Below are 72,089 nucleotides of genomic sequence, written 5' to 3'. Positions count from 1 at the left end.
TAGGAGAGATGAGAGCCACTCCAGACTCCCCAGCTCACAAAGACATGACAGTAGACTGCAAATGGAAAGAAGAGCGGGAGGGACATGGGCTCACACACACAGGGTGGCAGGTAGCCCAGAGCATTGGGCCAGTAACCATAGTTAGAATTCCAGAGCTGACTAGATATAGATATCTATATATTTTTTTTATGTCGATCTGCCCTTGAGCAAGGCACTTAACCCCAATTTCTCCTAGGTTGCCGTTGATAATGGGTGACCCTGGACGTGACCCCACTGAGTGTGTCTGAGGAGGAGTTGGGATATGCAAAAAAAACATTTATATTTCATTACACTGTCATGTGTGAAACAGGACAAATATAAGCACCCCTTATTTGACACATGTACACACTCAAACAACTAACTTAACAGACAGTCAACCGCAGCCCACTCTAAAAGCAACTAGAATTTAAGCCAGTAGTTTAGTAAGGAGCAGCCTACTGATGGCTTGGAGCAGCCTACTGATGGCTTGGAGCAGCCTGCTGATGGCTTGGAGCAGCCTGCTGATGGCTTGGAGCAGCCTGCTGATGGCTTGGAGCAGCCTGCTGATGGCTTGGAGCAGCCTGCTGATGGCTTGGAGCAGCCTACGGATGGCTTGGAGCAGCCTACGGATGGCTTGGAGCAGCCTACGGATGGCTTGGAGCAGCCTACGGATGGCTTGGAGCAGCCTACGGATGGCTTGGAGCAGCCTACGGATGGCTTGGAGCAGCCTACGGATGGCTTGGAGCAGCCTACGGATGGCTTGGAGCAGCCTACGGATGGCTTGGAGCAGCCTACTGATGGCTTGGAGCAGCCTACTGATGGCTTGGAGCAGCCTACTGATGGCTTGGAGCAGCCTACTGATGGCTTGGAGCAGCCTACTGATGGCCTCCTGTATACAACCAGTACTCTGCCTCCCTCAATGTCCCTCTCTGGGCCTAGTCTTCACTTCTTTGGTGCCCAAAGCAGGGTCCTCATCTCACACAGCCCTGATGAGAGCGAGAGGACAGCTGTCCCAGTCTATAGACTACAGCCCAATGAATGATTATCAGACCAGGGGGGAAGAAGGCTCCAGTCTACATCTGTTCACCTGAAACATGACCATGATGAATCACTACCCAATCAGCCTCCGCCTTCAAATCACTACCCAATCAGCCTCCGCCTTCAAATCACTACCCAATCAGCCTCCGCCTTCAAATCACTACCCAATCAGCCTCCGCCTTCAAATCACTACCCAATCAGCCTCCGCCTTCAAATCACTACCCAATCAGCCTCCGCCTTCAAATCACTACCCAATCAGCCTCCGCCTTCAAAGTGAAAATAACATATCTAAAGCTGAACATTAAAGTACGGTTTAGGTTGGCACAATAGTGAGAAATGTGTATCTTGAGTGTGTGTGTGTCCTGTCCACTCACATGTCCTCCACAGTGATGTCTTTGAGGATCTGGCAGTAGTCTACGTTCCACACGGCCTGGTCGTCCCACACCTTGGACGCCAGCAGGATGGCTCCCAGTACGATACGCTTCCAGTTGCACGGACAGATGTCTATCTCAGCGTAGGTCAGCAGACGCTCCAGATACACCTGGTGAAGGTTAGAGGTCTTAAACTGATCGTGTGCTGATAAACCGGAGGTGGTTATTTCCATTCAGAAATGTGCTCAACATAGAAAACCAGTAGGGAAAAGGGCATGTTATTGATATATAGACACACAAGTGAGAAATAGTACTTTGTTATGGTTGGAGTACAGGAAATAAGGAATGCTTGATATATGAAACTAGGCTCTGTTCACTTGGGCTCTTGAGTGGCGCAGCGGTTTAAGGCACTGCATCTCAGTGCTAGAGGCATCACTACAAACCCTGGTTCGATTCCAGGCTGTATCACAATCGGCTGTGATTGGGAGTCCCATAGGGCGGCGCACAATTGGCCCAGCGTCGTCCGGGTTAGGGTTTGGCCGGGGTAGGACGTCATTAACTGACTTGCCCAGTTAAATAAAAACTTTTTTTTTTTTTTAAATGTACTTGCTGTGCTTCGTCAATGGTTTCTGTTACTCTGCTGCCCCCAGGTGGTGCATTAGTGCAGATGTATTCTAACGTATCATGTAGGTTAATACCTAGTGAATAATACAGTACATTATAATTTAGCAGACGCTTTCATCCAAAGTGACTTAGAAACGCGTGCGTACATTTTACGTATGGGTGGTCCCAGGAATCAAACCCATTACCCTGGCATTACAAGCATCATGTTCTACCAACTGAGCTACAATACATGTACAGTTGAAGTCGGAAGTTCACATGCACTTAGGTTGGAGTCGTTAAAACGATTTTTTTCAACCACTCCACAAATTTCTTGTTAAACTATAGTTTTGGCAAATCTACTTTGTGCATGACACAAGCAATTTTTCCAACAATTTTTTACAGACAGATTCTTCCACATATAATTCACTGTATCACAATTCCAGTGGGGTCAGAAGTTTACATTCTCTAAGTTGACTGTGCCTTTAAACAGCTTGGAAAATTATGTCATGGCTTTAGAAGCTTCTGATAGGCTAATTGACATCCTTTGAGTCAATTGGAGGTGTACCTGTGGATGTATTTCAAGGCCCACCTTCAAACTCCATGCCTCTTTGCTTGACATCATGGGAAAATCAAAAGAAATCAGCCAAGGCCACAGAAAAAAAAAAAAGTGTAGACCTCCACATGTCTGGTTAATCCTTGGGAGCAATTTCCAAATGCCTGAACGTACCACGTTCATCTGTACAAACATTAGTATGCAAGTATAAACACCATGGGACCACGCAGCCGTCATACCGCTCAGGAAGGAGACGCATTCTGTCTCCTAGAGATGAACGTACTTTGGTGCGAAAAGTGCAAATCAAGTGCAAATCAATCCCAGAACAACAGCAAAAGACCTTGTGAAGATGCTGGAGGAAATAGGTACAAAAGTATCTATATCCACAGTAAAACAAGTCCTATATCGACATAATCTGAAAGGCCGCTCAGCAAGGAAGAAGCCACTGCTCCAAAACCGACATAAAAAAGCCAGACTATGGTTTGCAACTGCACATGGGGACAAAGATCGTACTTTTTGGAGAAATCTCCTCTGGTCTGATAAAACAAAAATATAACTGTTTGGCCATAGTGACCATCGTTATGTTTGGAGGAAAAAGGGGGCCGAAGAACACCATCCCAACCGTGAAGCACGGCATCATGTTGTGGGGGTGCTTTGCTGCAGGAGTGACTGGTGCACGTCACAAAATAGATGGCATCATGAGGCAGGGAAATTATGTGGATATATTGAAGCAATATCTCAAGACATCAGTCAGGAAGTTAAAGCTTGGTCGCAAATGGGTCTTCCAAATGGACAATGACCCCAAACATACTTCCAAAGTTGTGGCAAAATGGCTTAAGGACAACAAAGTCAAGGTATTGGAGTGGCCATCACAAAGCCCTGACCTAAATCCTATAGAAAATGTATGGGCAAAACTGAAAAAGCGTGTGTGAGCAAGGAGGCCTACAAAACCTGACTCAGTTACACCAACTGTCAGGAGGAATGGGCCAAAATTCACCCAATTTATTGTGGGAAGCTTGTGGAAAGCTACCTGAAACATTTGACCCAAGTTAAACAATGTAAAGACAATGCTACCAAATACTAATTGAGTGTATGTAAACTTCTGACCCACTGGGAATGTGATGAAAGAAATAAAAGGTAAAATAAATCCTTCTCTCTACTATTATTCTGACATTTCACATTCTTAAAATAAAGTGGTGATCCTAACTGACCTAAGACATGGAATTTTTACTAGGATTAAATGTCAGGAATTGTGAAAAACTGAGTTGAAATGCATTTGGCTAAGGTGTATGTAAACTTCCGACTTCAACTGTATGTGTTTTGATGGTTGCTGACTGCACTCCTCACCAAGGTGACGATGGCACACTCTGCAGTGAGCTGTGCAGCGCTGAACAGAGTTCTGACAAAGCGGTAGATGAGTTTGTGCTCAGGGTCCATGACAGAGTAGTTGTCAGGGACCTGCTCTCTCTGCAGGGAGAAGACAGTGTTAGACAACACATACCAGCCCAGAGACAACACAAAACACACATTCATGTCTTGAATAGCACATAAAAGACTACCCTCAACAAGATAACATTTAAGTAATTTCTCAATTTCCTAATGGTTTTATGTCGACTTTCCTACCAGAGCTGAACTAACTTCTTCATTCCCCCTGCAGTGGTGTGTGCTATGCTGAAGTTGGAGCTAAGAGCAGTGGTGTGTGCTATGCTGAAGTTGGAGCTAAGAGCAGTGGTATGTGCTATGCTGGGCTATGGGGCATATCAAGTTGCAGCGTAAGGTCTAGAAGGGAGTGAAGAGGCTGGCTGATGCCAGATATTGATGTAGACAAGGGCTGAGAAACCAATACTGTCACATCTTCTGCAGACCTCTGTTTTGATGTAAACCTGTATTAGCAGGTCTTTGGAATACGTAACAGCTATTCACTTCCTGTAAACACATAACAGCTATTCACTTCCTGTAAACCCTGAGTGGATTATGGTCAAATTGAACCGACCACTCACCGATAAGGGGTGCATCTTCTCATCAAAAATGTCCAGTGACCTGTCTGAGTCCCTGAGAGACAGAGGAACAGAGAGAACGCCTCCACTATGAGCCAAATACTGTCCAATACAGCCATTCTGCCAGGCCTCGAAGGCACGTTCTGATCCCCCATTAAAAAGTAATACCTGTGCATACTCAAACTGAACAAGTCAAAACACTGCCACTCACCTGTTTTTAATGTGGTAGTATATTGCTAATGTAACACTGGAAAACAAGACAGACAGAAATCATTAGGCCTGAGTTCAACTAGAAAAGGTTTCCTGTGTGTGCATATATGAAGGTAGTGGGTACCCACCATTTAATTGTGCTTTTCAAGTTAGGCTGGCTGACCGTGCTGTCATCTATAAAGATGGTGGAACAGGAGCTGTACTTCTTAGAAAGAGGGCCAGGAGAGGTCTGCAAAATGAAATATGTGACATGGAAGTCAGACGCTGCTAATGTGGGCCCTGTTGAACCCAATCCTTCTGAGGTAATTGATGCTAATGTTAGCCTGTGGTGGCCTTAGCCAAATAATGACATCACCAATAAGTCACTCCCGGGTCAGGAACTATTTCCAAGGTAAAAGGTTTGGTTTGAAATGTGGCTAAACTGGGCAGTTGCTCTATAATACAGAGAGAATGAGATGAGGTGGAGTTGAGGGTGGACACTCGCTAAACATTCATACCAGGTCTCCTCTTTATCTGTGTCTGTCTTCTAGCTGACAGGACACCACAGCGGTTACAGCCTGTTCTATTGTGGTCAACTCAAGCACAGGCTACATGAACAAACACAGAGTAGCAGGCAAGGGGGAACACAGCCTGCCTTTTATTTGACCAGGTCAAAAGGTCTTGGCACTTAGCTAGTTTCCACAGTGGGGCTATATTATTAGAGGTTGGTGTAAAAGCAGGCAGCCATAACCCCAGCCAACCCTCTGCTTAACTACTTACACTGGTGGGAATTGACCTATATGGAAAGGGATAAATTGAAATGTTTCTTACAGAAGAATTATGGAAAGCATATGGGCTCCCGAGTGGCGCAGCTGTCTAAGGGTGCAAGAGGCGTCACTACAGTCCTTGGTTCGAATCCAGGCTGTATGACATCCAACCGTGATTGGGAGTCCCATAGGGCGGCGCACAATTGGCCCAGCGTCGTCCGGGTTTGGCCGGTGTAGGCCGTCATTGTAAATAAGAATTTGTTCTTAACAAACTTGCCTTGTTAAATAAAGGTTAAATAAAAAAATAATAACCATGGCAGCAATTAAAATGGAACAGTTTGGGGATTATGGGAAATTATTAGAGGAAAGGCGAGGACAACAGTTCACCTGACAAGACTGGATCCAAAACATTACACCGTTGATTTGGTGTGCATTTTACATTTACTGTACTTTCCGGCACATTTGTTGATAACGAAATCTAAAAATACTCTGGATACAATCAGCAACATAAGAGAAATGATTGCACATTTTCTTCACAATTCAACAAACATGGTCTCTTTCTGTTCAGGACAACCCAGGGTATAACGCCATGGCATCTTGTAACTATACATCAAACATAGTGATCGTGAACCTTCACACTGTATATCACATGGGTTTTATGATATGGAAATGTGAGGTGCACATTTGGACTCAAAGCGGTATTGATTATAATCTTCAACGTCTTATCTTTCAAAATACATCGAGTCCTCGTAATTTACAGCATTTCCATCACTCAAACAGCCAAAAATGTGCAAAAGTTGCCCAATTAGAGGGAAGGATTGGGGTCAACTTCCTGTCGTGTGATGTTCTATTTCAGAACGGCTGTCAGAGAGCAGTGAAGCGGAGACTGAGCTCTGACGTCATGTATAGCATGTTACTGTACAGCCACTGAGGGACACTAAATTGGAACAATCTGTCCTTTTCAACCAGTATAAGGGCTACATCCTATAAGAGCTGACCAATGAGGTGTGATGGTCAGAGAGTGGCATTTGCATATGCATGAGCTTGGTGTTGTCCTCTAGAGCAGAGGTCCTTAAACCTTTTTCAGCTCCAAACCCAAATGACAAATTGACCATCCTCCCGTGACCCAAATTGTCCTCCAGTGACCCAAGTTACGAGGAACGTATGAGATTACAGATGTATCCTCACAACCCAACTCTCACATGCATGCCCACACAGTATTCACACACAATTCATTAATGTTGGTTAACACAAAATTAAAACTTAGTATTGAAATACTTACATGACTAACATGGTTTATGTGATTGCTTTTCCTCTTGTCTCGCACTGGAAGGAAAAAGAAAATAGGCCATTACAGACCCAGACAAAACAGTCATGTTGAAAATAATGAGGAACGGTACTGAGTCACATTGTGCTTATGAGAAAGCCATATCAGAGTCACTTACAGTAGCCTAAGTACCATCTCTCTACATAGCTTGCTAGAGCAGAGACAGGGTGAGTTACCACCGTACCAAGTAGCTAAAGTGTGTATGACGAGAGTTTGAGACGTGTGCCGTATTGGCTGACATGGCATCATGATCATTTCTCCTGTGTGATGTGTTGTGACCAGGGTACAATACTTACATTCGCTGTCTGTCTGGGACTTGCAGAGGAAGATGGTGCTGGCTCGGGCATGGTCTGATGGGTTGGACTCCTGGGCCAGTTCTGGAACACAAAGACACCGCTGACCATTAGAAACAAAAGTAGGCAACAAGGGTAATGACACAGACTAAGAAACAGAAGAACCTAACTTGGAAGGTTAGTGATCCAGAAAACCGTCTGTTTAGGGGGTAAACTACCTTAGTTCACCTGAGGTGAGTATGTTGACTTGAAGCAGGTGAGTGGAAAATGAGACCTGACACACAGAACAGTGACCTGTAGCTTACTGAACCTAAGCAATAATGCCTGAGAACCAGGGAATTATCGTGACAACTCCCGACAAGGGCTGTTCTGAGGCCCGAGGCGAAGTTATCACATGATAAGTCCAGGGTTTGAAGGCAATAGGTTGCCAACATATTTATGAAAATATGAATTAAAAACATTAACGAGTAAATTTGTTTTTACATTCTAAAGTTTGCTACCCAGGCTGGTCTTCTTAGTTATTTTCTCTTGTTGACCCAGTTGTTCGTTCTAATCTTTATATTCATTCGACGTTGCTATGCTAAACATTCGACGTTGCTATGCTAAACAAGTCATTGACATGTAGCTAGCTGGCAGAGACTCAATGATGTTGAGACAAGAACTTCAATAATGAATGATTTAATAAATATCCAATAGGCCTACATAGGCAACAACTATTATGGTTGGTGAGTCTGAGCTAACAAAGCTAGTTGGTGATGTTAACAGTGACGTTTCCGTTGATAGCACAGGAGTGGGAAAACTAGCTACTGTCCTGGTGCTGCTTGGTGACAGCCAGTGCTTGCCTCTTTGCTGGCACGGGAGAGATCGCATTTGTAAAATGGTACATTGTTGCCCAGGTCAGAGGCAGACAGCTAGGTTTATAACCCCCAACTGTTGCAAACCAAATAGTAGCATGGAAAAATGTATTGACTCTCCCCACGAAGGAGATGAAGTTTATGAATTTCCTGCCTGGGCTACAGACAGTAGAATTATGACATTAACAAGAAATGGTACTTTGTGGGAGTTGTCCCACAACTCCCGCATATCAACCAATCAGCACAACATGTTCTATGTCACTCAACCATTTGAACTATCCCTGTGCTGCAGTACCTGGAAGGACTGCATGCTATTACAGTAGCTAGTGATGGGGAAAATGGATACAGTGACAGTGCATTCGGAAACTATTCAGAGCCCTTGACTTTTTCCACACTGTTACATATCGGCAGCTAAGGATGGTGATAATATTGTATCGTGATATCTCTGGCAATTCCCAGCCCTACTTTTACCCAGTTAGATGGATGAATGAGTGAGTAAGTGAATGAAACACGTGTGTACAGCAGCCAGGCTATGTAACAAAACACACTTGGACAGCAGGAGCGTTGCATTCTAATGATGCAGATGAATCTGATGACCTCCTTTGTAACCACCCCACATTACAGGCTCAACGGTCAGGTTTAGCTATTAGACATCCCCATCCTACCCTGATGTATTAACAGCTACCTCTGTCTGGGATTGGGTGCTCCTGGCCTGGAGCAGACGTGGCAGGCAGGGCCAGGGGGATGCGAGGCCAGACGGGTTGGCTTGGCAGCGTGTGCCCCCTGCCCACTCAGGCTGTGGGGATGGTGGTATGGGACTGGCAGGGCGGGGGCAACAAGGAGACCTTTGTCTGGGGTCTCTGTGGAAAACACAGTCCTCACTCTACACCCCTCCCACACTGGCCAGCACGCTGAGAAACAGGAAGTGGGAGCAGTCATGCCAACCCATCTGCAGACAGGCTACCGAACCAAACAGTGTGTTCCATACAGAGCATAGAGCAGCGACTAGCAGGTAGACTAGCCAACGTGTAGTCTTTTACAACACACACCATGGTGCAACACAAAGTTCTTCAGCCTATCAGATCCACTAAGATGAGTCTGTCATTTACATTTACATTTAAGTCATTTAGCAGACGCTCTTATCCAGAGCGACTTACACATTGGACACTGTCAGACACCATCATGTGATTACTCCAGCCTAGATAAGATGGAGCCTCAGCTCCCCTTCCCAGCCACACTCTCCTCCCTCCACCAACCTACATCAATCACTCCCTGGCCTTTCCCTGGACTGGAGTCTTCCTGCCGGGGAAATACCTTGCGGCACTAAGGGTGGGCGAGGCCTGGTTGGCATGTTAAGGCGTCAGCATGCTGCAGTTCAGCTGGCGCTTAGCCCAACTCGCTTAGCCCAACTCGCTTAGCCCAACTGAACGAATGTGCTTGCATACTCCCTTGAAAGACAAGAAGAAAAAAAATATTTAAAAAATAAAGAGGCAATAGTAATGTTTGTCCATTTTGAGACGCCGTAGCCAGTATACACTTCCTCAAAAGTCAGAATTAATCTGAAATAACTCAATAAATCTATCATTAATTGACATTTTTGCAGAGGAGCTCTTAGTCGTGCAATTTTACAAACAAACACATCACAAAATGTACCCGACCAATCAAATTTGATTTGAAGAGGGCATGACAACACCTCTTCTCCAATCAGGAGGCTGAAAAAATGTCTCATGGTCCACAGATCCTTAAAAGGTTCTATAACTGCACCATTGAGAGCATCTTGACTGGCTTGGTATGGCAACTAATGATTGCCTAGTCACTTTTACACCTACCTATATGTACATATTACCTCCTACCCCTGCACATTGACTCGGTACTGGTACTCCTTGTATATAGTCTTGTTATTTTACTGTGTTACCATTTCCTTTTTTGATAATTTTGTCTTACTTTTTAACTCTGCATTGCTGGGGAAGGGCTCGTAAGTAAGCATATCACGGTAAAGTCTACACCTGTTGTATTCGGCGCGTGACATACAATTTGATTTGGCTGAGCTAGTTGGGCTGGTACTGTGGAATGCCCTTATCACTGAGATCAATGATGGTGGCAACACCAGTCTGAGCTCCGCTGCTCTCAGTCAATAGGGGTCTGAATGGATGAGTGCATAATGCCTGGTGTTGCAGCAGCAGGAAGTGTGTGTGGTTTTACCCCAGGGGTACAACACCATGCAGGGCCTAAAATCAACAGTAGTAAAAAGATGTAAACAACCAGCAACATCAAACCCTGCTGAGAGGGAGGGGCAGGACACCAGGGGGCTATAGATCAAATACCCCTCCTTCCCAATTGACAGCCTCATCTCACTTTACTTTATTTGCATGTAATACAGTTGGCTACAGGCCTCAGAGGGAGGTGTATGAGAAATAGTGTGTTAAAAAGACGAAATGGATGTTGTATATTTTAGTACTGCATCTCTACTGCTGCAACTACCACAGCCAATGATAATGTAGATTTGGAGGAAACCAACCAAACACAGGACAGACACCTACCGGTTCTGTCTTTCTAGTAGCCAGTCACATCCTGTAAATATTTCCAATCCTAGCTATGCTGTAGGGTGTGTGACACCTACCGTCAGGGACCTCTCTGTCGCTGATGTGCTGCAGGTACGGGCCGGTGTCGTCACTCACGTCCGTAATTATTTGGTAGTCTTCGTGGCGGTCCACCGGTTGCCTTGGTAGCTTTGGGCTCCCCTCGGGCGACACGCAGCATGAAACCGTATTCCCCATTCCAAACCAGGGATAACCTCAACACTATTTAAGTAGTGCAAAGTTCCTTCAAATCAAGGATGCCAGATATGTAGCTTTACTGCTACATACAAATACATTACATTAAGCCTATGATTCAGCTACAAGTCCTAGGATAAAAAAAATAAGTCTATAATTAAAACAAAGATGAGAGAAACACGTAAATGGTCAACCAAATTGCTGACCAGTAATGTCAATAAATTGCACCCCTGGCCATCTGAGTGTGTGCTCCGTCCGCACCATGAATCAGATTGCTGGCTGCACAGCAAAATAAAAATCGATGTTTGTTCGAGTGGTCTATGCTCTATTATTTACAAGGTTGCTAACTAACGAAACGAATTATTTGTAACACTGAGGTCATCAAGCAGCTGTTTAAATCCTAGCATTACAAGCGGTTGCCCATTCATCCATTCGGCATTCCTTTGCTAGCAAAATCAGCTAGCTAGCAGCAATGGAACATTGTCTGTAAGGTCGATTAACTAGTCCCTTTAATAACTTTGCCAATATGCATCAACGCCTCCGGAGCTGCCGTTTAAACAATCATTAAAAAAAAAAAAAACTACTCCACTCATATGCTACTAGCTAGTTCTTCCAAGCATGGATCCCCAATAGTTTCCGAACAGGGATTCCCAATTTTCCGAGATGGGACTGGCGTGAGAGATCTTTCTTGGATTCCCAATCCCAGGATCAGACGACAACTTTATCCGAGGCTTGAGGCCTACACTAACGTAGCTACCCGCTTGATAAAGAAAACAAACCCGGAGAGTTTCAAGTCATTTAGTGATTGTAATCTGGTCAAGCCTTGTCGAAGTTAATTTTCGATCTCACAACTTGTGGACTAAAGACCCTACGTTATCCCCTCCTCTCCACCGGCCAGTTCTGCGGTCCGCTACCCGCCACCACCGCCATCAGCTCTGAACACACCGCTGACTGGGTTGCGTTCAGTACGTTTTTACGTTGTGGAACGTTCAATTGAACGGACCTGTGGTTATAGCAAAACAATTCATAAATAAATACAATTGCTTTTAAGTCTTAATTTATGATTAGGTATAAGGTTAGCCGTGAAGTTAAGGTTAGAGTTCAGTTTAAAATCACATTATAAGAAGATAAATTGTCGAAATAGGAGGGGTTTCTGACTTTCTGGGAGTGGTAACTAGTGACGATCGTACTGAACGACCAGTTGACGGGGAGGGTTGGGTTGGGGAACGCTGTCAGCATGGCCACTGCCCTTTTAATTCTCAAATTCGTCACTCATTGCTTCAAGCCACACCTCGCCACACCCACCAAACGTGAGCAAACGATCCTCAAAGTCTGTTCAAGAACGTACACGAACGTTTTGGGGAAACGATTCGTTAAGTACAAACCGTTCCGTAACGTAGCAAACGTTCAAGCGAACTGAACGCACATCTGGCACGCAGAGTTGACCCACCCACTTACAGAACCCTAAATTACTCAAAACAAAGGGGAATGTTTCGATGGCAATTGGTTGAAACACGTGTCAGTCTAAATTATTTCTGAACAATAACTACATTCAGTACATACATCTTCATCCCTATTGGTCTTTAAAAATCAAGAGTGTCCTTCTTTCATTGCTCTATGTACATGTCAATCATCCACCCATAGAAAGACAACCTCTTGGTTAATCGTACATTTTATTGGCCAAAAACCACGGACAGGACTGTACCTAAATTATACTTACAAAACCCAAAAAACAGAACAGCCAGAGGAATTCCACAAATAAAAAAGGAAGAGAAAGAAAAATAATAATAATACAAATCCACATTATATCAATTAAAATACAGACACGTAGGGAATAGATGTTTTAGACATTTTGTTCTGTATACGTTTCAATGACTCTAAATAGTTTTCTCAGATTAAAAAAATTAAGAAAAGGGCCCTTTTCTTCATAAATTTTGATTTGTGTATGAAACATTTTATTAATAACATAAGGAGATTTATGACATACTCACGTTCAATTGTGGAATCAGTGTAGTAAAATAATATGTCAAAGTTAGATATTTCAATGTTCGTATGCAGTTTGTTGCCAAGATATAGTTTTGCATCAGCCCGGAACACTTCATTATGTAAACAATGACAGAATAAGCGTTTAACAGATTCAGTTTCTAGTTCACAAAAATTGCATTCAAGTATATATTTAGAAATAAATCTATTACACGGATATAATCTATGGATAATCTGAAAGGAGATCTCCTTTACTTTATTGGTCACCATAAATGTGTGTGGAGTGAGCCATGCACGGCGGCAGTTTACATCAAACGATGAAGCCCAACAAAATATCGCAGAGGGAATAGACTTCCTGTAGAAAATATTCCTTAATAAACGTTTGTTGAATTTCTTATCTAGTAAACCTATGCCATTCACCTGGATATCGCTTACAATAGGAGATATTCCAAAGTACGCATTACTCTGAAGTAAAGATTTTATCCCACTAGATATAGCTTTTATAACAGTGTCTTATATTCCTTGCTTGAAACCTCAAAGTTGTATCTTTCCATAAATTCTCTCCGCGTAAATAGATTCCCACTAATACTAACTAATTGGCTGACAAGGCCAATGTTTTTCGAGTACCAGTTACGGTAAAATAACATCTTGTTCCATGTAATATCAACCCATTAGTCCATATAAAACATTTATGAGGTGAAAATTTGTGTTTATATAGCAAAGCCCAGGACATTAAAGCCTGCTTGTGAAAAGCCAACAATTTCACAGGAAGTTTACCCTCAATATAGGGACATTGTAGTAAAAAATGTAAGCCCTCCGAGCTTCTGAAAAACAAAATGAGGTATAATATTCCAGAAACTATGAAGATTTTTTAAGTACCTTTTAACCCAGTTGACCTTTGATATCTGATTGAAGAGAGTGAAGTCTAAGACATTTAGACCGCCATCACAAACCCTGTTGGTGATAACCTCTCTTTTTATCTTATGTGGCTTGTTTTTCCATGTGAAGTTGTACAATAGCCTATCTAAGGTACAGCAAGTGGATTTGGAAATGTCAATAGATGAAAAAAGATAGGATGCACGAGATAGCCCCTCAGCTTTGGATAAAAGCACCCTTCCTTGAAGACTTAAATCCCTCCCTAAGGATGAGGATACTTTTTTTTTTTGACAGATTCAGTTACAGGGTTCAAATTAAGATCATTCACAACCTTAAGATTTTTGGTGATCTTTACACCGAGGTAGGTTACAGTATCTTTTTCAGAGATGTTACAATCTGATGGATTGACAGCTCCTTTCAGAACAAACATCTCACATTTGGACTGTGATTGTTTTCAATTCAAATTGATTTTTTTTTTTAAATTAAGCTTCTTAGCTTTTGCTAGGACTGTCTGGGAGTGGTCTGAGTGAGGAGAGGAAAACAGAACATTTGCTGTTATTGGCAGAGAGGTTTGGAATTCTCTTTTTTATTGGCGTGTTAACTAATTTGGTGGTGTCACCATGCAAGGCCAAAACTCAACTGAACATTCATTACAGGCTGAAATTACAGCCAGTCTTTTCAAATCAAATCATATCAAAAATGTATTAGTCACATGCACCGAATACAACAGGTGTAGACCTTACAGTGAAATGCGTACTTACAAGCCCTTAACCCACAGTGCAGTTTAAAAAAATACAGATAAGAATAAGAGATAAAAGTAAGAAGTAATTAAAGAGCAGCAGTAAAAAATAACAATATATACAGGGGGCTTGCCGGTACAGAGTCAATGTGTGGCGGCACCGGTTAGTTGAGGTAGTATGTACATGTAGGTAGAGTTAATTAAAGTGACTATGCATAGATGACAACAGAGAGTGGCAGTGGTGTGGAGAGGAGAGGGGGATTGGGGGGGGGGGGGGCAATGCGAATAGTCTGGGTAGCCATTTGACTAGATGTTCAGGAGTCTTGTGGCTTAGGGGTAGAAGCTGTTTAGAAGCCTCTTGGACCTAGACTTGGCGCTCTGGTACCGATTGCCGTGTGGTAGCAGGGAGAACAGTCTATGACTAGGGTAGCTGGAGTCTTTGACAATTTTTAGGGCCTTCCTCTGACACCGCCTAATATAGAGGTCCTGGATGGCAGGAAGCTTGGCCCCAGTGATGCACTGGGCCGTTCGCACTACCATCTAATGCCCACTACCCTACTACCAACCCCCTTATCAAACAGCTCTTACTCTAAAAGGGCATTATCATAATTTTCACAATTTCACAATATTATTCCAACCTCATAGTGTGGACATACTATATACAATACCACTCAAAAGTTTGGACACACCTACTCATTCAAGGGTTTTTTCTTTATTTTTACTATTTACCACATTGTATAATAATAGTGAAGACATAAAAACTATGAAATAACACATACGGAATCATGTAGTAACCAAAAAAGTGTTAAACAAATAAACACATATTTTAGATTCTTCAAAGTAGCCACCCTTTGCCTTGATGACAGGTTTGCACACTCTTTGCATTCTCTTAACCAGCTTCACTTGGAATGGTTTTCCAACAGTCTTGAAGGAGTTCCAACATATGATGAGCAGTTGTTGGCTGCTTTTCCTTCACTCTGCGGTTTAACTCATCCCAAACCATCTCAATTGGGTTGAGGTTGGGTGATTGTGGAGGCCAGGTCATCTGATACAGCACTCCATCACTCCATCAGCCTGCAGGTGTGTTGGGTCATTGTCCTGTTGAAAAACAAATGACATTCCCGCTGCTCCCGAGTGGCACAGTGGTCAAAGACACTGCATCTCAGTGCTTGAGGCGTCACTACAGACACCCTGGATCGAGTCCAGGCTGTATCACCACTGGCTGTGATTGGGAGTCCCCTAGGGCGGTGCACAATTGGCCAAGCGTTGTCCGGGTTTGGCTGGTGTAGGCCGTCATTGTAAATAAGAATGTATTCTTAGCTATCTTGCCTAGTTAAATAAAGGTTCAATTAAAAAAATGTAAAAGTGCAAATGTATCACAGCAAAATGCTGTGGTAGCCATGCTGGTTAAGTGTGCCTTGAATTGTAAATAAATCACAGACAGTGTCACTAGCAAAGCACCATCACACAAATGCGGCGATCATCCGTTCACCTACTCTGCATCCCACAAAGACACGGCGGTTGGAACCAAAAATCTAAAATTTGGACTCATCAGACCAAAGGACAGATTTCCACCGGTCTAATGTCCATTGCTCGTGTTTCTTGGCCCAAGCAAGTCTCCTCTTTTTATTGGTGTCCTTTAGTAGTGGTTTCTTTGCAGCAATTTAACCATGATGGCCTGATTCACGCAGTCTCCTCTGAACAGTTGATGTTGAGATGTGTCTGTTACTTGAACTCTGTGAAGCGTTTATTTGGGCTGCAATTTCTGAGGCTGGTAACTCTAATGAATTATCCTCTGCAGCAGAGGTAACTCTGGGTCTTCCTTTCCTGTGGTGGTCCTCATGAGAGACAGTTTCATCATAGTGCTTGATGTTTTTTGCGACTGCACTTGAAGAAACTTTCAAAGTTCTTGATATTTTCCTCATTGACTGACCTTCATGTCTTAAAGTAATGATGGACTGTTGTTTCTCTTTGCTTATTTGAGCTGTTCTTGCCATGATATGGACTTGTTATTTTACCAAATAGGGCTATCTTCTGTATACCACCCCTACCTTGTCACAACACAACTGATTGGCTCAAACGCATTAAGAAGGAAAGAAATTCCACAAATGAACTTTTAACAAGGCACACCTGTTAATTGAAATGCATTCCAGGTGACTACCTCATGAAGCTGGTTGAGAGAATGCCAAGAGTGTGCAAAGCTGTCATCAAGGCAAACGGTGGCTACCTTGAAGAATCTCAAATATAAAATCTGTTTTTATTTTCTTAACACTTTTTTGGTTACTATATGATTTCATATGTGTTATTTCATAGTTTTGATGTCGTCACTGTTATTCTACAATGTAGAAAATAGTCAAAATATAGAAAAACCCTTGAATGAGTAGGTGTGTCCAAACTTTTGACTAGTACTGTATATATAAAACACAAGAAAATCTCGTTTTTGACTGCACTGCGCCTTTAAACAAAGAGTGCCTGAAAATGTATTCCTTCTAGAAAGCACAGATCAAAAACACTGTAGAACTGGGTTGAAACTATTTTGGTTTAAAAATGTGCACATAGCCTTCTGCTGCAATGGTTTTCAAATACCACTGTACAAGAGGACAATACATTATGTAGCTATCATGAGAAACTCACGCAGAGTGAAAAGCAGGCCTGTATGAGTTGGATTGAAGCTCCTAATTGTATCCTGTCGCGTTGGTTGATGTCACCGGTGTGTAATATCATCTGGGATCATCAACCATATTGATCCTCTATACCATTGTCAACAGTCCTAAGAGCTTCCTCAGCAAGTCTGTATCTAGTCTATGGTGCATGTGATTAATGACTACAGGCCCTATAGCAAGTGCTCCACAACATCATGGCATTGTTCTGTCTGTCTGTCCAAAGAGCTCTCTCAGCGCCCTTTTAAACTTAGTGTTTCAATCAATGTTATCACTTCAACTGGCTGTTGGTGGATTGGATATCTATAGGACCTCAGAGGCCTCACTTGTACCATTGATTATGAGCTATGGTTTGGCATGAATTATAAGATAGCTTAATTTTAGACAAAAGAAAGAGCAGAACTCTTGTCAAAAATGTTCTCTTCAACCCAAACTTGATAAAGGTACTTTATGTTCTTAGTATAAAAAGGTATTGTCACACATCCAGGACAGCAGGAAGGTTTCTCATTGGGTGAAAACAGAAGTGCTCCTAGAAGGCTCTGTAGCTTCTATGTTTTAAGGTTTGATCACTTTATAAAATTATGACAAATAAGACACTTTGAATGCAATTTATTGTGGCATAAATGTTTCCAGAAGAGCGGTACAATAAGTGTTACATAGCACTTTCAAATCTGTCTTGAGTGTGGCGTGTTTAGCAAGGTAATGCTGTTCACAGTATATACAACTGACTGATACACAACTGGAACACAATAAAACCTCCCCTAACAGGATTACATTATGTACAATAAACAGTATTTAAAGATTACAACTTGTAAAATTAGCAATATACAAACAGGGCACAAAAGTTTAGAAATAGGTTATTGTTCAAAGTTTGGCTATGACAGGCTGTTCATGCAGGAAGTAAAGTCAGGTTTCTATGAACCTCAAAATGCTCCAGAAACCAAACCACTATAAGCTATAGATATTCTTCCATTAATTCAGCTACTTAAACTGAATTTAATACAAATAAACAAGCCTATAGGCAAATTGACCGATTGGCATCTTCACTGGTATTTTGTCAAGATGACAATTCATGTTCTTTTCAAGCAAATCTCACATGCTGTGTTGTTAGAGGCATTGACCTGGGCCCGGTTTCCCAAAATGCACTAGGTTTCATTTAGCTGTAAGTGGCTAAGACATCAATTTGATGCCGCCTGCCACACCGCTCATCTGTACAGAGGGCCGAGAGCCCCAAGTGGTTGGTTGTAAAAGCCTCGAGCGAATGTTGTAACAGGTTTACTACAATGTATTTTATCACAGAGGCCTGTGAAATTGATAATTTTTCAAAAGATGCTTTTGGTAAACTGGGTCCTGCTCTTGTCAGATCTGCTCTTCTGTCATAAAATAGCTGAGGCTCAAAAAGCTGAGGCTCAAGGTGTGCTGTGTCAAATTGCATCTCCTCAGCATGAATGCATAATCTACCCTGAAACAGTTCTGCTAAGAGATCAATCACCTATGCAATTTATCAGGTCAAATCGTCTGTGTGAAACAGAGTAGGACCAGGAAAGAGGGATTATCCATACAAATCAATGGATGGAACAAAATTACAGTGCTGAAGAACAAAATTACAGTCCTGCCATTGTACAATCACAAGCACATTTCTTTCTGTGACCATTTCACCCCAACCCACTTTCCTATTTACAACATTCAGATAACATGATGAATACAGTACTTTTGAAACAGTCCTTTAATGTATAAAAAAAGAGCAACACTGTATTGACTTAATCTCAACATACAAACACAGTAAAAATACAAAGCATTAAACTTCATCAGTCATATTTAAGGCTACTCTTTATCCCCCAACAGCAAACTGGAAACTCAAGAAGCAATGCTTTGTTATGTTAGATGTGTGTGAGATGAATCTGCGTATTCACACTGAAGATAGTTTTTGAAATTCCAATGTGTTGATTTGTTTTTCATGGTTCACCCAGATTGAAAATATTTAGATTCCTGATGCGTCCTCCTGAATACAAAAAGACTAACAAACTAGGATTTTGGTACTGATTATTTACACAAATCAAGTTTTGTTTTGAGATATTACAGGTTTGGATTTGGCTGAACCATACTGTGTTCTGGTGTCTAAAATTAATTCTTATTCATAAAGCACAATGAATAAAAACTAAAACAAATACATTTACTGTACTGTGACATTACACATTACATAAAACCTAACAAAAAGGAAAACAGCTTTCGGTGCATCATGGTGTTGCTGCCTTTTCTACGAGGAAAAATATAACAAGTACAAAAAAGATACATTTCACAGGCCTCTGTGATAAAATAGATTTGTAGTAAACCTGTTACAATGTTCGCTCGAGGATTTTACAACCACTTGGGGCTCTCAGTCCTCTGTACAGATGAGTGGTGTGGCAGGAAGCATTAAATTGATTTCTTAGCCATTTACAGCCAAATGAAACCTAGACCAATAATTGAAGTGATATATCTTGTGGGTCCCTAATAGCTTCAAACATGCTGTCCACTTGCCTGTCTAGAAAAGGCACTCTGTGCGGGGTCCTACTCTACCGGATGCATCCGAGTTTCAGGGGAAATGGAAAGAGAGCCTGTGATGACACTTCCGTTTTTGGACGTTAACAAGCCGACACTCCATCTTAGCTCCTCCTCCACATTTACAGGATTGGTTCAACAGTGCAGAAGAGAACCTCTCCTGACAGTTTATTTTTCTCGCCAGGACCAGAAAGAGAGAAACGCCTGCTACGTTAGGTTAACAAAACCTAAAGATGAGCAGAGGAGTTTAAAAAAGGCCTTTTAGCTGCCGACATTGTGATAAGCCTGGTAAGCTAAAGGAATATAGATGTACTGTATATGGTTTACATTTTACAGTGAGGGAAAAAAGTATTTGATCCCCTGCTGATTTTGTACGTTTGCCCACTGACAAAGAAATTATCAGTCTATAATTTTAATGGTAGGTTTATTTGAACAGTGAGAGACAGAATAACAACAAAAATATCCAGAAAAATGCATGTCAAAAATGTTATAAATTGATTTGCATTTTAATGAGGGAAATAAGTATTTGACCCCTTCTCAATCAAAAAGATTTCTGGCTCCCAGGTGTCTTTCATACAGGTAACGAGCTGAGATTAGGAGCACACTCTTAAAGGGAGTGCTCCTAATCTCAGTTTCTTACCTGTATAAAAGATACCTGTCCACAGAATCAATCAATCAATCAGATTCCAAACTCTCCACCATGGCCAAGACCAAAGAGCTCTCCAAGGATGTCAGGGACAAGATTGTAGACCTACACAAGGCTGGAATGGGCTACAAGACCATCGCCAAGCAGCTTGGTGAGAAGGTGACAACAGTTTCTGTGATTATTCGCAAATGGAAGAAACACAAAAGAACTGTCAATCTCCCTCAGCCTGGGGCTCCATGCAAGATCTCACCTCGTGGAGTTGCAATGATCATGAGAACGGTGAGGAATCAGCCCAGAACTACACAGGAGGATCTTGTCAATGATCTCAAGGCAGCTGGGACCATAGTCATCAAGAAAACAATTGGTAACACACTATGCCGTGAAGGACTGAAATCCTGCAGCGCCCGCAAGGTCCCCCTGCTCAAGAAAGCACATATACATGCCCGTCTGAAGTTTGCCAATGAACATCTGAATGATTCAGAGGACAACTGGGTGAACGTGTTGTGGTCAGATGAGACCAAAATGGAGTTCTTTGGCATCAACCCAACTTGCCGTGTTTGGAGGAGGAGGAATGCTGCCTATGACCCCAAGAAACCATCCCCACCGTCAAACATGGAGGTGGAAACATTATGCTTTGGGGGTGTTTTTCTGCTAAAGGGACAGGACAACTTCACCGCATCAAAGGGACGATGGACGGGGCCATGTACCGTCAAATCTTGGGTGAAAACCTCCTTCCCTCAGCCAGGGTATTGAAAATGGGTCGTGGATGGGTATTCCAGCATGACAATGACCCAAAACACACAGCCAAGGCAACAAAGGAGTGGCTCAAGAAGAAGCACATTAAGGTCCTGGAGTGGCCTAGCCAGTCTCCAGACCTTAATCCCATAGAAAATCTGTGGAGGGAGCTGAAGGTTCGAGTTGCCAAACGTCAGCCTCGAAACCTTAATGACTTGAAGAAGATCTGCAAAGAGGAGTGGGACAAAATCCCTCCTGAGATGTGTGCAAACCTGGTGGCCAACTACAAGAAACGTCTGACCTCTGTGATTGCCAACAAGGGTTTTGCCACCAAGTACTAAGTCATGTTTTGCAGAGGGGTCAAATACTTATTTCCCTCATTAAAATGCAAATCAATTCATAACATTTTTGACATGCGTTTTTCTGGATTTTTTTGTTGATATTCTGTCTCTCACTGTTCAAATAAACCAACCATTAAAATTATAGACTGATCATTTCTTTGTCAGTGGGCAAACGTACAAAATCAGCAGGGGATCAAATACTTTTTTCCCTCACTGTATGTACTGCAGTGTATGATACAAATACGTAAATCTATATTGGTTTCATATTATGCATAAGATTTTTTTTCTCCCAAATCAATAGAAATATCATAGCAAAATCTACACATGCTGTAGGCTCCATGTACAGTAATAATATCAAAATAAAAATAACTCATATGTAATACAATATGGTACTACTTTATCCAATCATAAACAGAACACAAAGTATCTCTGTCTGTGACGTTGGAAGATGGATCCCAAGTCCTATGTAAACCTAGTAACGTATTGTTAATGTAATCATATGTATGCATGTACAGTCATTCACTCACTGTAAATATGTGTATGCATCCATGCCGGAGATAACAAAATGATCTATTCCAGCAAGATTTACTTGGGTGAATTCCAGGCTGTGGAGTGTACTGACAATTGGTTCTTATCTGCAGATATTCATGTGTTTCCTTTAGTAGTTATATGGGATCCAAATTCCACCGCCACCCAGCAACAACCGACATCTTTAGAGTGTAACAAAAGTTTATAAAATCTCAGATATCAACAAGTAACAAAAGGAAGAAAACAGCCAAGACAGTTGAAATGGAAGATGAATCCAAGTTGATGGGTTATCTTGATCATGGAGGTTTAACTCAAAACAACATGATCTGATCTCATCTGATCTACTGTGCAAAGCAATCTCACATACATGTCCTAACTGACTCCAATACCAGGGTTCTAGAGGCTGTCTTGACTTCCTTGTTTTGACCTCCTCTTGAGCTTATTGGACAGTCAGACACTAACCCTCTTGTTTGATTGGCTAACCATTGTTAGTGATTACATAAGAGGCTTCGGGTTAATAAAAAAATGACTAACAATGTGGGAAGTCTGTGACTTGACTTCCCAGTAAACAAACCCCAAACAAGAAGCTTGAATAGTGTAAGAGTTAGTGTTTTGTTTCATCACGTTATCTCTGGATCCACAACTGACACATGAATCCTCATCGTTCGTCTTCCACGATGTGATAATATTGAGACAAGTTGGGAGAGGAGAAGATAAAAGAAAAGGTGGATAACAAGTGAGCGGGAGAAGAAGGAGTGGAAGCAAGAGGATGTGAGAGAGAAGACATGGTGAAAATAGATTGGTGGATGGGAGATTGGGGGACGTATTGGCCGGGGTGGTTGTGTTTACCTACAAAACTACAATTCCCACAAAGCACTGTCCGTCACTGATCTCCCATCCATTAATCCATTTTCATTCTGTCTTCTCTCTCACATCCTCTTGCTTCAGATGTCAGGGGTCATGCCTGGGGGAAAACGCTTGGCAGAGTCTCTGTACAGGTCGGTGGGCAGTCTGATGGGGTAGTTTGGGGCTACTCAGATTTATGGCAGTACAGGTCTTTAAGCGCTTTCAGTTCCTCTATCAGGGTTTTGTTCTGGTTCTCGAGCACGGCCACGCGGTTCTCCAGACACTTGACATACTCCTTCTTCTTCCTGCGACACTCGCGGGCCGCCTCTCTGTGTGGCACAACAAGGACCAAGACACAGTCAGGGAAACCTCCGGCTATTGGCTCAGCTAGTATGGGATGGTACACAGCATCTCTCTAGGATCTTGGTTACACTTTACTGAATGCAGACATGTGTAACGCTTTACTTGTAGCATGTATGAGCCCTTATAATGTTTGGCTAAATGGAGTTCACAGTGGACCATAACCAAGGAGAACCTCACTCTGACTGTATCTCCTCACCTGTTCTTCATGAGTCTGACTTCTCTCTTGCGGGTAACTTCTACCTCTGGGCCCCCCTGGCCAGACAGGGCAGGGGAGGAGGCCATGACCACCCCAGAGGCGATGGTGCTGTTGGGGACCGTGCGGATCTGGTAGGCCTGCACATCTCCAGACGCAGCTGGGGAACAATGGAATGATCCAGGAGGTCAAATATGGAACCATGTGTTTGAAATCTACTACATTGCAGTTGCAATGGATTACTGATATACAGATGACCTGGCACGCAGGATAACTACTCATTATCTCATTTAGATGAGCTCAAACTGATTCCATTCAAACACACCGATTGTCTGTTTGTGAGTTCAAAGAGGTAAGGCCAGTGTCTGCACTACCACTCACCTTGCACTACCACCTGGTTGCTGGGCACCAGGATCTGCTGGCCGTCCGAGGTCTGGGCGTACTGCAGGATGGTGGTGCCCTGCTGGGTGGCCGCAGCGTTGGACATGGACAGGGTCTGCAGTCCCTGGACCGCGTCTGTTCCGTTATTGGCCAACTGGATCGCACCGCCTTGGGTGATGGCGACTGAGAGAGGAGAGGGAGGGAGAGATAGAAAGAAAGGGAGGGGGCGAGAGAGAATGAGAGAGGCAGAGGCAGGCAGAAAGATAGGCAGAGAGAGATGAGAGATATGAGAGAGTTTGTGAATAAGGTTGCAACATAAACAACTAAAGATCTTGCTTAAACTACCCTCTTACTGTAAATAACATCTTTGTCAGTGACATTGTAGAGTAAAAGAACGAAGGGTCAAAGGTGACGTACTGTACTGGCCACTGCTGGTCTGGTAGATAGGGCATGATGTGGGCATGGTAACCGTTGTGATGGCGGGGGCTAGGTCCTCCTCCGACTTCTCTTCCTCAATCCTGGGAACCCCTGGGGTGTCACCTGATGACAAGTCATTCAGGATCTTCCTGTTAGGGTCAGAGGTCAGGACATTAGATAAAACACACACTAAAAGTCGTCACAGTACAGCATTATCACACAAACATCAAAGTGTACCTGTATGAGGGGCGTCGTGAGAGGATCTCTCTGCGTTTAAAAGAGTCAGTCACACTGTCCACTGACTCCTGGGAGTCTTCACTCTCTGCTATGTTGGAGATCTGAAACAGTTCGATCAGGTGTGTTAGTGCTGGGCTGTGAAATAATACTAGCTCCATCACAGTATATTCTTCTTGTGGCCTGTTGTGGTGGTCAGAGTTGTACCCAGGGTGCAAAGCTGGTGTATCTAAGCTAAAGTTTTAGTTATTTTTTTATCTTAATGAGACAAACCTCTACAAATAAAAGGTTAGATGAAAAGGTTTATTCACCTGAACAGTCTGGACCTGTGGTGACTGTATGACCGAGGGCTGAGCGGCCTGGATGACCCCGTGAACCTGGACCGTCTGACCGTTGGGCAGCTGCACCAGGGTCACCGTAGGACCACTGGACGTGGCGTGGCCCGCTGCCATGGAAACCTGCAAAGCATAAACATAATCCTGCTGTCCAGGGGGGACACACCTATGACTAGAACCCCCGAGTCTCTCCTAGTATGGAAAAACTTGGGGTTTTCTGGGCCATACTACGTACTTTTATAAAATACCTGTTTGCTACATTATTTTGTGTCTTTATGGGTACAGTTGAATTCGGAAGTTTAAATACACCTTAGCCAAATACATTTAAACTCAGTTTTTCACAATTCCTGACATTTAATCCTAGTAAAAAGTCCCTGTCTTAGGTCAGTTAGGATCACCACTTTATTTTAAGAATGTGAAATGTCAGAATAATAGTAGAGAGAATTATTTATTTCAGCTTTTATTTCTTTCATCACATTCCCAGTGGGCCAGAAGTTTACATACACTCAATTAGTATTTGGAAGCATTGCCTTTAAATTGTTTAACTTGTGTCAAACGTTTAGGGTAGCCTTCCACAAGCTTCCCACAATAAGTTGGGTGAATTTTGGCCCATTCCTCCTGACAGAGCTGGAGTAACTGAGTCAGGTTTGTAGGTCTCCTTGCTCGCACACGTTTTTTCAGTTCTGCCCACAAATGTTCTATATGATTGAGGTCAGGGCTTTGTGATGGCCACTTCAATACCTTGACTTTGTTGTCCTTAAGCCATTTTGCCACAACTTTGGAAGTATGTTTGGGGTCATTGTCCATTTGGAAGACCCATTTGCGACCAAGCTTTAACTTCCTGACTGATGTCTTGAGATATTGCTTCAATATATCCACATAATTTCCCTGCCTCATGATGCCATCTATTTTGTGAAGTGCACCAGTCCCTCCTGCAGCAAAGCACCCTCGCAACATGATGCTGCCCATGTTTCACTGTTGGGATGGTGTTCTTCAGCTTGCAAGCCTCCTCCTTTTTCCTCCAAACATAACGATGGTCATTATGGCCAAACAGTTATATTTTTGTTTCATCAGACCAGAGGACATTTCTCCAAGAAGTATGATCTTTGTCCCCATGTGCGGTTGCAAACCGTAGTCTGGCTTTTTTATGGCGGTTTTGGAGCAGTGGCTTCTTCCTTGCTGAGCGGCCTTTCAGATTATGTCGATATAGGACTCGTTTTACTGTGGATATAGATACTTTTGTTCCGGTTTCCTCCAGCATCTTCACAAGGTCCTTTGCTGTTGTTCTGGGATTGATTTGCACTTTTCGCACCAAAGTATGTTCATCTCTAGGAGACAGAACACGTCTCTTTCCTGAGTGGTATGACGGCTATGGTGCTTTTCCTTTGGTACTATTGTTTGTACAGATGAACGTGGTACCTTCAGGCGTTTGGAAATTGCTCCCAAGGATGAACCAGACTGTGGAGGTCTACAATTTTCTTGCTGAGGTCTTGGCTGATTTCTTTTGATTTTCTCATGATGTCAAGCAAAGAGGCACTGAGTTTGAAGGTTGGCCTTGAAATACATTCACAGGTACACCTCCAATTGACTCAAATGATGTCAATTAGCCTATCAGAAGCTTCTAAAGCCATGACATCATTTTCTAGAATTTTCCAAGTTGTTTAAAGGCACAGTCAACTTAGTGCATGTAAACTTCTGACCCACTGGAATTGTGATACAGTGAGTTATAAGTTAAATAATCTGTCTGTAAACAATTGTTGGAAAATGTACTTGTGTCATGCACAAAGTAGATGTCCTAACCGACTTGCGAAAACTATAGTTTGTTAACTTCTTGCAACTATAGGGGGTGCTGTTCCGCATTAGCATATTTGGGTCTCCAAATTAAACTGCCTCGTGCTAAATTCTTGATCGTACAATATGCATATTATTGTTATTATTGGATAGAAAACAGTCTATAGTTTCTATAGGAGTTGAAATTTTGTCTCTGAGTGGTACAGAACAATTTTTACAGCACTTTTCATGACAGGGTTCAGATTTCAGAAATTTTTACCTCTGATCTGGGGTCTGTTTATAAGGCCACAGTGAATGCTATGAAGAAACCGACACTGCCTACGTCTTCCTCTGGGTGTCTGTACGTCATCACGTTTTCAATGAAATCGATGGGACGTTCACAGCCATTATAAATGACCAAAATGTACAGAGACCGCCCTTTCTCAACGTGCGCCTCAAGCGTGAAGGCCATCGGACCTGTCTCGTTCCAAATCGTTTTCTAACCAGCTATATTTCTCCGGTCATGTTTTCAGTCGTTATAGTTGTTAAAAACATCAGAATGTAGTTAATTTTAACCGTTTTATAGCAATTTATATCCGTTTAGTGCGATTCTGAGGAATTTATTTGTCGTGCACTTTCTAGCTTTGGGAACGTTTCGCGGTCTCGGTCGTTGTTAGTGGACATTTCGAAGGACAGAGGACATCTATCGACCAAAAGACGTTTATAACATAGAAAGGATACATTGCCCAAGAATATGATGGAAGATCAGCTCAAAGTAAGCAATATTTAATATGATAAACCGTGTTTCTGTCGAAATATTTTAAACGCATACATCGCCATTTTGTTTGGTGTAGCTTCACTTGGCCAACCCTGTATTGAAAAGTAAGGATAATTTTAAAAATGTAAATCAGCGGTTGCATTAAGAACTAATTTGTCTTTCGATTCCTGTCAACCCTGTATTTTTTAGTCAAGTATATGATTAGCTTTTAATTAAACTAGATCACTCTGATAGATGACGTCAGACATATTGAGGCTTGATTTCCTAGTATTTTTATTGTGTAACCACGGTTTTGTATGGCTAAATATGCACCTTTTCGAACAAACTGTATATGTATGTTGTAAAATGATGTTACAGGAGTGTCATCGGAAGAATTCTGAGAAGGTTAGTGAAAAAATTAATATCTTTTGGCGGTGATTACGTTATAGCGCTCTTTGGCTGGAATCGATGCTCTGGTAACGTTTTCACATGTAGTATGCTAACTTATCGATTTATTGTGTTTTCGCTGTAAAACGCTTAGAAAATCTGAAATATTGTCTGGAATCACAAGATCTGGGTCTTTCCATTGCTATGCTTTGTCTATTCTTATGAAATGTTTTATGATGAGTAAATTGGTCATACACGTTGCTCTATCTAGTAATTCTAGTCGATTTGCGATGGTCGGTGCAATTGTAAACTGTGATTTCTACCTGAAATATGCACTTTTTTCTAACAAAAACTATCCTATACCATGAATATGTTATCAGACTGTCATCTGAAGAGGTTTTTTCTTGGTTAGTGGATATCAATATCTTAGTTGAGCCGAATTGGTGATAGCACCTGAAGGAGTAAGAAACTGATGGAGTTAGAATAGTGGTGTATTTTGCTAACGTGTTTAGCTAATAGATTTACATATTTTGTCTTCCCTGTAAAACATTTTAAAAATCTGAAATGGTGGCTTTATTCACAAGATCTGTATCTTTCATCTGGTGTCTTGGACTTGTGATTTAATGATATTTAGATGCTACTATCTACTTCTGAAGCTATGCTATCTATGCTAATCAGTGTGTGGGGGGTGGGGGGTGATCCCGGATCCGGGGTTGAGGTTCTAGAAAGGTTAACAAGAAATGTGTGGAGTGGTTGAAAAACGAGTTTTAATTACTCCAACCTAAGTGTATGTAAAATTCCGACTTCAACCGTACAAACTTCTTGTGTGTATGAGAATGAAACGGTAGTGTGAGTGATGTAAGTATGTACAGTATATTCTGTGACATCCTACTGTCTCGGCCCGTGACATCCTACTGTCTCGACCCGTGACATCCTACTGTCTCGACCCGTGACAATCCTACTGTCTCGGCCCGTGACAATCCTACTGTCTCGGCCCGTGACAATCCTATTGTCTCGGCCCGTGACATCCTACTGTCTCGACCCGTGACATCCTACTGTCTCGGCCTGGTCACCTGGCCATTTTACTGTCTCCTGCTTGTATTCCAGCCATTACAATGAGCCGTCCTCCTATAGCTCCTCCCACCAGCCTCCTCTGGTAGATTACCAGATTTCTAGTACTACAGGATCATGCTGATTACCGTCTCTCTGTGAGTCATAGATCTCTGCTGTGTGTGTGTGGAGTGTCAGCACATACCCCATCAGTCAGTGAGTATGTAGTAGTGTGTAGTAGCAGTATGTGGTAGATGTAGCAGTGTGTGGTAGAGAGACAGGGAGGCAGTGTAGGCTTTCCTGTGAGTGGTAGTAGTGATGAGGTACTGTACCAGTATGTGGCAGGGTACTAACCTGTGAGTGGTAGTAGTGATGAGGTACTGTACCAGTATATGGCAGGGTACTAACCTGTGAGTGGTAGTAGTGATGAGGTACTGTACCAGTGTATGGCAGGGTACTAACCTGTGAGTGGGCGATCTGTTGGCCGTCTGTCTCTGACACTGCTGTGTCTCCTCCCTGCTGAACATCTGCTGCCGACTCCATGGTCATCGACTTAGCTTTTGGGGAAAAGGGGAGCGGAGTATAAGAGGGTTACAGAAGTCTTTCTGATGCATGTCTTGTTGTGAGCAACAAGGAGAAAATCACAGTAATGCTAATGATCCTTTCAGATGGTTTTTATTGACAAAATGGTAGTAGCCTTACTGCTTAGTAGTATTTTCTACAAGTAAATATTCTGAAGACTTCAACACAATTGATAGTTAACTGGTATTATCATGTAATAGCACATTGTGAGAAATGCATTTCATTAATCTTCCTGTAGAGTTCATTGGAAGGACATTAGTGGAAAGTTTCTCTAGAATCAACCAACTCTCTGTCTGTTAGCCAAGTGTTTGTGCATATCCATATAAAACTAGGACCACAGATGTCCAGCCAGTTTTAATGAATAAAGAAGCTAAAGGCTCAAGGCTATTCCTGAAATAGACGTGGATAATGAGTCTGTTTAAAACTGACAAAGTTGTATATGACTTGTGTCACTTAAATGTCAACATGATAGCTTGTACCTTCTTAGAAGTACAGCAGGGCGAAGCCACTTCTCACAGATGTGACTGAGCGGTCGAGTGAAGGTTAATATGGCACCGTCACAGACAGCCCTCAAGGCTATTCCTGAGCTTTATCATAGTCTTCGACACTGAGTATACTTAAGCAATAATGCCTGGAGGGGTGTGGTAAATGGCCAATATATCATGGCTAAGGGCTGTTCTTAATCAAGACGCAATGCAGAGTGCCTGGATACAGCCCTTAGCCATGATATATTGGTCATATACCACAAACCCTGAGGTGCCTTATTGCTATTATAAATTGGTTACCAATGTAATTAGAGCAGAACAAATACATGTTGTCTCATACCCATGGTATATGATCTGATATATTCAATGGCGGTCAGCAAATCAGCATTCAGGGCTCGACCCAAACAGTTTATAAAAAACATTGCTTTTCCCATGACACAGACTGACCAGGTGAATCTAGGTGAAACCTATGATCCCTTATTGATGTCACTTGTTAAATCCACTTCAATCAGTGTAGATGAAGGGGAGGAGACAGGTTAAATAAAAGAGGGTTACGTCTTGAGACAATTGAGACATGGATTGTGCATGTGTGCCATTCAGATGGTGAATGGGCAAGATAAAGGATTTTGAAGTACCTTTGAACGGTATATGGTAGTATGTGCCAGGCGCACCGGTTTGTGTCAAGAACGGCAATGCTGCTGGGGTTTTCACGCTCAACTGTTGCCCGTGTGTATCAAGAACTGTCCACCACCCAAAGAACATCCAGGCAACTTGACACAACATGGGCCAGCATCCCTGTGGAATGCTTTCGACACCTTGTACATATTAGGAAGGTGTTCTTAATGTTTTGTACACTCAGTGTATATACTGTAAATATACAGTACATGTAAGTGAGGGAGTTAGGGCAACCCTTTTGACAATGTCATTTATTTTAGGAATGTCCTGAGACAACCACTGGAAAACTGACGGCATGATTATAAAGAAAAAACATTCCACTCTGGCTGAGGAATACCTTAGAGACCAACATTGTAGTGGAGTGAGGAAGTGACCAATTTCTGGGTTATAAACACATGAGCCCAACACACTACAAGTCTTCACAGATCCACCTATACCCGAGAGGGTCCGGATCAAGAATTCTAAATAATGTCACGGCTCTGATCTGATTGTCATGGGTCTCGGGTATGTGTAATTTCAAATTACTTGTCCGGAAGTACTAATATAGATCCAAACGTGACTGCTTCAGTAGAGAAAGATAATTTTTTTTATAATTTATGCTACTGCTCTTTGCTTTTCATGAGAGTGGCGCGTGTAGCTTGTTGTTGGCCAATCATAGGTCATCAAAGCGGCAATAGGCTACAGTCATAGAGCCTCGCTCCATGTTAAAGGAGAAGGACAGGCTTCAATGACCAAGAGCCAACAGGTAGGCTGCTACTTAATATTCTGAATGGAGTTGTTGTTGTTTGTAACTGTAGGATGAGAAAGTGCATGCAGCCTCAGTTAGCCTAGCTATCTAGCTAGCTTATCTAGCTTCTCCCGGTTTGATGCAGCCTCAGTTAGCATAGCTATCTAGCTAGCTTATCTAGCTTCTCCCGGTTTGATGCAGCCTCAGTTAGCATAGCTATCTAGCTAGCTTATCTAGCTTCTCCCAGGTTGATGTAGCCTCAGTTAGCCTAGCTATCTAGCTAGCTTATCTAGCTTCTCCCAGTTTGATGCAGCCTCAGTTAGCATAGCTATCTAGCTAGCTTATCTAGCTTCTCCCAGTTTGATGCAGCCTCAGTTAGCCTAGCTATCTAGCTAGCTTATCTAGCTTCTCCCGGTTTGATGCAGCCTCAGTTAGCCTAGCTATCTAGCTAGCTTATCTAGCTTTTCCCAGTTTGATGTAGCCTCAGTTAGCCTAGCTATCTAGCTAGCTTATCTAGCTTCTCCCGGTTTGATGCAGCCTCAGTTAGCCTAAAAAAATGACTTTTCTACTGCTTCCCTCCCTCCCTGTGCTCGGGTCCGTTCGGAACGTGTCTATATATACAAAAAAAGTATGCATATTGGGTCCGGGTGGGAAAGACACAGGTCCATTTCAAAACGGCTCACAATACACACACACACACACACACACACACACACACACACACACACACACACACACACACACACACACACACACACACACACACACACACACGCTTTCATTCATTTCATTGTGTAGGAATGTGTCACTTTCCTCCCTGCAGCTAGTGTGTGTCTGGGCAGCTGACATTTCCCTCCAGTCCTCTGGGGCACCTTGTTCAGCAGAAGGCCTGTAGATCCACCTAATGGCTGCATCTGAAATGACACCCAATCCCCATACATAGGGATCATAGGGCTCTGGTCAAACGTAGTGCACTATATAGGAGATAGTGTGCCATTATTTACGCATCCCAATTTCTTCCTTTTCTGGACTTTTAGGCTTCAAAATGTTCACCAATAGGCAAGCTGCTGCTAGACTCCACGAGGCTGACCGACTCAGAGACTTGGCAGGCATGCGCACCGTGAGAAACCCAATAAGCAACATGTCATGCATTGGCTTTGTCCCCTACAGGCCGTTTCTTCCCCTGCTTTCCAAAACCCTTTCCCCCCTTCTTTTCTGCGGTCTTGTCAACATGGCATGTCTCCAGACTAGTCAGAGAAATGATTCACCTAACAGGGATAGCTAGGACTGGACGGACACACACACGACTGATGTGTTGTGACTTGTTGTGCTGCCAGTCTGGTATGCCACCCCAACAGAGCTAGTTCTGTCAGAGAATTCCATGTTGGAAATCCACCTACTGCCAGTGACCGTTGCCTGGCTGCTAGACATGGAAGTCTGGTTGTGGAGAGAGGGCCAGCAGCCACAAGCCCTCCTCTTCAGTGGTAAAGAAAAGTCCTGGAAGAGGTGCCAGGTGCAGACACAGGAAGAGAAACAGCCAAATGCACTCACTCTGCCTTGCAATTCAAGTAGGCCAGCTGAAAAGTAAAGAATTGCTATATTGTAAAAATTGCTATATTGCTAAATGTATGAAAACAAAAATGTGCTTTTTGGTCAGAATTTAAGGTTAGGCATTAGGGTTAGCAGTGTGGTTAAAGTTAGGTTTAAAATCAGATTTGAGGACTTTGTGGTTGTGCTAGCTAGTGACCACTGCTGAGCTGGCTCCAGAACAAGATTCATGACGAAAAATGCTAACCTGCTAGATATGTAGGCGCAAGTCGGACAATTTTTATCCCCATAATGCAACACAATTGAAAAGGGGACTTGACAAAAGTGATCCTCTCGAACGGGCCCATTCAGTAATGATGGGAAGTTCGGCTCTTTTTATTGACTTGGATCTTTTAGACTCTTTAAGTCAAAACAACTAATATTTCGACTCATTTGGTTCATTTGATTCAGTAATGCATGCTGGATCCCCAACCGGCGAACGATGAACTAAAAACTCAAAAGAATCATGATTCTACAAGCCTCTCGTTCACCATAGGGGGCATATTGGAGCTCTTATCTTTATTGGACCTGTCATCTGTGACTGAGACGTATAAAACTGTACTTGAAACCAATGTCAACTGTGATTGCTAAGCATACGAATAAGGTTATTTTTTTGACATTTGAAACGAAGTCTAGGTGCGGCCGCCACCGGAATAGATTATGAACGGAATGCAATTGCTTGACTGCCCCGAGAGAGATTTGCCCAATAGGCTATCATTTGCGAACTGCAGCAGCCACCCAACGATTAATTCGAGTTTGAGTGTTGAGCAGAGGCAGGCTATGCATGTTTTGGTTCTACAAAGCTGTGTCCATTGATAACATTCAATAATCAATTGACTGCATTCACTCTTGCACCGTGTGATCATTTATCAGCTCTAAACATGCATTTTCCCTTTCTATGCTACCTGCAGCATGATCTATTTCTCTGCGCGCACATGACAGACAGTTGGTGGTCAGAGCAGATGCTGAGCCCAATGATTTATATATACACACTAGATTACTATTTAGGGGTGCTGTGTTGAAGCCACAATGCCTCCATCTTGCAACTCCCCCACCATCGTCTTGAAGCCACCATGCCTCCATCTTGGCACTCCCCCACCATCGTGTTGAAGCCACCATGCCTCCATCTTGCAACTCCCCCACACATTGTGTTGAAGCCACCATGTTTCCATCTTGGCACTCCCCCACCATCGTGTTGAAGCCACCATGCCTCCATCTTGGCTCTCCCCCACCATCGTGTTGAAGCCACCATGCCTCCATCTTGCAACTCCCCCACCATCGTGTTGAAGCCACCATGCCTCCATCTTGCAACTCCCCCACCATCGTGTTGAAGCCACCATGCCTCCATCTTGGCTCTCCCACACCATTGTAAAAAATATTTGGGAAACTATAGAAATGTCTACATTCATTTTTGCCAGATGTATTCTATTATAGACACCTTAATGCATACTTCTAAAAACATTTAGATGACTAATGTTACTGTCTCCTCTACAACAGCAAAAAAAATAATTAAAGTGCATTTGGAAAGTATTCAGACCCCTTGACTTTTTCCACATTTGGTTACGTTACAGCCTCATTCTAAAATTGATTAAATAGTCCCCCCCCCCTCATCAATCTACACACAATACCCCATAATGACAAAGCAAAAACAGTTAAAAAAAATATAATTCTCTCAAATTTATAAAAAATAAAACAACGGAAATATCACATTTACATAAGTATTCAGACCCTTTACTCAGTACTTTGTTGAAGCACTTTTGGCAGCAATTACAGCCTTGAGTCTTCTTGGGTATGACGCTACAAGCTTGGCACCAGTGGTATAAAGTAATTAAGTAAAAATACTTGAAAGTACTACTTATGTCATTTTTTGGGGTATCTGTACTTTACTATTGATATTTTTGACAACTTTTACTTCACTACATTCCTAAAGAAAATAATGTACTTTTTACTCCATACATAGTCTCCAAGTCCCTGCCACTGAAAAACATCCCCACAGCATGATGCTGCCACCACCATGCTTCACAGTAAGGATGGTGCCAGGTTTCCTCCAATCTTGGTTTCATCAGACCAGAGAATGTTGTTTCTCATGGTCTGAGAGTCTTTAGGTGCCTTTTGGCAAACTCCAAGCGGCTGTCATATGCCTTTTACTGAGGAGTGGCTTCCGTCCGGACAATTCCATCAACCTCATGGCTTGGTTTTTGCTCTGACATGCACTGTGGCACCTTATATAGACAGGTTTTGCCTTTCCAAATCATTTGAATTTACCACAGGTGTACTCCAATCAACTTGTAGAAACAAGGATGATCAATGGAAACAGGATGCACCTGAGCTAAATTTTGAGTCTCATAGCAAACGGTCTGAATACTTATGTAAATAAGGTATTTCTGTTTTTTGCAAACATTTCTAAAAACCTGTTTTCGCTTTGTCATTGTGAGGTATTGTGTGTAGATTGATGAAGAAAAACATATTTAATAAATTTTAGAATAAGGCTGTGACGTAACAAAATGTGGAAAAAGGGAAGGGGTCTGAATACTTTCTGAATGCACCGTAACTTTGTCCTTAAAACATTTAACTGAAATAGTGTAGAATTCCATGTATTCCAATAGACGGATTGGTTGTTTAGCAACAAAACTGCCGTGTGCGTAACTATGGGGCAAAACAGACGTGGTCGGCTTAGATTGTTGACAACATGTAAACTATATTTTGCATCCAATGTTTGTTGAAAACATAAATAAACTTGCACAATGGGCACCTGCTGTGATTGTTATAGCAAATTGTAGCCATATTAGCATTGACATGAAATCAGTGAAAACACCTCTAAACAAGACATGTTATCAAGAACAAGATGAAACTAGTCACTTACGATTCCCCACAACAGTTTCTTGTAATTGTTGGTAGCTACCTGGCCATCCAGAATGACAACAACTCACAGACTTCTGCCCTATTGAAGCATGCACATTGTTTTCCCGACATTGTCAGCTAATCCATCTAGGAGTGTGAATATGGCTGACCCGTGAAGAGGTAGCGGTAAAGATTTCTTATAACTAACCCAAGATAGACCAGAACCTGTCGTTTCCAATGGGAGGAAATGAATCATAGTGGGCAGAACAAGCAAGGAGGTGGGTGGGGCAAAACACAAGCTAGTGAGATCCTATTGGTTGTAGCATTTCTTTGTATATTTCCGTTATAGCTGTGAAGTGCGTGTGCAATAACTCAATTCACCCTTCATTCCTTCTAAACGCAATTTTCGGAAACTTTGGCAAAGGGTAAAGTCTACAAAACGCAGTCCACTCTTTTTGTTACACATTCTAGTTTTGGAAACTGTATGGAGATCAAATGTTTCATCAATAAGAAAATTAGCAGAATGTCGGCCAAAATCCATCTCGCTTCATCTTCTCCCACTGCTGGCCATATTTGGAAGTGAGTGGAAACGGCAGCTGTATGCTTCAAATTTTTTACTCTGGTGAAATATCTGGTTTATTGGTCAATCTGTGGTAGTGGCATCCCAATATGGCGACCGGAGTATGGGCGAGCGGGTATTTTGAAAGCGCCCTGCTATAGTTTAGACATCTTTTGATTGAGCTGTGTTTTTTACTGCGCAACTACCGTACATTGAGCTATTATACTGCAAAAGTTGTTTTGAAGCCAGAGGATGAGTCTTAGTCGTATATAACTGTTAGTTTTACACAAATAATGGTACATTTTCAGTTAGAAAACTGACGATTGTTAATTTTGGATTAAAAGTATTGATGATGGGTGTACTGTTGCTTAATGTGTTGTATGAGTGTGCTTACTGTGACTGTCACCCTGATATTGGCTACTAGGTAGACTTCCCATGCCTTGCCGGACAGTAGTGCTTGTTAAGTTGGAGAGAAGGGCACTGTCCCCCGGTGTTGTCGCCATTATTTTTTTTATTTAACTAGGCAAGTCAGTTAAGAACAAATTCTTATTTACAACGACGGCCTCCCGGGGAACAGTGGGTTAACTGCCTTGTTCAGGGACAGAACGTAGGGCCGGGCGTTATGGCCAAAATATTATATCACGGTATTTTTAAAAAATTGGACGGTATGACGGTATTTTTAGTTTTTGAATAACACAAGTTCTACATTTGCTTTATGAGTAGTGAGTGGTCCTAGGGTGGCAACACATACATTCTAAGTGATTTCAGTGAGTCTTTCTCCATTCTGATTGTTTTATACTGTTAAATTCAACCAAAACAAATTTCAGCACTTTTGTAATTTCTGCATTTCCTGCACTCAATTGCAGTGGTGGACAAAGTACCCAATTGTCATACCTGAGTAAAAGTAAAGATACCTTAAAACTTCTTGTGAATAGGGGGGCGCTGTTTTCACTTTGGAAAAAATCGTGCCCAAATTAAACGGCCTCGTACTCTGTTCTAGATCATACAATATGCATATTATTATTACTATTGGATAGAAAACACTCTGAAGTTTCTAAAACTGTTTGAATTATATCTGTGAGTAAAACAGAACTAATTTGGCAGCAAACTTCCATATAGGAAGTGAAAAATCTGAAAACGAGGCTCTGTGTCAGGGCTTGCCTATTCAATTGGCTTTTATTTATCGATATGTATGCACTTCATACACCTTCCACTAGATGTCAACAGGCAGTGGAAGGTTGAATGGGGTGTCTAGCTTGATCTGAGGCCGAATAAGAGCTTTTGGAGTGACAGGTCTGCCCTTTTGTCTGTTTTCGACGGCGCGCGAGGGAGCTCCACATTGTCTTCTGAAAAGCGTTCGGTATACACTACCAATTGCTCCGGCTCTCATTTTATTGGATACATATCAGAAGAACATCATAAAGTAGGATTTTCAACCGAGTTTGACCAGTTTATTCGAAGTTTATTGGGAATTTTGGAATTTTTCGTTCCAAGCGCCAAGAGATGATGGGCATGTTCGCGCCACATGGCTAGCCAAAGTTGCTAATTCGACAGAAGAAATGGACATTCTAAAACCAAACAACGATTTATTCTGGACCTAGGACTCCTTGCACAACATTCTGATGGAAGAACAGCAAAAGTAAGACAACATTTATGATGTTATTTCGTATTTCTGTGTAATATGTTGACTCCAACACCGCGGAGAATAGGTGAGCGCTGTCTCACAATAACGCATGCTGTATGTTGTGGTAAAGTTATTTTTTTAAATCTAACACAGCGGTTGCATTAAGAACCAGTGTATCTTTCATTTGTCATACAACAAGTATTTTTATGTAAAGTTTATGATGAGTTCTTTGGTCAGATTAGGTGAGTGTCCAAAATATTTACGGACATTCTGGTGAATTGTTGCTACGTATTCACAATGTATAACCACGATTTGCAGCTCTAAATATGCACATTTTCAAACAAAACATAAATGTATTGTATAACATGATGTTATAAGACTGTCATCTGATGAAGTTGTTCAAGGTTAGTGATTAATTTTATCTCTATTTTGTCGGTTTTGTGAAAGCTATTTTGGCGGGGAGTAAATGGCGTTATGTGTTTGGCTATTGTAGTGAGCTAATATAATTCTATATTGTGTTTTCGCTGTAAAACACTTAAAAAATCTGAAATATTGGCTGGATTCACAAGATGTTTATCTTTCATTTGCTGTACACCATGTATTTTTCATAAATGTTTTATGATGAGTATTTGTGTATTTCACGTTGCTCTCTGTAATTATTCTGGCTGCTTTGGTGCTATTTGTGATGGTGGCTGCAATGTAAAACCAGGATTTGTAGCTATAAATATGCACATTTTCGAACAAAACATAAATGTATTGTATAACATGATGTTATAAGACTGTCATCTGATGAAGTTGTTCAAGGTTAGTGATTAATTTTATCTCTATTTGGGGGTTTTGTGAAAGCTACCTATGCGGTGGAAACATGGTGAAAATATGCCGTTGTGTGTTTGGCTATTGTGGTTAGCTAATATAAATACATATTGTGTTTTCGCTGTAAAACATTTTAAAAATCGGAAATGATGGCTGGATTCACAAGATGTTTATCTTTCATTTGCTGTATTGGACTTGTGATTTCATGAAAATTATATTACATGATATCCCTGTCCCGTTAGGCTAGGCTATGCTAGTCAGCTTTTTTGATGAGGATGCTCCCGGATCCGGGATGGGTATCCCTGAAAGGTTAATAGAAAATGACTCCAGTGAAAGTTATTCAGTAAAATACTACTTGAGTAAAAGTTCAAAGTATTTGGTTTTAAATGTACTTAAGTATCAAAATAATTTCAAATTCCTTACATTAAGCAAACCAGATGGCCACAATTTTCTTGTTTTTTATTTACGGGTACCCAGGGGCACACTCCAACACAATTTACAAACAAAGCATTTGTGTTTAGTGAGTCCTCCAGATCAGAGGCAGTAGATGACCAGGGATGCCCTCTTGACAATTGCGTGAATTGGACCATTTTCCTGTCCTGCTAAGCATTCAAAATGTAACGGAGTACTTTTAGGTGTCAGGGAAAATGTATGGAGTAAAAAGTACAGTATTTTCTTTAGGAATATAGTGAAGTAAAAGTTGTCAAAAATAGTAAAGTACAGACACAAAAAAACGACTTAAGTAGTACTTGAAAGTATTTTTACTTAAGTACTTTACACCATTGCTCAATTGAGATCATTTCCACACTGCCACGTAGGGCTGCACGATATGGACAAATAATCTAGGACTTCTTTTTAACCAAATGTTGCAACTGCGATTTGACTTGTGAATTAGAGCAAAACTGTTGGAATCATGGAAATAGAATGACTATTCTAATTCTATAGTTAGAATATAAATAGTGGTCACTTTGAATACAGTGTTGTTTGAGATGACAACTAATTCAAATGCCAGGGAGGAGTTATTGTGACAGGAAAATAACTAAAAGTGTTTCCTAGGGGACCCTATAAGTTTTGGCGACATGTTTTCTCTTAGCTACTTCATGTAGCTAACATATTCTTGCTTTGCATATTCCTCTTTGATTTAGAAGATACTGTTGCACAAACAACATTCTGATTAGGTCTACACCATCACTGGTATTATCAGGCTGTATTAGCTAGCTACGTTTGCTCTTACTCAGTACATTTATTAGCTAGCTAGCTATTAGCATTAGCGGCAAACAATTAGCGTCTCACAAGATTTAGGGCAACTTGCTAAGAAAAGACAAACTAGCTGTTTCCTGATGTAAGAAACACAAACTAATAGTGTCATTATAGAACCCTAGTGGATTTATATTAAGAAGCATAGAGGAAACAGCATTGCTGTCATCAACACTGTTGCATGTGCTGCATTGACCATGCAGTAGTGATGGGTTGTTCGCGAACGAGTCGGTCTTGTAGGTGAACGTAGGGAGCCGGCTCGCATATCAGAAGAGCCGAATCTATTTATTAAAATATTTTAAAAATTAAGATATGAATAATCAAAAGATTTAAATTAATAGAATTAACTAATTCAAAGAACGAAAAAAGAAATAAAATAATATAGGCCTAAGTGCACAAGCACACACACACATTCGTTCTGACTGCCTGCTCAGACTAACAGCCTCACCTGTCGTTCCAGTCAATCAGACACGCATTGTCAACCAATGAACCAGATGCGTGAGGGTGGGCCGAGCAAACTCACTCACAGTCACACACTTAGCAGCCGAGGAGAGACAGGAAGGACAGCTGTGACAAAAACAGCTGGAAAATGAGTCGGAAGCACAGTAGCATTTGGATGCCTTTTAATAATGTAGACAATGTTAGAGCACAGTGTAGAATTTGCCAAAACATGGACCAGTTTATGCCAATATGTCTGTAGCAAAACAAGGCCAAATTGATATTGCATTGGCTAAAATGATTGCCACTGATTTCCAGACATTTTCGATCGTGGAAGACAGAGGTTTAAGAAATTATAGCAATAGTCTAAATCCAATGTACACAATTCCAAGCAGGAAAACCCTTTCAAAATCACTTATTCCACAACTGTACGAGAGCACACAGGCTTCAGTGCGAGAAAGAGTCCAAAAAGCTACTGCAGTTTGCCTTACCACTGACTGCTGGACATCAAGGGTAACCACTTCTTACATGTCGGTTACAGATTTTTCGATGTCTAGCTGTCTTCTGGACTGCTTTGAGTTCAGCGACAGACACACCTCAGAGAACTTGGCAGAGGAACTGTTGAGAGTGGCCAGAGAATGGCGAGGAGATGGAAAAGTGGTCTGTTGTGTTAGCAACAATGCAGCTAACATAACCAAAGCCATGAAAATGTTTAAATGGACCCATCATCCATGTCTTGCCCACACAATCAACCTGATTGAAGGGGTTCTCTGAAGGTGATGAAGGCCACTGTGGACAAAGTAAAAGCAGCTGTGGAATATTTCTACAGGAGCACAGTAGGTGCTGAAAAACTAAAGTCTACACAACGCCAGATGGGGATGCCTGAGCTGAGGCCTAAACAAGACTGCACTACGAGGTGGAATTCAAAATTATATAAGTTGAAGCGGTTTCTTGAGTCAAAGGATGCCATCATCTCTACCCTGGCCATTGTCAATGCACCTGTTGATGCTCTGACCCAAGAGGAATGGGAGGTGGTGGAGGAGGTGTGCAAAGTCCTGGAAACCTTTGAGCAGGTCACTGTGGAAATCAGTGAAGAGGTACAGTAAGCAGTTATTACTACATCATGATTTAATCCAGTATTATATATGTATATGAGCAGTAGATGAGAATGTAGTATCAGTAGACAAAAGATGAACCTGAACTAATAAGTTACTGTTCTCTCTTTTCAGCTATGTGACAGCCTCAAAAATGATACTCCAGTGTAAGGGCCTACAGCGAATCACAGCCAGTCTCCAGAGACAATAAGCAAATGTAACCACGTGACAGAGTTGATGGACACCCTATGCTCATCAATGGACAGAAAGTTCCACAGAATGGAATATAATCACGTGCCATCAGAAATCGCTGCACTTGACCCCAGATTTAAGAAGCTAGCCTTCAGTGATGCCAGAGCGATTGTTGAGGCTCTTCAAAGAATAACCTCAGCAGCAAGGAGGGACAGCCCCAGCAGTCAGCTGGCTCAGGCACCAGGAAGAAGAGGGATCAGATGGAGCAGAAGCACCAGCAGTAGTGCCACAAACGTCTGCTGTTTGACGAGAGAGCAACTGGGGATGCAGCACGAAGGAATCCCTCAGCAGATGCCATAATGGAGGTCCGATCTTATTTGAAGGAGTATCTCCTCCAAAGATCTGCAGATCCTCTGAGCTGGTGGAAGAACAAGGCATCCGTCTACCCACGTCGTACGAAAGTCATGACGGGGAGACTCTGCATAGTGGCCACATCTGTTCCCTCTGAGAGGGTCTTCTCGAAAACGGGACAAATATTTACTGAGAGAAGAAACCGCATCAGCCCCTCGAAAGTGAGGCAGCTTGCATTTCTGAATGGAAATCTCTCATAAAAGCAAAATATGGTCAGCATTGCTGGGTGCTGCTGGTTATAACATGGTAATAAAGAGAGAAAAGAGGGACCAGTTTAATGTTTTAAGTGGGATGCTGCATTTTGCACATTGTTATTTATTTTTCTTTGATATGGTGCTATATTCTATTATGCTGTTCAGATTGTATTCGTTTTGAATGGTTAGATTTATATGCACTTTGTTTATATACATTAAAAAGTTACACTTTAAATGCACATTTTTAATAGCATTCTTTTCTATAACCAATGCATTTTTAAATACATTCTGGTTAAGGTAGAGTATGATTTCATTTAATAATTTCATTAGAATTGTTTTAACACCAATCATAGTCAAACTATCCAAACTGTTTGACTTGAAAAAAATGTGTCTCGTGGTTGAGGAACATCAAATGCGCTCCTTGAGTGACAGGGGGCGTGGCTAGGTCTGTGTTGAAAGTGGCGCAAGAGAGAAAGAGCAGAGGGATGACTCAAGTTGCGAAGTAAACTATAAAAATGGACATTACACATGGCGTCTCACATTTAACAAAGCAAACATTCAAATACCGGTATAGAAGGTGAAGTAAATACCCAAATCGGTCCCTGCATAAATACTGGTATATAATAAAATACGATATACTGCCCCTTCCTATCAGAACGACACATTTTTACTTTGTCAGCTCGTGGATTCGATCCAGCAACCGCCCAACAGTCTAACCACTAGGCTACCTGCCGCCTCATGACCTTTACATTGATAGTAGACTATGTATCAACGTGACATCTACACGGTTATCAGTATTAGTTATTTATTGTCTAGGCTGCTATCCTGCTTGAAATAAAATCACGTGAGAGAAAAACAATATGGCCAAGTTAGCTACCGGCAGCAACACAACCTTTCGACACATCCACACGCCAATACTCCGGCCGCCATATTGAACTGCAGCTACCCATGCTTGGACCGTTGGCTTCAAAGCCTCTCAATGGGCAACACATAGCATCAGCAATCCAGGGTTTATATACATCATTGACTGAGCCGGAGGAGCGCGTAATTGTGCTGTTCAATTCATTGCGCCCAGCAGGTCAATCGAACGAGTCACATCTCTCGAGTCGTTCATAAAGAACCGTCCACGAACTGCACATCACTACCACTCAGTAGATTAGAAAATAGGCTAAACTCAGTGACAAGGCAGAGAGCCACATGGAGTGGGGCCGCCGCCTCTGTGTGACATACAATACATACATAGGTTACCATTGGTTTTACATTTAGGTCAACTTTTGGGAGCAATATAATTCGTAAATATCCAAAATAGGCCTGCAAAAAAACTCAGTAGCCTGTGTTTGAGAAGGTTTCGACTAGGCTACACTTGCATAACATTGTTTTGGCAAACAAACCGACTAGAAACAAATAGACTAGCATGACGGGCCATATTATTGTAGGGACAGATTGTAGCGACCCAGGCATATGGACCATAAACCACATCCAAATCTGGGCACGTATCTAGGTTAATTTATTTTACACAAGGCAAGCAACGCTCCTCCCCCGAAAATAATTGATTTAACTAGTGGACAAAAAAAAATAAAAAATCGACAAATCTCATAATTTCATATTATTAAACCGATACATAATCTTGCACTTTAAGAATTTAAATTCAAGAATACCCAGATTTTTAGTAACAAACATTATATAGCAGTTGAGTTTGGTTTAACCCCTACATTTTGTAGGCTACATGCAATCTAGACAGCTACCTTTGCATTTCTATTCTACAGGCTAGGCTGCTGGGCAAGACCAAATGCGCGCAAATTAGCCTTCAATCTTTATAGGGACAGACTATGATTTCATGACAGGACGAATTTGCTTGTAAAATCGCATCACATAATATGCAGTCCAAACAAGCAACGTTCCACTCGATCCTGCTGGCGGGCTAGCCTACTCCCCATTCCCTGTCTTTTTCCAGGCTACTCGCCGCAGCAGCCTCCCCTCCCTCCATGTCTGCATGACTGCCTGTAACAAGCCCGCCGCCATGATCTCTTTGTCCCTCCGGGCCGAACCCGGACAGATTATATCTTATTTGGGACGCGCCTTGTCTCTCTTCCTCCCGGACACTAGTCTTCTCTTACCGATACAGACTCCCTCCGTCACTCCCGGGCCCTCGGAGCTCCACTTTTATTCAGGCCGACACGTAAGAGACCGCGTCAGGCTACACCTCCGTCGCGTCACCGAGAACAACAACAGAGAACGAGAGGGAGGAAAATCAAATCGTCAGCAGCACAATCGAGAACAACCGAATGATAGGCGGAACAAGCCGAATGGCTGACGGAGTTAACCGAAGTGATCCCGAAAGTGAACGGAAAATAACGAACATTTAGGCTAGACACATTGCACGCAAACGCTGTCCAAATTGTAATCTTTCTGTTACAATCTAGCATATATATATATTTTTTTTACATTTCGGGAGGTTACTCTGTAGCTACTAGTTGGCACCTGCAAAGTACAATTGTTAGGATGTGGCTACTTGTGGTGTGTCTTGATTTACGACTATACGTTTTTAATATTTTCTTAACCTGGTGTTTTATTTATTTGATATTATTAGCTATGTAGCCTGTATTTGACCTGTTTTTAAATGTATTATTGATCTTAACTAAATAAATAAAAAACAAGACTAATAATTGCTACCATTGACAGTGTAGGAACAGGGGTGTAGTGGTACCTGGAGCACAGGGCAACTAATGCTCCCTCAATTTTTTCAATTTGAGAATACATGGAGCTGGTTAAACTATTTCTGGAAAATTAATTAGGATACATTCTAAATACATTTTGTTTAATTACCACTAACATTCCATGAAAAACAAAAGAAAGACAAACCAAATAAATATGTATAGCAGCCTAGAGATAAGTAAATTAGGATTTCGTCCCCGTCTTTTCTCTGGCGGTGGCGAGAATAATGAAAGACTGTAGGCTACATGTGTGCTGGTTTAGTAAAGAACGATTAATTAGCATTTTACATTAGAGAACCAAATATAATAGCATAGCATAGTAGGCCTATAACGTTATTGTTACACCAAAAATACTTCCTGGGTAGGCTGTCAGGTGTTGTTGCTGTCATGTTTGACAGCCATTTGAGGGCCATGCATGCTGTCTTTACAATTGTTTGAGGTGTGGTTTTGGAGCTCCAGGAGGTTTATTGAAACCACCTTGCCTCCATTAAAGGACAAGATCACTTTTTCTTTTAAACCAAATTGGTATTTTGGATGTAAATGGTATGTTATAGAAGTGTCCAGACACTTTTTGTGTGATGTCACTTGTTTTTGAGAAACTTATCCCACCAGCGATAGACTTCCTCATGTGCGTTCTGCAGTTGCAGGGGCACAGATAAAACATGAAAGAAGTTTCCAAAAACACCCAAATAAGTCCTTTTACAAACGAAAATGCTGTCAGTATAATGATGCAGGTTTTTAGATGTTGTACACGTGAGATTGTGTCATTCCAAACTTTATCCGCAACGTTATATATATTACAGAAGCATCACTCGAGTCCAAAAAATTGGAATATAAAGTTGCAGATAAAGTTCAAGTCAACCCCACATGATTCCAACAATTAAATGCATGAAATTATGAACTCAGTTGCGAAAATGATTGATCATTTAGCACCAACAACATGACAGACAGTTATTATTTTAGAATAATGTACATATAGGTACACAAATAATGTTTGGTGTTACTGTTTTTTTCAGAATGTCACTTCAAATGTGTGAAATAACTGTCAAGACAGCAAGAGGGCGGTATAAAACCACTATATTTGGGATTGCCTGGTTACTGACAACATATTTTCTGTCCAGGTGGGGGCAGAATATCACAGTGTACAGGATAAGGACCCATGGTTTCCAGTCTCAAGCTCCTGCTGCCTGTTCAAGAGGGGGATGTAGCTTCTGCCGTGGATCTGTGAGTTTATCAAGGCAATTCTTTTTATAATCCTCCAGATGCTTGTTTCTACGTGTTTTATCTGTTTAATACTGCTTTACGGATACAAGACATAAAAAACTGCTTTTTATTGTGACATGAAACACATTGTTTGGGGAATTGACCCTGCCTCGTTAATGACCAACAGTGAATTTGCAGCTGTTTGGCTAAAACCCCAAAGGAGAAAAAAAAAAAAATTTGACCAAGAGGTGAAATGATCTTTTACAAGAGGGACTTAGTGGGGTTTAAATGCAGAAAAAAAACTCACAATCGCGCTAACACAGTGATCACATACACACACACAAGAATCAATAGAAGCATTTGGTCTATTTCCATAAATACACTGTGCATCTGTGTTAGAATAATCAGCTTTTTATCACCCCATGGTTGACATTTTGACGGCTAATAAATACTAGATTTTGTTATATAGTGGATATGTCACAATAGTAGATATACTATATAGTAGATATGTCACAATAGTAGATATATTATATAGTAAATGTGTCACAATAGTATACATATTATATATTAGATGTGTCACAATAGTCGATATATTATATAGTAGATGTGTCACAATAGTAGATATATTATATAGTAGATATGTCACAATAGTAGATATATTATATAGTAGATATTATATAGTAGATATGTCACAATAGTAGATATCATATATTAGATAAGTCACAATAGTAGATATATTATATAGTAGATGTGTCACAATAGTAGATACATTATATAGTAGATATGTCACAATAGTAGATATATTATATAGTAGATATGTCACAATAGTAGATGTATTATATAGTAGATATGTCACAATAGTATATATATATTATATAGTAAATATGTCACAATAGTAGATGTATTATATAGTAGATATGTCACAATAGTATATATATGTTATATAGTAGATATGTCACAATAGTATATATATTATATAGTAGATATGTCACAATAGTATATATATATATATATATATATTATATAGTAGATATGTCACAATAGTAAATGTATTATATAGTAGATATGTCACAATAGTAGATATATTATATAGTAGATGTGTCACAATAGAAAGAGATGCAGGGAGCCGCTTCTCTTTTTATCCTCCACCCTGAGTGAATGTGTGTCTAGTGCTCAGGGACTGTGAGTGTGTGTTTGTGTGTGTGTGTGTCTGTGTGTGTGTGTGTGTGTGTGTGTGTGTGTGTGTGTGTGTGTGTGTGTGTGTGTGTGTGTGTGTGCGTGTGCGTGTGTGTGTGTGTGTGTGTGTGTGAACCCGGCTGTGTGTGTTTGCATGTGTGTAACTCTGTGAGTGTGTTTGTGTTCCCGGCTCTGTGAGTGTGTGTGTGAGTGTGTGTCTGTGAGTGTGTGTGTGCTCGCTCAGCTACTGCATGTGTGCGTGTACCCGGCTCTGTGATTGACCTTGAGAAAGCAGGCACAGTTGGAGGAGAGTGGGCCGCAGAGGCTCGCTTTCTTTCTCTCTGAGCCCCTGCTGTGTGTCTTCCCCTGGGTTAGTGCTCGCTCTCTCTCTGGCTCCCCGCCCCACGCTCCCCGCCACCGTATCCCTGGGCTAGCATGGAGCCATCCTGACGCGCTAGCTGAATTACTCTGCTCTCCTTTAGGAGCCCCTTTCATACTGCCAAGGTGCTCCACCAAAAAAGGATTTAAAAAGTGGGGGGAGGGGGGGGGGGGGGGGGGTGCATCAAAGGCCTAACTATGCCGCAAGCTTTGAAAATGCATAAATAACCAAATGGTAATTCAAAGGAAAGAGACAGGTGGCTTGGTGTATGATACTGTTCATGGTGCGTTTCTGAATTTCTGATGTGAGCGTGTATTTACCCTGGTTACCAAAGGGGCTTGGTGTGGTATTATCTAATATTGGTGACTGTTTGTTCCTCACAGTCTGCACTGTATCTCAGACTTCCTTTGTTGTTCCCCCTCTAAAGCTTCCTCAAAACACTCATGAAAGAAATACAAGAACAGTTTGATATTGAATAGAACAACCCAATACTGTAGCTATGTGTGAAAGATCTCTTGTGTGGTGTTTGTTTTCTGAAGTGAACGACAACAACATATAGGCTATATTTTATACATGATTCTTTTTTTTTTACCATCGGTTTGGAGTAGAACTGTAACAGTTTTTGTTTTATTTGATCATCTTAGATTACATACTGTAGGCCCTTATGTAACATCCAACAGCATTTATTTGCAGTTCTTCCCCAGCTAAAAGGAACTCATGAGTTTCTGTGTTGAGGAGGCGTTATGGTCCATTGTTGTCTTTTTCAATGTGCAGTTAACTAGCTAGGCCTGAATGAGCAAGGGACAACCCAGCTAGCACATTTGGTTCCTTGGAAGTTGTGGGAATGTACATTTTGGTTTCCCATTGGTTCTGGGAACGAAGCCATACGTTTCCTGACGGGTAAAACGTTTTTTGAACGTTCTGAGAACAGAAGAGAACATTTTGCCTGTTCTGGGAATGTTCATTTTTAGGTTGCAGGGAGGTTCCTTAGAACTTCCACTGAATGTTTCAATAAGACTTTTAATGATATTCTGTTCTCTATCCATGGAATTAGTCCATGCACGACAAGGATGGAGCTAGCATGCCATGTTTTCTTAACTGATACAAAGCTGTTCATTTTAGTCTATTCAGACCCCATTTCAAAGGAAACAAGCATTCATTAAGATCAGGTGTGGCCATTTAGTGGGCGTGGCCAACACACCTGAACACACTTAACAAGAGTGAGGCTAGAGAGAGTTTTGTTGATGCTGAGAACGGAATGTATGTTTTTAAATAACATTCTTAAAACGTTACTAATATTTTCTTGTGGTTTTAATGGAACGTTTTCTTATTGTTCAGAGAACATGACTTTAAATACAACCACGAGGAAACGTTATGCTGAAGTACTGAAATTCCCACAGAAGAACATTGTTTCTTAATGTTCTCCGAACTACAGTATTTGAGAACATTTCCAATGTCACACCAGTTGGAGAACATTACCAAAATGAAATATAACAACGTTCTGTTAAAGTAATGAAATAAAGTAAGAAAATAACCTTTTTTTGTCAAGTTCCTTAAATGTGCTGAGAATGTTCCAAAGCCAAGCAAGCTTTCACTAAGCTAAGGACCCTGGGACTAAACACCTCCCTCTGCAACTGGATCCTGGACTTCCTGACGGGCTGCCCCCAGGTGGTAAGGATAGGCAACAACACATCTGCCACATTGATCCTCAACACGGGGTCCCCTCAGGGATGCGTGCTTAGTCCCCTCCTGTACTCCCTGTTCACCCACGGCTACGTGGTTGTAATTAATACTCAGGGGGAAAAAGGTATAGATTCACAGGCAGGTGTTTATTTCGCCAGGAATCGTGGTCACAGGCAGGCAATGGTCATACACGGGTAGGCAAACAGGCAGGTGAATCAAAACTAGGACTGAAGGCTCTAACTGGTTCTCACAAACGAGCTGGGAAAAGGCTTAGTAGAGTCAAAACGAACAACACCTCACAAAGGCACAAACAGAATGAACTGAACAAAATAAGGAGCTGATGAGACCAGGTGAGTAACTAACTCAGGTGAAATCAATGAACAAAAATGAAAGACAGGGCTACGTCCAAGAACACAAAGAAACAGGGCTACGTCCAAGAACACAAAGAAACAGGGCTACGTCCAAGAACACAAAGAAACAGGGCTACGTTCAAGAACACAAAGAAACAAGGCTACGTTCAAGAACAAACGAAACAGACCACAAGGTTGACTAAGAAAATAAATACAGAACCTTACAGTGGTCAAGCACGACTCCAACATCATCATTAAGTTTTCTGACAGCACAGCGGAAGTAGGCCTGATCACCGAAAACGATGAGACAGCCTATAGGGAGGAGGTCAGAGACCTGGCAGTGTGGTGCCAGGACAACAACTTCTTCCTCAACGTCAGTAAGACAAAGGAGCTGACACAGTCGTAAAGAGGGCACGATAATGCCTATTCCCCATCAGGAGGCTGGAAAGATTTGGCATAGGTACCCCTGACCTCAAAAAGTTCCACAGCTGCACCATTGAGAGTATCCTGACCGGTTGCATCACCGCCTGGTATGGCAACTGCTCGGCATCTGACCGCAAGGCGCTACAGACAACAGCCCAGTACATCACTGGGGCCAAGCTTCCTGCCATCCAGGACCTCTACACCAGGCTGTGTATATGACTCCAGCCACCCTAGTCATAGACTTCTCTCTTTGCTTCCGCACGGCAAACGGTACCGGAGCGCGAAGTCTAGGTTCAAAAGGCTCCTTAACAGCTTCTACCCCCAAGCCATAAGACTGCTGAACTGTCTGGACTATTTGGCTACCTGGACAATTTGCATTGACCCTCCCTTTTTTTTTAAACATTGCTGATACTCTCTGTTTATTATACATGCATAGTCACATTACCTCTACCTACATGTACATATTACCTCAATTACCTCGACTAACCTGTGCCCCCGCACATTGACTCTGTACCAGTATCCCCTGTATATAGCCTCGCTATTGTTACTTTATTGTGTTACTTTTTTTCAACTTTAGTTTATTTCGTAAAGTATATTTTCATAACTTCTATTTTTCTTGAAACTGCATTGTTGGTTAAGGGCTTGTAAGTAAGCATTCTACGTCAAGCTGTTGTATTTGGCGCATGTGAATTTGATTTGATTCCCAGAAAGTTGCGGGAAGGTTATGTGCAAAATAACCATAGGACAACCAGGCTCTAACCAAGCTCCATGAAACATATGGTTCTAATAACGTTATGTGCTAGCTGGGAACTGTCTTCATTCACTTGTGGAAGTGCATCAGTTCTCAGTTAGAGCATTTCTTAATATTATCCAGTTCCTTTGGCTTTGATGCCTCATGATTGAGCATAGCTCTGTTCAAGTAGAGTGTGATTTTGCTGTGATCTGATAGGGGTGTCAGTCTCTCTCTCAATCTCAAATCAATTAAAAGGGCTTTATTGGCATGGGAAACATATGTTTACATTGCCAAAGCAATTGTAATGGATAATAAACTAAAGTTAAATAAACAATAAAAAAAATACAGTAAACATTACACACCAAAGGAATAGAGACATTTCAAATGTGATATTATGGCTATATATAGTGTAGCGATGTGCAAATAGTTAAAGTACAAAAGGGAAAATAAATAAACATATCTCTCTCTCTCTCTCTCTCTCTCTCTCTCTCTGTCTGTCTGTCTTTCTCTTCTTCCTTCTATTCCTCTCTGTGTGTTTCAACAGTGGCGCTGCTGTTATTGATGCGTAGGCTCAAAGGATTCCAGGCGGCCTGACTGTCATAGGATAGGCACTCCATTATTTCATGCAGTAATGTAACTAGAAGCAGTTACTACTTTCACCAGTGCAGGATGAGTCTTCCTTGCTTTTGTTTTGAGAAACATGTAATATTGATACACTGCCCACCTGCCGTTGGACACTGTAAACGCTCAGAGCCCACAATGCATGCTGGGAAATATTCTCGTATTGCCCCTACACACCATAGTTCCCAACGAGGTGTCCTTTCCTCTCCTCTCCTCTCCTTTGCACTGTATATGCAGACATAACACAGAAAGCACAGCAGGACTAGACACCAAGAGACACATATTTTCTTAGGATTCCTCTCTTTCCCTCTTCCACAGTGCAGTAGAGTAGAGGCAAGGCAAGCACACGAGGGAGGGAGGGAGACACCAGAGGCATTTTATTAAGCAGGCAATAAAAAGACGGAGACGAGGCATCTCTGACATCTAAGGCCTCTGTCCTCCAGAGTGACGCAGCCTCCTTCTCTTCTCTCGTCACTCTTTCTCCGCCGAGGATAAGAGGGAGGAATATAACAAGAGCAATAACCATGCTCAGGAGGGAGAGAGGGAGAGGAAGAGATGGAGGGAGGGAGGGAGTGAGGAACAAGAGAAAGTGGTAGGAGGGGTGTCGTAAACAACGAAGCCAAAGCTCCCTCAGTCTGCCTGCCTGCCTGCCTGCCTGCCTGTCTGTCTGTCTGTCTGTCTGTCTGTCTGTCTGTCTGTCTGTCTGTCTGTCTGTCTGTCTGTCTGTCTGTCTGTCTGTCTGTCTGTCTGTCTGTCTGTCTGTCTGTCTGCCTGCCAGTCTGCCTGCCAGTCTGCCTGCCTGTCTGTCTGTCTGTCTGTCTGTCTGCCTGTCTGCCTGTCTGCCTGCCTGCCATTCGTTGGTTCTATTTTTACTGCGGTGCAAGAGGAAGAGAAGGAGGTGGCATGGAAATGCGGGCGAGTCATAATGCATGGCCCCTATGGAACCTGGTGCCCTCTCTCAGGGACCAAGGGCCTTATAATCAGATGCCTTCTCTTAGGGGCCACATCTACAGACAGACATGGCCCTTTAAAACAGGTGTGCTCTCTCAGCAGACAAAAGCCCTATCTCTGGGGCCACAGACAGCCAGACAGACAGACAGACAGCCAGACAGCCAGACAGCCAGACAGACAGACAGCCAGACAGCCAGACAGCCAGCCAGACAGCCAGACAGCCAGACAGCCAGACAGACAGACAGACAGACAGACAGACAGACAGACAGACAGACAGACAGACAGACACTTCCAGGACCAATCTTAGGCCTTAGACATGTCTCTTGGTTCCCTGCTTTGTCTGTGTAATGACATCACTCTCTGTGCATCAGCACTGTTAGTGTGAGCAGACCAGCTAATGGTGCTGAAGGCCCTGGAAAAGCTAGAGGAAAACTATGTGGTCCTTAATTTAGCTTTGTTGTCCAATGTCCACGTCATGTCCATTTCATAGAGCCCACTTCAATGGTCATTGACTTGGAAATACACTATCTGTGGCTGAGTTGGCCCAGTGCATCCTCACTTCGATGGGCCTCATTCAGTAGCTTATTGTCCATTAGGTCACTCAGTGTTAATGCTCAGTGAGATCCAAAGCCATTTAGATCATGGACAGTCAATCCCCACAATGTCTATTGATGCCAACACCATCTTTTGATTGTGTCTGTGCGGCCAGGGACAAATTGACCCAGAAATGAGTGTTTGCGGGCTTGTGAGGGACGTGCTGTGCAGTACAAGCCTGGCAATGGCAGACAGACAGGCAGGCAGACTGGCAGGCAGGCAGACAGATAGACAGAAAGGGGGTATTTTTAAAGCCAATAGAATAGATGCAGAGGGGAAAGTTGTGTGTGCTGTATGCTGTGTATGTGTGTGTGTGTGTCTGTCTCTGGATGTGTGTGTGTGTGTGTGTGTCTGTCTCTGGGTGTGTGTGTGTCTGTCTCTGTGTGTGTGTGTGTGTGTGTGTGTGTGTGTGTCTGTCTCTGGGTGTGTGTGTGTCTGTCTCTGGATGTGTGTGTGTGTGTGTGTGTCTGTCTCTGGGTGTGTGTGTGTCTGTCTGTGTGTGTGTGTGTGTGTGTGTGTGGGTGTGTGTCGGTCTCTCTCTGTGTGTGTGTGTGTGTGTGTGTGTGTGTGTGTGTGTGTGTGTGTGTGTGTGTGTGTGTGTGTGTGTGTGTGTGTGTGTGTGTGTGTGTGTGTGTGTGTGTGTGTGTGAGCAGCCTTTAGCTTCGCTGATATGTCATTCGTGTCGTGCTCATGCATGGCCATGAGGGTGTTATCCCGGCAACACTCCCCTCTAACCTGTGACAATCTGTCACCATCCCCAGACCCAGCCATCACACACACACACACACACACACACACACACACACACACACACACACACACACACACACACACACACACACACACACACACACACACACACACACACACACACACACACACACACACACACACACACACACACTGGGTTTACCTTCATCACAGTATAAACATGTCCGTTATATAAAGACGTTAAATATACATAAGGGTACCATGGCAACATGAATAAAAGACAGGAGGACTGGTGAGATATCCCACAGAACCAGATTGTAAATAATATCTGTGACTTGGTTCAGTATCCTCTTCCTCTCCGTCAGCAGTATGTACAACTAGAACACTAAGGTCCAAGCTAGATTGTTGAGGGTTTTAACCCTCTGAGCTGAAGCTAGCAGATGGGTGGATGAATGGATGTACGGTTGGGGGATGGATGGAAGGATGGACGGACGGTTGGGGCGGGTGTGTGACCGCCAGGTAGCAGATGGACATGTGACCTATAGAAGCCCCCTCCCCCTTGTGATGAGCAGGTTTTAATTACAAACTCCTCTATCTGAGATTTTACCAATAATTTGAAATATTCAACTTCCTTCCTGCTCTGACCCCGGTAGAAAGGAATGCATTAGAGTCACAAAATGAAACACAGAGCCAACCAGGAAGTGACATTCAGTGCTGAAGGGGACAGTTGGCGTTTAAAAAGGAAACAAAAAATGTTGTTGTTCAATACAGCTGCTGTGTTTTAGTGGACAGTTAGACATTGTTACAGAAGGTGTACCTTGGTGACACAGGAAGTTATTGGACACTTTATGGCCTGACAAGAATTCGTAGACAAAAGGTACTGTACGTACGTTTTGACCAGAGCCCTAGCCCTATGGAGGGAGTAGAGTGACATTTGGGATACAGCCTGGGTCTCTCTCCTCACACTTCTCCATACATCCTGCGTTTCAGTCAGACCAGAAGTAGAGCTACAGCAGCAGACCAGTCTATTACAGACAGGAGGATCTGGAGGAGATAAATGAGAGGAAGTCTCTAATGTGTTTCCACTGGGTGAAACTTGACATGTAGACACAGCCCAATGCGGATATACTGTCCTCAATCACACACACACACACACACACACACACACACACACACACACACACACACACACACACACACACACACACACACACACACACACACACACACACACACACACACACACACACACACACACACACACACACACACACACACACACACACACACTGTTCGTAATCTGGCCAAGACAGCCTGCCACAGATCTGACAGCACATACAGATTTTTCTGTTCCCTAAAAGACGATAGATAGGGGCTGTCCAGGCCAGCTAGCTACTTTGAGTTACAATGCCATTGTCTAGCTCTTCTCCTCTCTCTCTCTCGCTCTCTCTCCCTCTCTCTCGTCGCCTTGGCGATTAAACACTGACTCTGTATCCAATCATGGTGTGTTGAGCTGCACCATCAAAGCTACAGGCAAGGGAGATGCTTTGTGTTGTGTATACTACTCTAGGTAGGTACACCACTAGTGGCATGGTGATATTCACGAGGCGTCACGTGACAGGCTGTGCATGGTTATAAACAGGGCTGATAAATGCTGTGTTAAGGTGACGGCGTTGGGAACTAACACAGTGCAAAAGATAGAGAGGTGGGGGACATGCCAGGTGATGCACTACAACACACTGCAGTGCTGGGAACTGAGGGAGATTTGGTGCCGACAGAGTTGGACGCCTCACTTCGCGTTCTTAGGAAACTCTGCAGTATTTTGTTTTTTTACGTATTATTTCTTACACTGCTATCTTGAAATCTTAAGTCTTATTACATACAGCCAGGAGGAACTATTGGATATAAGAGCAACGTCAACTTACCAACATTACGACCAGGAATACGACTTTCCCGAAGCGGATCCTCTGTTCGGACCGCCACCCAGGACAATGGATCGGATCCCAGTAGGCGACCCAAAACAACGGCGCCGCAGAAGGGGCAGATGGACCGGTCTTTTGGTCAGGCTCCGTAGACGGGCACATCGCTCACCGCTCCCGAGTATTCTACTCGCCAATGTCCAGTCTCTCGGGGGTGTATGCCTTATGATTAAGTCGTGGTGTGATCATAACACCATACAGGAACTCAAGTCCTTTTGTTCACCTGACCTAGAATTCCTTACAATCAAATGCCGACCGCATTATCTACCAAGAGAATTATCTTCGATTATAATCACAGCCGTGTATATCCCCCCCAAGCAGACACCTCGACGGCCCTGAAAGAACTTCATTGGACTCTATGTAAACTGGAAACCACATATCCCGTGGCTGCATTTATTGTATCTGGGGATTTTAACAAGGCTAACCTGAAAACAAGGCTCCCTAAATTTTGTCAGCATATCAAATGAGCGACCCGGGCTGGCAATATTCTGGATCATTGCTACTCTAATTTCCGTGACACATACAAATCAAATCAAATCAAATCAAATGTATTTATATAGCCCTTCTTACATCAGCTGATATCTCAAAGTGCTGTACAGAAACCCAGCCTAAAACCCCAAACAGCAAGCAATGCAGGTGTAGAAGCACGGTGGCTAGGAAAAACTCCCTAGAAAGGCCAAAACCTAGGAAGAAACCTAGAGAGGAACCAGGCTATGAGGGGTGGCCAGTCCTCTTCTGGCTGTGCCGGGTGGAGATTATAACAGAACATGGCCAAGATGTTCAAATGTTCATAAATTACCAGCATGGTCAAATAATAATAATCACAGTAGTTGTCGAGGGTGCAGCAAGTCAGCACCTCAGGAGTAAATGTCAGTTGGCTTTTCATAGCCGATCATTAAGAGTATCTCTACCGCTCCTGCAGTCTCTAGAGAGTTGAAAACAGCAGGTCTGGTACAGGTAGCACGTCCGGTGAACAGGTCAGGGTTCCATAGCCGCAGGCAGAACAGTTGAAACTGGAGCAGCAGCACGGCCAGGTGGACTTGGGACAGCAAGGAGTCATCATGCCAGGTAGTCCTGAGGCATGGTCCTAGGGCTCAGGTCCTCCGAGAGAGAGAAAGAAAGAGAGAAAGAGAGAATTAGAGAGAGCATACTTAAATTCACACAGGACACCGGATAAGACAGGAGAAGTACTCCAGATATAACCAACTGACCCTAGCCCCCCGACACATAAACTACTGCAGCATAAATACTGGAGGCTGAGACAGGAGGGGTCTGTCACGAATCCCGCCGAAGATGGTGCCTCTTCCTGTTCGGGCGGCGCTCGGCGGTCGTCGTCACCCGGCCTACTAGCTGCCATCGATTCTCTTCTTTTTGTTTCTGTTAGTTTGGGCTGATTGGGTGCACCTGTTTTGTGTTTAGTTTTGTGGGTAGGCTATTTAAGGGCAGTAGGCCCGCTGGCTTTTGTGCGGGCTTGTTCTCTGTTATTTGGTGTTGGATTTTTATTGTGGATTCTATATTTTCCGGACAGTTTAGTCCTGTGTGTTTTGGACTGGTATTTTCATGCGCCCGTGTGTTTGGGCATGATCGTTTTCCCTGTCTACAGGAAATAAATCCACGTTCTTGAATACCTGCTCTCTGCGCTTGACTCCTCCACCCAGTACTCCTAGCAGCTCTGACAGGGTCAGGAGACACTGTGGCCCCATCCGATGATACCCCCGGACAGGGCCAAACAGGAAGGATATAACCCCACCCACTTTGCCAAAGCACAGCCCCCACACCACTAGAGGGATATCTTCAACCACCAACTTACCATCCTGAGACAAAGCCGAGTATAGACCACAAAGATCTCCGCCACGGCACAACCCAAGGGGGGGCGCCAACCAAGACAGGAAGATCACGTCAGTGACTCAACCCACTCAAGTGACACACCACTCCTAGGGACGGCATGAAAGAGCACCAGTAAGCCAGTGACTCAGCCCCTGTAATAGAGTTAGAGGCAGAGAATCCCAGTGGAGAGAGGGGAACCGGCCAGGCAGAGACAGCAAGGGTAGTTCGTTGCTCCAGAGCCTTTCCATTCACCTTCACACTCCTGGGCCAGACTACACTCAATCATATGACCCACTGAAGAGATGAGTCTTCAGTAAAAACTTAAAGGTTGAGACCGAGTCTGCGTCTCTCACATGGGTAGGCAGACCATTCCAAAAAAATGGAGCTCTATAGGAGAAAGCCCTGCCTCCAGCTGTTTGCTTAGAAATTCTAGGGACAATTAGGAGGCCTGCGTCTTGTGACCGTAGCGTACGTGTAGGTATGTACGGCAGGACCAAATCGGAAAGATAGGTAGGAGCAAGCCCATGTAATGCTTTGTAGGTTAGCAATAACACCTTGAAATCAGCCCTTGCCTTAACAGGAAGCCAGTGTAGGGAGGCTAGCACTGGAGTAATAAGATCACATTTTTTGGTTCTAGTCAGGATTCTAACAGCTGTATTTAGCACTAACTGAAGTTTATTTAGTGCTTTATCCGGGTAGCCGTAAAGTAGAGCATTGCAGTAGTCTAACCTAGAAGTAACAAAAGCATGGATTACTTTTTATGCATCATTTTTGGACAGAAAGTTTCAGATTTTTGCAATGTTACGTAGATGGAAAAAAGCTGTCGTTGAAACAGTCTTGATATGTTCGTGAAAAGAGAGATTAGGGTCCAGAGTAACGCCGAGGTCCTTCACAGTTTTATTTGAGACGACTGTACAACCATCAAGATTAATTGTCAGATTCAACAGAAGATCTCTTTTTTTTCTTGGGACCTAGAACAAGCATCTCTGTTTTGTACGAGTTTAAAATGTAGAAAGTTTGCAGCCATCCACTTCTTTATGTCTTGAAACACAGGCTTCTAGCGAGGGCAATTTTGGGTCTTCACCGTGTTTCATTGAAATGTACAGCTGTGTGTCATCCGCATAGAAGTTAACATTATGTTTTCGAATGACATCCCCAAGAGGTAAAATATATAGTGAAAACAATAGTGGTCCCAAAACGGAACCTTGAGGAACACCGAAATGTACAGTTGATTTGTCAGAGGACAATCAATTCACAGAGACAAACTGATATCTTTCCGACAGATAAGATCTAAACCCGGCCAGAACTTGTCTGTGTAGACCAATTTGGGTTTCCAATCTCTCCAAAAGAATGTGGTGATCGATGGTATCAAAAGCAGCACTAAGGTCTAGGAGCACGAGGACAGATGCAGAGCCTCGGTCTGACGCCATTAAAAGGTAATTTACCACCTTCACAAGTGCAGTCTCAATGCTATGATGGGGTCTAAAACCAGACTGAAGCATTTCGTATACATTGTTTGTCTTCAGGAAGGCAGTGAGTTGCTGCGCAACAGCTTTTTCAATTTTTTTTGAGAGGAATGGAAGATTCCATTCTCTGCCTCTAACCCTATTACAGGGGCTGAGTCACTGGCTTACTGGTGCTCTTTCATGCCGTCCCTAGGAGGGGTGCGTCACTTGAGTGGGTTGAGTTACTGACGTGATCTTCCTGTCTGGGTTGGCGCCCCCCCTTGGTTTGTGCTGTGGTGGAGATCTTTGTGGGCTATACTCGGCCTTGTCTCAGGATTGTAAGTTGGTGGTTGAAGATATCCCTCTAGTGGTGCGGGGGCTGTGCTTTGGCAAAGTGGGTGGGGTTATATCCTTCCTGTTTGGCCCTGTCCGGGGGTATCATCGGATGGGGCCACAGTGTCTCCTGACCCCTCCTGTCTCAGCCTCCAGTATTTATGCTGCAGTAGTTTATGTGTCAGGGGGCTAGGGTCAGTTGGTTATACCTGGAGTACTTCTCCTGTCTTATCCAGTGTCCTGTGTGAATTTAAGTATGCTCTCTCTAATTCTCTCGTTCTCTCTTTCCTTCTCTCTCTCGGAGAACCTGAGCCCTAGGACCATACGTCAGGACTACCGGGCATGATGACTCCTTGCTGTCCCCAGTCCGCCTGGCCTTGCTGCTATTCCAGTTGCAACTGTTCTGCCTGCGGTTATGGAACCCCTACCTGTTCCAGACCTGCTGTTTTCAACTCTTAATGATCGGCTATGAAAAGCCAACTGACATTTAGTCCTGATTATTATTTGACCATGCTTGTCATTTATGAACATTTTGAAAATCTTGGCTCTCTCTATTTCTCTCCTTCTCTCTTTCTTTCTCTCTCTCGGAGGACCTGAGCCCTAGAACCATACGTCAGGACTACCGGGCATGATGACTCCTTGCTGTCCCCAGTCCACCTGGCCTTGCTGCTATTCCAGTTTCAACTGTTCTGCCTGCGGTTATGGAACCGCCACCTGTCCCAGACCTGCTGTTTTCAACTCTTAATGATCGGCTATGAAAAGCCAACTGAAAATTATTCATGATTATTATTTGACCATGCTTGTCACTTATGAACATTTTGAACATCTTGGCATAGTTCTGTTATAATCTCCACCCGGCACAGCCAGAAGAGGACTGGCCACCCCTCATAGCCTGGTTCCTCTCTAGGTTTCTTCCTAGGTTTTGGCCTTTCTAGGGAGTTTTTCCTAGCCACCGTGCTTCTACACCTGCATTGCTTGCTGTTTGGGGTTTTAGGCTGGGTTTCTGTACAGCACTTCGAGATATTAGCTGATGTACGAAGGGCTATATAAAATAAACTTGATTGACTTGATTGATTGATTCGATATAGGCCGATAGTTTTTTATATTTTCTGGGTCAAGGTTTGGCTTTTTCAAGAGAGGCTTTATTACTGCCACTTTTAGTGAGTTTGGTACACATAACCTCACACTCAACGTCAACAAAACAAAGGAGATGATCGTGGACTTCAGGAAACAGCAGAGGGAGCACCCCCCTATCCACATCAACGGGACAGCAGTGGAGAAGGTGGAAAGTTTTAATTTCCTCGGCGTACACATCACACATCACAACCTCAGGAGGCTGAAGAAATTTGGCTTGTCACCAAAAACATTCACAAACTTTTAAAGATGCACAATCGAGAGCATCCTGTCGGGCTGTATCACCGCCTGGTACGGCAACTGCTCTGCCCACAACCGTAAGGCTCTCCAGAGCGTAGTGAGGTCTGCACAACGCATCACCGGGGGCAAACTACCTGCCCTCCAGGACACCTACACCACCCGATGTCACAGGAAGGCCAAAAAGATCATCAAGGACAACAACCACCCGAGCCACTGCCTGTTCACCCCGCTATCATCCAGAAGGCGAGGGCAGTACAGGTGCATCAAAGCTGGGACCGAGAGACTGTTAAACAGCTTCTATCTCAAGGCCATCAGACTGTTAAACAGCCATCACTAACATTGAGTGGTTGCTGCCAACATACAATCTCTAACAATCTCTAGCCACTTTAATAATTAATAATTGGATCTTATAAATGTATCACTAGTCACGTAAACAATGCCACTTTATATAATGTTTACATACCCTACATTACTCATCTCATATGTATATACTGTACTCTATACCATCTACTGCACCTATGCTGTTCGGCCATCGCTCATCCATATATTTATATGTACATATTCTTATTCATTGATTTACTCTTGTGTGTATAAGGTAGTTGTTGTGAAATTGTTAGATTACTTGTTGGATATTACTGCACGGTCGGAACTAGAAGCACAAGCATTTCGCTACACTCGCATTAACATCAACATGCTAACCATGTGTATGTGCCCAATAAAATTTGATTTGATCTTCCTGTCACACAATGCACTGGATGAGGAGGACACAGGGAGGGGGATAAAGCCCGAGCTGAACTCTGAAGGCTTTTACACACACACACACACACACACACACACACACACACACACACACACACACACACGCACGCGCGCATGCACACGCACACACACATACACACACACACACACACACAAAATGAAGAATAATCACAACTGACAATCCGGCCCCCCTCCACTGCCCTTCACCATCCAATCTGTCCTGAGTGTCTGACTTGAAAGAAAAGCAGGTGGGTTGTTTTGGTTGAGCCCCGTATGTGAGGAAGAGATGTGTCCTCTTCCTCTAATCAAGTGTGCCTGAGTGCACACGACAACAACATCCACTCTGCAGGCAGGCAGGCAGTGGCCCGTGTGGGCCATCTGTGGGACTGGGAGGCGAGCGGGAGGGGAGTGAAAGGGGGGACGGGGTGGCCCGTCCAAGGCCTGACGGGCCTGGTCCCCACCTGTCCCCCTGTCGTGGCCTGAGAAGTGACTGAGGAGAGAGAGAGAGAGAGAGAGGGATAAACAGAAAGAGGGAGATGGAGGGATAAACAGAGAGGTAAGGCTAGGAGGGATGAAGAGAGGCTTGGAGGAAGACTCCTGAGGCGGGTGTTGACTAGCAGATGTAGAAAGAACAGTGAGTGGAGGCTTCAGATAATAAAGAGCAGAATAATTTGGAGACATTGTATAATTATTTTGGGAGAGGTCAAAATGGAAAGTGCAGGGGTGTAAAGTACACGGACAAGAGGAAATGGTGTGTTTGTTATCAGACACAGAGGCACACAGAGAGGTTACCACACCGCATGGCACCGCATGGCACGCATGACACCGCATGACACCGCATGACACCGCATGACACCGCATGGCACCGCATGGCACGCATGGCACCGCATGGCACGCATGGCACCGCATGACACCGTATGGCACCGCATGGCACCGCATGACACCGCATGGCACCGCATGACACCGCATGGCACCGTATGGCACCGCATGACACCGGGTGGCACCGCATGGCACCGTATGGCAGACCTACGTTATACTACATGGGGCAGGCTTGACAACAGAGTAGGGGAGGGAAAGGGGGAGCAATCAGTAGGGGAGGGAGAGGATGGTGTTAGTTTTTGCTTAGCCTAGTGGAGCTGTGGCGTACGCCCCTCTCTGTCTTGGCAGTCAGGGGTCAACCCAATGCAGGGCTGGGCCCCTCTGCACCTCCTCCTCCCTCCTCTGTCTTCCCCTTCACCTCCTCCTCCCTCCTCTGTGTCTCCCCCTGCACCTCCTCCTCCCTCCTCTGCGTCTCCCCCTGCACCTCCTCCTCCCTCCTCTGTCTTCCCCTTCACCTCCTCCTCCCTCCTCTGTGTCTCCCCCTTCACCTCCTCCTCCCTCCTCTGTGTCTCCCCCTGCACCTCCTCCTCCCTCCTCTGCTCCTCCCTTTGCTCAGTCCAATTCAGATGTCATGTGTGAATTCTCCCCGGATCAAAGGGAAGTCACGTTAATTAGCAGATTTCACACTTCTTCCAGCAAACACCCCCGTCTCTCCTCTCCTTCTCTCCTCCTCCTCTCCTCCCTTCTTTCTATCTGCCTCAGACTCGATGAAGTGTCAGAGAGGCATTAGACATGTTAATCACTGGATCTGAATATGCAAAAGAAGAGCCAATCAGAGGGCTCAGCTAGGGGTTGAAGATGAAGGTCATGATGGGGCCTTCCCAATAGCGGTGATCTAGTAGTGACAGAGGTGATCCCCTGGTTTCATCCAGGTCCTTCAGTGAGGGTGTGGGGTCAGAGACATGGCGTTGATTAAGACAAATCCAGGTTTTGATAAAAGGGGACTATTGACTCTTTCCTCTTGGGGGTATGTGTGGGGGCAGTGTGCGTGTGCACGTGCGTGCGAGGTGTGTGTGTGTGTGTGTCTGTGATCCACACCTGGTCTACTCTCCTCCAGATGCTGGCTGGGCTGGGACCTTTGAAGTCACACCAATGCTGGACCCCAGCCCAAAACACTGAACTGCTTGGATGCCATTTGAAGAGTTGTCACTCAGTCCGTCACTCTGGCTGAGAACACACAGGAGAGTCTTCAGTCTCCCATTGCTTGTAGACGTCCCAGGGTCCCAGCGTTTGGCATTGGCCATAATCGCTTGGTATTAGTGACAAGGGTTGTCCGACGCTTACACAATCAGCAGAAGGCAAGGGCAGAGGACACAGAGGACGGGAGTGAAGAGTGAGGTTTTGCATATTACTTACTGTCTGTCTGGCTGGCTGGGCGACAGGCACAGAACCAGACATTGTGGGGCGTGTTGTACACAGAGGAGGGACGGACTAGCACACAGTCTGCATGATAATGGAGAAACGTGTGGACTAGAGATGCAAGGAGAGGAGAGAAGGGTGGGGGAGGAAAGTAGAGGAGAAGAGACTGAGGAGATGAGAGGAGGGTGGGGGAGGAAAGTAGAGGAGAGGAAACTGAGGAGATGAGAGGAGGGTGGGGGAGGAAAGTAGAGGAGAGGAAACTGAGGAGAGGAAGGTGGGGGAGGAGAGGAATGTAGAGGAGACTGAGGAGAGGAGACTGAGGGGGGGAGGAGACTGAGGAGAGGAGAGCTGGGTGAGGAGAGGAATGTAGAGGAGACTGAGGAGAGGAGACTGAGGGGGGGAGGAGACTGAGGAGAGGAGAGGTGGGTGAGGAGAGGAGAGGTGGCTGGGTGAAGAGAGGAGAGGTGGGTGAGGAGAGGAGAAGTAGGTGGGTGGGTGAGGAGAGGAGAGATGGGTGAGGAAAGGAGAGGTGGGTGGGTGGGTGAGGAAAGGAGGGGAGGGGAGAGGAGGGTGTGTGAGGAGAGGTTTGACTCTGTACCGGTACCTCCTGTGTACAGCCTCCACATTGACTCTGTACCGGTACCCCCTGTATATAGCCTCCACATTGACTCTGTATCAGAACCCCCTGTATATAGCCTCCACATTGACTCTGACCCGGTACCCCCTGTATATAGCCTCCACATTGACTCTGTACCAGAACCCCCTGTATATAGCCTCCACATTGACTCTGTACCAGAACCCCCTGTATATAGCCTCCACATTGACTCTGTACCAGAACCCCCTGTATATAGCCTCCACATTGACTCTGACCCGGTACCCCCTGTATATAGCCTCCACATTGACTCTGACCCGGTACCTCCTGTATATAGCCTCCACATTGACTCTGTACCGGTACACCCTGTATATAGCCTCCACATTGACTCTGTACCGGTACCCCCTGTATATAGCCTCCACATTGACTCTGTACTGGTACCCCCTGTATATAGCCTCCACATTGACTCTGTACCAGAACCCCCTGTATATAGCCTCCACATTGACTCTGACCCGGTACCCCCTGTATATAGCCTCCACATTGACTCTGACCCGGTACCTCCTGTATACAGCCTCCACATTGACCATGACCCGGTACCTCCTGTATATAGCCTCCACATTGACTCTGACCCGGTACCTCCTGTATATAGCCTCCACATTGACTCTGTACCGGTACCCCCTGTATATAGCCTCCACATTGACTCTGTACCGGTACCTCCTGTATATACCCTCCACATTGACTCTGTACCGGTACCTCCTGTATATAGCCTCCACATTGACTCTGTACCGGTACCTCCTGTATGTAGCCTCCACATTGAGTCTGTACCGGTACCTCCTGTATACAGCCTCCACATTAACTCTGTACCGGTACCTCCTGTATATAGCCTCCACATTGACTCTGTACCGGTAACTCCTGTATTTAGCCTCCACATTAACTCTGTACCGGTACCTCCTGTATATAGCCTCCACATTGACTCTGTACCGGTACCTCCTGTATATAGCCTCCACATTGACTCTGTCCCGGTACCCCCTGTATATAGCCTCCACATTGACTCTGTACCGGTACCCCCTGTATATATTCTCCACATTGACTCTGTACCGGTACCTCCTGTATATAGCCTCCACATTGACTCTGACCCGGTACCCCCTGTATATAGCCTCCACATTGACTCTGTACCGGTACCCCCTGTATATATTCTCCACATTGACTCTGTACCGGTACCTCCTGTATATAGCCTCCACATTGACTGTGTACCGGTAACTCCTGTATTTAGCCTCCATATTGACTCTGTACCGGTACCCCCTGTATATAGCCTCCACATTGACTCTGTACCGGTACCTCCTGTATATAGCCTCCACATTGACTCTGTACCGGTACCCCCTGTATATAGCCTCCAAATTGACTCTGTACCGGTACCTCCTGTATATACCCTTCACATTGACTCTGTACCGGTACCTCCTGTATATAGCCTCCACATTGACTCTGTACCGGTACCCCCTGTATATAGCCTCCACATTGACTCTGTACCGGTACCCCCTGTATATAGCCTCCACATTGACTCTGTACCGGTACCTCCTGTATATAGCCTCCACATTGACTCTGTACCGGTACCCCCTGTATATAGCCTCCAAATTGACTCTGTACCGGTACCTCCTGTATATACCCTTCACATTGACTCTGTACCGGTACCTCCTGTATATAGCCTCCACATTGACTCTGTACCGGTACCTCCTGTATGTAGCCTCCACATTGACTCTGTACCAGTACCTCCTGTATACAGCCTCCACATTGACTCTGTACCGGTAACTCCTGTATTTAGCCTCCACATTGACTCTGTACCGGTACCTCCTGTATATAGCCTCCACATTGACTCTGTACCGGTACCCCCTGTATATAGCCTCCACATTGACTCTGTACCGGTACCCCCTGTATATAGCCTCCACATTGACTCTGTACCGGTACCTCCTGTATATAGCCTCCACATTGACTCTGTACCGGTACCCCCTGTATATAGCCTCCAAATTGACTCTGTACCGGTACCTCCTGTATATACCCTCCACATTGACTCTGTACCGGTACCTCCTGTATATAGCCTCCACATTGACTCTGTACCGGTACCTCCTGTATATAGCCTCCACATTGACTCTGTCCCGGTATCCCCTGTATATAGCCTCCACATTGACTCTGTACCGGTACCCCCTGTATATATTCTCCACATTGACTCTGTACCGGTACCTCCTGTATATAGCCTCCACATTGACTCTGACCCGGTACCCCCTGTATATAGCCTCCACATTGACTCTGTACCGGTACCCCCTGTATATATTCTCCACATTGACTCTGTACCGGTACCTCCTGTATATAGCCTCCACATTGACTCTGACCCGGTACCCCCTGTATATAGCCTCCACATTGACTCTGTACCGGTACCCCCTGTATATATTCTCCACATTGACTCTGTACCGGTACCCCCTGTATATAGCCTCCACATTGACTCTGTACCGGTACCTCCTGTATATAGCCTCCACATTGACTCTGTACCGGTACCTCCTGTATATAGCCTCCACATTGACTCTGTACCGGTACCTCCTGTATATAGCCTCCACATTGACTCTGTACCGGTACCTCCTGTATATAGCCTTGACATTGACTCTGTACCGGTACCTCCTGTATATAGCCTCCACATTGACTCTGTACCGGTACCTCCTGTATATAGCCTCCACATTGATTCTGTACCGGTACACCCGGTATATAGCCTCCACATTGACTCTGTACCGGTACCCCCTGTATATAGCCTCCACATTGACTCTGTACTGGTACCCCCTGTATATAGCCTCCACATTGACTCTGTACCGGTAACTCCTGTATATAGCCTCCATATTGACTCTGACCCAGTACCCCCTGTATATAGCCTCCACATTGACTCTGTACCGGTACCCCCTGTATATAGCCTCCACATTGACTCTGTACTGGTACCCCCTGTATATAGCCTCCACATTGACTCTGTACCGGTAACTCCTGTATATAGCCTCCATATTGACTCTGACCCAGTACCCCCTGTATATAGCCTCCACATTGCCTCTGTACAAGAACCCCCTGTATATAGCCTCCACATTGACTCTGTACCAGAACCCCCTGTATACAGCCTCCACATTGACTCTGTACCGGGACCCCCTGTATATAGCCTCCACATTGACTCTGTACCAGTACCTCCTTTATATAGCCTCCACATTGACTCTGACCCGGTACCCCCTCTATATAGCCTCCACATTGACTCTGTACCAGTACCTCCTGTATTTAGCCTCCACATTGACTCTGACCCGGTACCTCCTGTATATAGCCTCCACATTGACTCTGTACCGGTACCCCCTGTATATAGCCTCCACATTGACTCTGTACCGGTACCTCCTGTATATACCCTCCACATTGACTCTGACCCGGTACCTCCTGTATATAGCCTCCACATTGACTCTGTACCGGTACCTCCTGTATTTAGCCTCCACATTGACTCTGACCCGGTACCTCCTGTATATAGCCTCCACATTGACTCTGACCCGGTACCTCCTGTATATAGCCTCCACATTGACTCTGTACCGGTACCTCCTGTATATAGCCTCCACATTGACTCTGTACCGGTACCTCCTGTATATAACCTCCACATTGACTCTGTACCGGTACCTCCTGTATATAGCCTCCACATTGACTCTGTACCGGTACCTCCTGTATATAGCCTCCACATTGACTCTGTACCGGTACCTCCTGTATGTAGCCTCCACATTGACTCTGTACCGGTACCTCCTGTATATAGCTTCCACATTGACTTTGTACCGGTACCTCCTCTATATAGCCTCCACATTGACTCTGTACCCGTACCTCCTGTATATAGCCTCCACATTGACTCTGTACCGGTACCTCCTGTATATAGCCTCCACATTGACTCTGTACCATTACCTCCTGTATATATTCTCCACATTGACTCTGTACCGGTACCTCCTGTATATAGCCTCCACATTGACTCTGTACCGGTACCTCCTGTATATAGCCTCCACATTGACTCTGTACCGGTACCTCCTGTATACAGCCTTTCTACTGCTATTTTGTTGTTGCACCTTAATTATTTGTTATTTTTCTTCTTTCTTTTTATTTATTATTTTATTCATTTATTTTTTACTTCAGATTAGTTTAGTAAATACTTTCTTAACACTTAATTTTCTTATAACTGCATTGTTGGTTAAGATAAGCAATTCACTGTAAACTCTACCTCTGCTGTATTCGGCACATGTGACAAATACAATTTGATTTGAGGATATAATGTGTTTTGACCAATTCATGTAGGATAGGCTTGCATACTTGGAGATGAACATATCTAGATACACTATATATACAAAAGTGTGTGGACACCCCTTCAAATTAGTGGATTTCAGTCACACCCGTTGCTGACAGGTTTATAAAATCGAGCACACAGCCATGCAATCTCCATAGACAAAACATTGGCAGTAGAATGGCCTTACCGAAGAGTTTAGTGACTTTCAACGTGGTACCATCATGCCACCTTTCCAACGAGTCAGCTTGTCAAATTTCTGCCCTGGTAGAGCTGCCCAGGTCAACTGGAAGTGCTGCCATTGTGAAACATTTAGGAGCACGCCTCAGCCATGAAGAGGTAGGCCACACAAGCTCATAGCACGGGACCGCCGAGTGCTGAAGCACTAAGTGAGTAAAAATCGTCTGTCCTCGGTTGCAACACTCACTAACGAGTTCTAAACTGCCTCTGGAAGCAACGTCAGCACAATAACTGTTCGTCGGGTGCTTCATGAAATATGAAATGGGTTTCTATGGCCAAGCAGCCACACACAAGCCTAAGATCACCATGCACAATTCCAAGCATCGGCTGGAGTGGTGTAAAGCTCACCGCCATTGGACTCTGGAGCATTGGAAACGCGTTCTCTGGACTGATGAATCATGCTTCACCATCTGGCAGTCCGACGGACGAATCTGGGTTTGGCGGATGCCAAGAGAACACTACCTGCTCTAATGGCATAGTGCCAATTGTAAAGTTTGGTGGAGGAGGAATAATTGTCTGGGGCTGTTTTTCATGGTTCGGTGAATTTAAATCTTAACGCTACAGCATACAATGACATTCTAGACAATTCTGTGCATCCAACTTTGTGACAACAGGCTGGGGAAGGCCCTTTCCTGTTTCAGCATGACAATGCCTCCGTGCACAGAGCGAGGTCAATAACGAAATGGTTTGGCGAGATCGGTGTGGAAAAACTTGACTGGCCTGCACAGAGTCCTGACCTCAACACCATCAAACACCTTTGGGATGAATAGCCGACTGCAAGCCAGACCTAAAAGCCTTCCCAGAAGAGTGGAGACTGTTATAGCAGCTAAGGGGGGAACAACTCCATATTAATGCTCGTGATTTTGGAATGAGATGTTCGATGAGCAGGTGTCCAGATACTTTTGTCCATGTCGTGTATATCTACTCATCATTGTCATTTATTTTCACAGGATGTTGTCATCCAACAACCCAACAACCCTCCCTCCCTCCCTCCAACCCTTCCTCCCTTCCTCGCTCCCTCCAACCCTCCCTCCCTTCCAACCCTCCCTCCAACCCTTCAACCCTCCCTCCCTCCCTCCCTCCCTCCCTCCCTCCCTCCCTCCCTCCCTCCCTTCCTCTCTCCCTCCAACCGTCCCTCCCTTTTAACTCCCTTCCCTCAATCCAGTGTGGAATCTGAGGTCAGGGGTCACATGCTTGTCACCAGGGTTCAGCCTAGAGGACTATGGAAAGGGAAGGTTAATGTCCCCTCATAAACACATTCCATTCCATTGATTCCATATCCGGCCACGCTGTCATTGTGGTCTCAAACATTCATTTGGAACATAGATCATTTCTAATCATAGTCTATTTCTATGATTTGGACCTCCTTGGGGTTAAATCTGAACCAACATTCATGTAGATTGGTGATGGATGCAGTAAAGTCTGTCAAAACCGTAAATGACGAATTAAAGGGTGAAACATGTCATGACTGACTTACACAGTATGTTTGTAGAAATCCTTCAGCCAATGAAGTCAAATACATGCTTCTTTCTCATTGATCCTGACATATCCTGCCTGTAACTGACTCACGTTGTGTCTGAAATGACAATAAATCAATGGTAACATTGGTCAGCAGCAGGCTAGCAGCACAGAGGGCAGTGTACAACTTCATACCTGCCCTCGAGCAACCAATCACCAATCCATGCCTTCCACAGAGAGAAGAAGAAGATGAAGAAGAAGATGAAGAATCCATTTCCAAAATGGAGAGAGAGAAAGGAGCAGAGAGAATGAGTAAAATTGAGAAAGAGTTCCATAGGGAACATATTGATACCCCCTGGAACCTCTAACTCCTCCTGGACCTGGATTACCCACCATCCCCCAGGATGGAAGGTTGGCGGTGGGCATGGATCATGACTGCAGCTTCATTAGTGCTCCAGCTCCATACTGCTGTGTGGAGCCAGAGAGAGGAGAGTCAGGCAGGGGAGAGTCACGGAGGGGAGGGGAGGGGAGGAGAGAGAGACTGCTATCTGCCTAGCTGCCATGGATGGAGCCCCAGGTGTATCAGCCTGCCTGACAATTATGGAGGCAATTAGGCCAGGTCACATCTCCAGGCAACTGAAAAATGATCATCAGTCAGCCAACCACTAATTGGATCATTGTCTCTAAAGAAAAGAGAAAAAGAGGAGAGGCAGGGAAGTATCAAAGAGCATGCCCCGCCCACCTGAGGATCTGTCTTTTTCAGCCATCTACTTCCTGTGTTTGAGGGGTGCAAAATCCACTTGTCACTTAAATCTCGCTCGCTCGATTGGTTTCATTTTACTGCTGCGACTCTTTCATACACTTGCTTGGGCCTGTTGTTTTTTCCCGATAACATTATGACCACGGAAATTTTTGTAATGACCCGGGTAACGGCTGTAATGGGCTGGATGGAATACATTGTCTTTCCGTTACATCTATAAGAACACTAAAGCTGAGTGCGGGTATGGTAGAGCAAGTGTTTGGTGGTTGCAGCCCTCTTCCACCCCTTTATGTTAATATATGCAAATACACCCAGTGTATTTATGCAAATGAGGCACATATCATTTTCTTTATTTTAACACAAAATGTTTAAAAATAACTGATACAATAATCAAATGTATGAGTGCGTTCTAAGAAAAAAAGAGAAATTTGACAAATTGAATACCTGAATTCACACCATTCATTATTTGTCCGTGCCAATAAAATGTTTTATATGCTGTTATTCAGTCAATACTTGATGGATTATAAAGAATCAAAAAGTTTGCAGTATCTTCAAACATCGTCCAATTGTTACATTCATTAGAATTGTTTTTACAACCTTTTTTTAAACAATTTTGAAGTTGCAAAGGGGAGATCAATCAATCAATCAAATGCATTTGTTAAGCCCTTTTTACATCAGCTGATGTCACAAAGTGCTGTACAGAAACCCAGCCTAAAACCCCAAAGAGGAAGGAATGCAGGTGTAGAAGCACGGCGGCTAGGAAAAACTCCCTAGAAAGACAGGAACCTAGGAAGGAACCTAGAGAGGAACCAGGCTCCGAGGGGTGGCCAGTCCTCTTCTGGCTGTGCCGGGTGGAGATGATAAGAGTACATGGTCATTTAAGGCCAGATTGTTCTTCAAGATGTTCAAACGTTCATAGATGTCCAGCAGGGTCAAATAATAATCACAGTGGTTGTAGAGGGTGCAACAGGTCAGTACCTCAGGAGTAAATGTCAGTTGGCTTTTCGTAGCCGAGCATTCAGAGGTCGATACAGCAGGTGCGGTAGAGAGAGAGATTCAAAAACAGCAGGTACAGGACAAGGTAGTACGTTTGATGAACAGGTCAGGGTTCCCTAGCCATAGGCAGAACAGTTGAAACTGGAGCAGCAGAACGACCAGGTGGACTGGGGACAGCAAGGAG

The 72,089-nt window shown here is 43.6% G+C and overlaps 2 protein-coding genes across 4 annotated transcripts in view; both read right to left on the bottom strand.

Annotated features, from left to right (window-relative positions):
• The window catches only part of ccnyl1 (cyclin Y-like 1), a 13,318-nt gene extending 1,565 nt beyond the window's left edge, over positions 1–11,753 (bottom strand). Inside the window, exons 1-8 of the mRNA XM_071341742.1 lie at positions 10,631–11,753; positions 7,160–7,240; positions 6,819–6,862; positions 4,919–5,019; positions 4,792–4,827; positions 4,584–4,635; positions 3,931–4,050; positions 1,431–1,597 (exon numbers count right to left, since the gene is read on the bottom strand). Of these exons, the coding sequence (XP_071197843.1) occupies positions 1,431–1,597; positions 3,931–4,050; positions 4,584–4,635; positions 4,792–4,827; positions 4,919–5,019; positions 6,819–6,862; positions 7,160–7,240; positions 10,631–10,787 (758 nt within the window). The 5' untranslated portion in view covers positions 10,788–11,753. The remainder of the gene's footprint in view (positions 1–1,430; positions 1,598–3,930; positions 4,051–4,583; positions 4,636–4,791; positions 4,828–4,918; positions 5,020–6,818; positions 6,863–7,159; positions 7,241–10,630) is intronic.
• A 9,763-nt stretch (positions 11,754–21,516) lies between these two features.
• LOC139539047 (cyclic AMP-responsive element-binding protein 1-like) lies at positions 21,517–44,276 on the bottom strand. Of its 3 annotated transcripts, none has more exons than XM_071341739.1 (8): positions 44,163–44,276; positions 29,029–29,123; positions 24,579–24,746; positions 24,271–24,371; positions 24,034–24,182; positions 23,617–23,799; positions 23,239–23,395; positions 21,517–23,008 (listed from the first exon to the last, which is right to left on the bottom strand). In XM_071341739.1, exons 2-8 carry the CDS (start codon positions 29,113–29,115, stop codon positions 22,864–22,866), a joined length of 990 nt encoding a protein of 329 aa, XP_071197840.1. In that variant the 5' UTR covers positions 29,116–29,123; positions 44,163–44,276; the 3' UTR covers positions 21,517–22,863. The 3 variants fall into 3 exon arrangements, with proteins under 3 accessions (XP_071197840.1, XP_071197839.1, XP_071197841.1); XM_071341738.1 differs by having other exon boundaries at positions 21,683–23,008; positions 24,579–24,749; XM_071341740.1 differs by having other exon boundaries at positions 21,683–23,008; positions 24,579–24,725.
• Between the last annotated feature and the right edge of the window lie 27,813 nt (positions 44,277–72,089).

This window comes from Salvelinus alpinus, chromosome 14 (genome assembly GCF_045679555.1).
Source record: "Salvelinus alpinus chromosome 14, SLU_Salpinus.1, whole genome shotgun sequence".
Classification (NCBI taxonomy): Eukaryota; Metazoa; Chordata; class Actinopteri; order Salmoniformes; family Salmonidae; genus Salvelinus; species Salvelinus alpinus.
Note: the sequence above shows the minus strand (reverse complement) of the source record. Positions and strands in the feature narration are given on the sequence as shown.

Coding starts and splice junctions, on each gene's coding strand:
- LOC139539047 (XM_071341738.1), bottom strand. CDS start 29,115: ATGACCATGGAGTCGGCAGCAGATGTTCAGCAGGGAGGAGACACAGCA. Junction 24,372..24,578: donor CACAGGTCCAGACTGTTCAG/GTGAATAAACCT, acceptor GAACTGTTTCAG/ATCTCCAACATAGCAGAGAG. Junction 24,183..24,270: donor TCACGACGCCCCTCATACAG/GTACACTTTGAT, acceptor TGACCCTAACAG/GAAGATCCTGAATGACTTGT.